Below are 72,089 nucleotides of genomic sequence, written 5' to 3'. Positions count from 1 at the left end.
TTTTTCTGTATGAGCAATGCCAGGAAGAGCCTGGTGATGCTTGGGCATTTGGACATATCACACTGAAAAACTTTCCAAGCTTATTGACTCAAACGATGTCATTTTATACTTTATCACCTTATTGTACTTTGTGAAGTATGTAACATCTTTAGACCCATTTAAAAAATCTGGAATTTGAAATACGAAGAAAATTAACTTGGGTAAGATGACAGATCTAGTAATATTAGGAAATGTAGACTGAGCCTCAGATGTCTGACTCCAGAGCCTAAGTTCTCAGCTCCCTGACTATACCGCATACACATATATGTGCATTTCAAGTTCTGTTTAGAGGCATGGAGATAAAGCTATTCCTGAGGTACTGGTCTCTTGACAATAATGTGGAACATCAATTTTACAATTTTTACAACTGGATTGAACCAAGTTTTTCAAATAAAAACAGTAGAGATAAATATATGGATAATGAGGAGGGTTTCGAGTAATGTATCTTTTTTGCTGCTACTCTCTTGGCTACCATAGCTACATGCAATTATACTCACTCTTTGTTGGTCTACTACATTTAGAAAATGATGGCCTGATTTCTTATGTGCTTTACAGCAATCAAATAAACAGTAAATACAAAAGACAGCATAGAACCTAGAAGCTGGTTCCTTTTATTTCTATCTCCCCACCTGCTAGTTGATCCTTATAACAATCTGCATGGACCTTCAAAGAAACCTGATTCTGACATCTTTTTAAAATGGCTGTGAGCCAGAATTCATCACTACCAACATATCTCTCTTCACCCATTCCCAGTATTTGATCTCTCAGACATTACTGCTGACCTGGAATAAAGTTCCCAAGCATTGCAGTTCAGACTTAAAATTGCGTTGAGGGGAGAAAACTACCCTTCCTTATCAAGTCTCTACTGTAAGACTCCAACTTCCCCATTTTGAAGAGCTTGGCTTCTGAGCTTACATTCCGTTCTTAAGCTCTTAGTTATAATTTCCTAAGATCAAACCCAGTGCACTAGGATTTGCCTGACCAGACTGATGAGGAACCAGTTATAGGCCGGCCAGAATTTTGGCTAACAAGTAGGTTCTGTGTCAGTGTTACCTTGCCAAAGTGGGAAGTTAAACAATCAAAACAAAAATAAAGTCTAAGTAATGGGAAGAAAAGGAAAGCACACTGTCAAGCCAGGACTGGAGAAGAGCTTGGACAAATAGGAAAAAGTAAAGTCCTGAATTGCATATAGAGGAGACATCATTTAGAGTCTTTCTCAGAAACCTGGAGAGGTAGCATTGAGAAGGCTTACCTAAGTTTCTAATATGTCTTTGGCTTGCTACAGAACACAAATAATTACCTTTTTAACCATCCCTCCTACACCTCCCTGCAATGTAGCTCTAATTTTAATGTAAGCATCATTGCTACTTGAGATTGTGGTAGTCACTGATTTACAACACTTTCACAACCTACTTATTGCTTTGATCTCGATCTTCCCTACTGTGTTGGATGTTTTACTTTTTGTTGATTTTAGCACCATTTACTTTTATTAGTTTTAATATTTGTCACCAAGAGTAATGACTCAAACATTCAATTACTCTTTGCTTGGCTGAGTCACTCCAATTTTCCATTTCATTGATCTTTTAAATAAATTTATTTCAAGAATCTAACCTTAAGAAACAGTTTGTGAGAATGAACCATAAGAAGAATACCTATCTTAAAAAGGATTTTCAAACATTATTATAAGAGAAATAGTGAAATGAAATAACCTTGCAATTTTGACCATAAAGTAGCAGACAACGTCTCATAATTTTAAAAATGAAAGAGTGTAATAATGACACAGTTGGAATATAAGTCAGCAATCAAATATTCCAAAGCCTTCAAGTGCTTTATTTTCCTACAAGTTAACTTGATGGCTTTATATGAAACAATGGATTAATTAATAAAAGAAAAACTAAAGATTCAGCCCATAAGCAATATGATATGGGAATAAAAATAAAGGAATTAGCTGACAAAATATTACTGAGAAACAATCCACTAACCTTCTACTGGGTAAATTGTTTGACATTATGAATAGCCCTTGGAAGCCTTTAATTGCTAAGCCAAATGTTTTCACAATTAGGGCCTGGTCTATCTTTGACCTCTGTAATACATTACATTCAACAAAAGGCTTAAGGTATTAATGAATTAAAATATTATTTTAAAGTGAAGTTGTATGATTATGCTCAAGATTTGTGATGTTCAAGAATATCCATTAAAAGATTAACATGACAAAGTACCCAGAGGAATTTTTATTTCTACCATTTATCCTAGAAAGTCTCTTCAAATTTATAAAGCTTAAATCCTAGAAACTGCTTCTTAAAATCAGATTCAAGAAATAGGGTTTAATGAGAAATCCTACAAACAGATTTCAGAGTAAAGATGGTGGTCTAAAAATACAGCTTGGTCTTCTACCCATTAATGTCACTAAAATAATTATCATTTAAAAAACATTAAGTCCACAAGAAGAGAGAAAATAAAAAAACACAGAAAAACTTTAAGAGGGAAAGCAGATAAATGGTAGTATTTGAAAGCAGACACAACAAATGTGCATTTTTAACCAGCAGTGACGAACTTCCAAATGATAGTACTTCTGAAAATGAAGGTATATATCAGGCTAATAATATGTGGAGGATTGAGTAATGATTCTTCTAAACTAGGTAACTGAAGCACCCATTCCCTCACCAAGGACACAGAGAGGGCTATATAATGGGAGGCCCCAGGTGCATTGGGGTGCAAGATGATTTAGCAACCATTTGCTTACTGAGTGTGGAAACCCCTCAACACCCTGATTTTCCATGTCCCTCAAAATGACAGTAGCCAAGGCTACCCTCTCAGATGGCCAGAAAATTTTCCTCTTGTGAATGGACCAGGTAAAGATGAAAGAAGTAAACATACATCAGGAGGTCCCTTAAGTATAATGACACAAAGTGATAATGCTTTAACACTAAAACCTGCACATGACATTCCCTACCCATATGCATAGTGTTTCCAATAAGCTTATTTTTCCACTTTTAAGTATGAATAACCAAAGATCATTAGCAGAAAAAAGCTCTAACTTGAAAATTAGTAAATAAGCAAGAAAGCAATGGAGATAATAATATTAAGAGGAAATGAGGAATCATGTCTGCGAAAATGGCACATTAGGTAGTTCCAAGAGTTCATAACGCCACAGAAACACTGAAAAATGTCAAAATTGTCGGAATAAACTGTCCAAAGTCTACAAAATAGTCAAAGATTTAGAGCCACTCAACAAATGCTGAGTCAAGAAAAAACTAACTTGAAAATGATAGGAAGCCTTTATAGCCTTTTCATTCATCCATGTCCCTTCCCCTTCACTGGCCAGGACAGTGTTCTCCACTCCCAGGGTCAAACCCCAGTCCGAAGTCCAGAGAGAGCAGAACAGCTCTTACTCTGCAAAAACTTGTCTGTCTGCTTTGACCTGTTTGGAGCCTACATGAGGGACTGATTGAAGGCCGTTGCCTTTGTTTTGCTTGAGACAGAATTTTCTTTCTGACTGACTTATTCCATTTAGCATTATACTCTCTAGCTAGGGGAGGTGAGGGAATGGGTGAAATAGGCAATGAGGATTAAGGAACACACTTGTTGCGATGAGCATTGGGTGATGTATGGAAGTGTTGAATTACTATATTGTACACCTGAAACTAATATAACGTATGTTAACTAACTGGAATTGAAAACAAAATAAAAGGAAAGAACTCTTTCAGACAGAGGCTGTGGCTATGCAGAGGGCATTCTGTGAAAATACTGCAAGGTACACCAACAACCTGCTGTTGCTTGAGGCAAGAGAATCAAGTGGAAGCAAGCAATAAGATGTACTGAAAGTCTGGGAGGGAAAGCTGGGGAGAGTTTCTTTGGGAAATGAGGTCAGCAGAAAGTACACACATACAGAGGAATTTAGAAAGACAAACAAATTTTAAGGGCAGGATGCATGTTCAGAAAAGACCTAAGGAAAAAACCTCAAGCATTCACCTCTGGCTGATTCTAGGCTCAGCAGGAGAAGGAAATGAAAGCTACATCAGAGCTGTGAGTAGTCTGGCTATGTGTTACAGACAGACCTGAACACAGAGCCAATCTGTAAACCCCAGATGAACCCCCCCTTTCCCTTCCTCACCCCCTCCCTCCTTTCTTCCTTCCTTTCTTATTTTGGACCACAAACTAAAGAAATAGGGACTTCAAAGTTCCCACGTGACAGAAACTACAGATTTCATAAAAGTAGTTCAGAAAGTGACTAAACAACTACAACACACAGCCAACTACAAAAACAAACCCCAAGGAGAAGCAATGTCTGTTCCAGAATCACCACAGGGTCATGCTCAAAATTTCTAGTTTTAAAACCAAGCAGGCAAAGCAACAAGAAAGTAGGTAAATTCACAAGAGAAATTAATAGAAACTCTCTTTTCTATCATATCCAAAAAAATCATTGCGGAGCTTTCCCTCTATGCTTTCTTATGGGAGTTTTATAGTTTGGGGTGTTATGTTTAAGTCTTTAATCCATTTTCAGTTGATTTTTGTGTATGGTGTAAGGTTAGGATCTAATTCCATTCTCTTGCAGGTGGTTATCCAAATTTCTCAACACCACTTTTGAAGAGACTCTCCTTTCCCCACTGTGTATTCTCGGCACCTTTGTTGAATGGTATGGTTGTATACGCATGGATTTCTGTGGGCTCTCTATTCTGTTCCACTGGTCCATGTGTTTGTTTTTATGCTTGTACAATACTGTTTTTATTACTATAGCTTTGCAATGTAGTTTGAAATCAAGAAGTGTGATGCCTCCAACTTTGTTATTCTTGCTCAAGACTATTTGGCTATTTGTGGTCCCACGCAAATTTTAGAATCGTTTTTTTCTATTTTTGTTAAAAATGTTTTTGGAATTCTGATGGGGATTGCACTAAATCTGACAATTGCTGTGCACAACATGGTCATTTTAACAATATTAATTCTTCCAATCCATGAACATGAAATATCTATTTCTGTCTTAATTTCTTTGGTCAATATTTTATAATGTTCATTGTCTAGATTGCTCATCTCCTGGTTAACTTTATTACTAAGTATTTTACTGTTTTCAACGTTATTGCAAAGAGGATTATTTTCTTGATTTCTTTTTCAAATGTTTTGTATTTGTTAAATACAAATAAAAATAAATTTAAAAAGATGTAAATAACATGTCCAAGTAAAACAAAAGATAATTCAGCAACCACAGCAACAAAACTAATATAACTTTCTCTAAAAGATGGTCAATCCATTCAGTAAATACTATGGATATTATTGATGTTCTTAACAGCATGACAGGAACTAGGGGTCTAAAAGAAATATAATTCCTGATCTCTATAAGCTTACACCCTAAGACAAAAACAACTTAAAAGGAAGAACAAGAACAGAGAATTATATGAAGTATTGTTGATGTTATGAGTTTCTGACCCTTTAATAATGCTTTTAGGTAAATAAAGTTTTGAGAGATAATGATACATGAAGAGTTATTTCAAATAAAATATAAAGTGATAGATTTTCAAACTGTAGTGTAATTGAGAAAACAGAAGTTCAGATATCTGAATCAACACAATCAATGTCCTACCAGGGAAGTTGCCTTTGAAATACAGTCTAAGAAAATGCATATACTTCTAATCTAACAGAACATTCACTTGTAATTCTTGGGTAAAGTATGAAATTTGTTCTAATTTTAAAAATCCTGGCACGTTTCAAGTCAAAGCATTAACAAATCCAGTTATAGGTGCTTTTTATTTAGTGCCAAATATTAGACTACAGGAAAAATAAAAACTATTAACCAGTCATTTTAAACCTGGAGATTACACAGCATCACTAAAAAAAATGCAATTTTTTAATATCACAGATTTAATTGTTATTATCTACTTTTTTAAAGCCTACTACATCATGGGTTTCAATACTGTCCTTGTTCTTTCCCAAAGAACAATATTGGCAAGGAGATTTTTAATTATTAAAAGACTTTCTAGTAGTCATGTATTTTTTTTCCTTTCATTATTTATGAAGTAATTCCTGGTTTCATTTTTGTGCAGTAACAGATATTTGAGCATAGTTTCCTTATTTAAAATAAACTTCTGGGCGCCTGGGTGGCTCAGTTGGTTAAGCGACTGCCTTCGGCTCAGGTCATGGTCCTGGAGTCCCGGGATCGAGTCCCGCATCGAGCTCCCTGCTCAGCGGGGAGTCTGCTTCTCCCTCTGACCCTCCTCCCTCTCATGCTCTCTGTCTCTCGTTCTCTCTCTCTCAAATAAATAAATAAAATCTTTAAAAAAAAAAAATAAACTTCTTACAGTATCACAGAGCCTCAGTTTTTTTAAACTTTTGTTACCATGCTCATCTTAATTTCAGAGATTTGCAAATCAGTAGAAAAATTAAGAACATTTCATCCAGATCACTTGAATTCCATTCTTTTGAATTTTTGCTTTTTCATCCTTTTCAACTCTGAAGGATCAAAACAAATTAAGCCATATTAGAGTTTTATTTTGAAGTGTTTTGACTTGCAAAGCATTATTCACAAACTGAATTTTGTGGATGAAACTAGATTTCTTGACGAAATCGCCATTAATTGCATAAAGTCCATAATGCATATCACCTCTGCTAGTCTTGGATCCTACTAAAAATTTTATGTTGGATTCCTAAAGAAAGAAATAATATATGTTGGTAATTCATTCACAATAATCAGCAAGAAGGTCACTAAACAAAGTGGTTTTGTGCATCTTTGTTCAAAGTTACTGTGAAAATTACAGAAACAAAATGAAATATATGGAAACATTTTCTAAACAGCATTTGACTATAAGGTATTCTTTTGTAAATTCCTATAGAAAGGATCACATTCAAAAAAATTTGTAATAATACCTTAGATATTTTCAACTCATTTAACACACACACACACACACAAGTTTAACAATATGAAATCAGATAGACTTTTTAATATTTCTTCTACACAGGAAATGTCATAGTATCCTCGTTTCTGCCTAATAAGAATTTGTTTTGTTTTTTAAAGATTTTATTTATTCATTTGAGACACAGAGATACTGAGAGAGAGAGAGAGAGCCCGAGCAGGGGGAGAGGCAGAGGGAGAAGCAGACTCCCCGCTGAGCCAGGAGGCGGACGTGGGGCTCGATCCCAGGACCCTGGGATCATGACCCGAGCCAAAGGCAGATGCTTAACGACCTGAGCCACCCAGGTGCCCCTAAGAATTTGTTTTTGACTATGACTCCAATAAGCAAGTGATTCTGACCAGAAAAAAGGAATTTTGTCCTCACCAAGCCCAAAGAAACATTTCTTTCTAAGATGTGGGCTACAAAGGCACAGGAAAAAATAGGTTTTTGATCTGCAGTTGATTAAATAGGTTTATGTTAAGGTAATATACACACATATTTACTTAGTAGAATTAGTATATTCACTACTTAAATTTGTATATTTTTATTTTTTTCAGCTTTATTCAATTTTTTTTTTTAAAGATTTTATTTATTTATTTGCGAGAGAGAGAGCGAGCAAGCCCAGGTACCCAAGCAGGAGGAGAGGCAGAGGAGGAGGGAGAGGGACAAGCATAAGCTGCACTGAGCAGAGCCGGACACAGAGCTCAATCTCAGGACACTGAGATAATGACCTGAGCCAAAACCAAAAGTCAGATGCTTAACCGGCCAAGCCACCCAGGGACCCCACTTTATTGAGTTATAATTGACATATAACACTGTATAAGTTTAAGTGATTCAATGTGATGATTTGATATATATAAATATTGCCAAATAATTACTGCAATGAGGTTAGGTAAAACATCCATCACCTCACATAGTTATAAATTTTTGTGTGTGGTGAGAATATTTAAGATTTACTCTGTTAGCAACATTCAAATATACAATACAGTACTGTTAACTATAATCATCATTCTGAACCTTGCATCCCCAAAACTTACTCATCTCATAGTTTTTAGCCTTTGACCACCTTCACTGATTTCCCCCATGCTCCCTCTGCCCCTGACAATCATCACTCTACTCTCTGTTTCTATGACTGTTTTTTTGAGATTCCACCTGTGAGATCATATATATAAAAATAAATATTTGTCTCTAACTCATTTCACTTGGATTAATGCTCTCCAGATTCATCTATGCTCCTGCAAACAGCATGATTTTCTTCTTTTCTATAGCTATATAATATTCCATTGTATGTATACACCATAGTTTCTTTAACCATTCATCCATTGATGGACACTTTGTTTTCATGTCTTGGCTACTGTAAATAATGCTATCAACATGGGGATGCAGATATGTCCGAGATATGATTTCATTTCCTGTGGTCATATACCCACAAGTGGGATTGCTGGAATAGAATAGTACCATTTTTAATTTTTTAAGGAATCCCTATACTGTTTTCCTTAAAGGTTGTACGAATTTACATTCCTACCAGCAGTAGACAGAGTTGCCTTTTCTCCAGTTACCTGTCAGCACTATCTTGTTTTTCTGATAACAGATATTCTAACAGGTGAGATGATATTTCATTCTGGTTTTGATTTGCATTTCCCTGATGACTAGTGACATTGAACACTTTTTCATGTACTTGTCAGCTATTTGAATATCTATGGAAAAATGTCTATTCAGGTCCTGTGCCAACCTTTTAATGATATTTCTTTTGTTATAGAATAGTATGAGTTTCTCACATATTTTGGATATTAACCCAAGTGTGTTATCAGATATGTGGTTGCAAATATTTTCTCCCATTCTGTAAATTACCTTTTTCATTTTATCATTTCTCTTGCTATGTAGAAGTTTTTATTTTGATTTAAACTTTATTTTTCCTTTAATTGCTTGTGCTTTTAATGTAAAATGTAAAATAATTATTATCAAGACCAATGTCAAGGAACTTTTCCCCTATGTATATGTATCCTTTAAGCAGTTTTATAGTTTCAGGTCTTAAATATAAGTCTTTAATACATTTCAAGTTAATTTTTTATGAGTGGTATAATTTAGACATCAAGTTTTACACATGGATATGCAGTTTTCCCAATACCATTTACTGAAGAGACTATCTGGTGTATTCTCACCTCCTTGTCAAATATTAGTTGATTGTATATGCATGGGTTTATTTCTGGACTCAATTCTGTCCCATTTCAATTAGGCAAGACAAAGAAAAGCTGTCCAGATTAGAAAGGAAAAAGTAAAACTGTGTCTATTTGCAGATAAAATGATCATATATATATATGTGTATATATATATATATCATATATATTCTTAAACATTCTACCAAAAACTGTTGTATTTGACACACAACAATCAGTTGTGTGTCTAAACACTAACAACTATCTGAAAAAGAAACAATCCAATTTACAATAGCATTGAAAATACTTAGCAATAAATTTAACTAAGGAGATATAAGATCTATGTACTAAAAACTGTAAAACACTGATGAAATAAATTGAAGGAAGACACAAATAAATGAAAAGATACCCTGTGTTCAGGGATTGAATGAGTTATTCTTAAAATGTGCACACTACACAAAGTCATTTATAGATTCAAGTCAAACACTATCAAGATTTGTATGACACTTGTTAGATTTAAAAAAAAAACAACCTAAAATTCATATGGAACTAACAAAGACCCTGAATAGTGACAACAATCCTGAGAAGGAAGAATAAAGCTAGAGGCATTACACTTCCTGATTTCAAAATATATGACATGTTATAGTAATCAAAACAGTATGATGCTGGCCTAAATAGAGATTTATAAGCCAAGGGAAGAGAATGGATAGTTCATTCTCAAAAAAAAAGGTATTTTGGGGGGCGCCTGGGTGGCTCAGTTGTTAAGCGTCTGCCTTCGGCTCAGGTCATGATCCCAGAGTCCTGGGATCGAGCCCCACATCGGGCTCCCTGCTCGGCGGGAAGCCTGCTTCTCCCTCTCCCACTCCCCCTGCTTGTGTTCCCTCTCTCGCTGTGTCTCTCTCTGTCAAATAAATAAAATATTTAAAAAAAAAAAAAGGTATTTTTAGAACTGTGTAAAGTCTCAATATAAATAAACTTCTTAGTAATTGTTGACTAGCTTATTCTTGAGGATACCAGCTATGAGAATCAAGACTCCATTTTGTTTTGGTTGGGCTTTGTGCTTTTTAGTGAGGTACATTTTATAAAGAGTAAAATGCATAATTCCTAATTGAGTGGGTAGATGTCTTTTTACATGTGCATACATCCATGTACCCACCACTCACATCAAAATAAAGAGGTTTCCATCACCCCAGAAAGATCCCTCATGTTTTCGAGTGAAAAGTCTTCTCATGAGAGAGAACCACTTTTCTACTTCATGGAATAGTTTTGCCTGTTCTTGAATTTCATATGATGGGATCATATACTATGTGTGTGCTCTTCTGTGAGTGGCTTCTTTTGCTCAAAACATGTTAATAAAATTGTTTTCACAAAGCATGACATCAGTTGTATATTCCTATACTAAATGAGTTGGATTTTTCTGAAGAATAAATAAGCTGATAAGGGTGATCAGAGGCAATGTAAGAGGCTACATCCTCTAACCAAGTACTTTACACTACAGAGTATCATTTATCAGATCAAGTTTACCTGATCATCTTTCACATGGTACTCAACAAGCATTTGTGGAATAGACAGACAATTATTGGTTACTAGATTGCCAGAGGGATCTTTGTCTCTTCTGAGCCCAGGGGTTGTATTTTTATTCCCCTATTACCAAGTATTGAGCATGCTATGGCAGGCACTCAAAAGATATTTTTCCAATGACCCGATCATTGGCAAATTCAAAGGACATTGTACTGTTTTTTTCTTCATAGGTTTTCATAGACAGAGGCTACTATGAAATGAGTTTTTTGTGCTCTTAAAATGTATTTGGTTGACAACAAGACATTAGTCCAATGTCCTTTCAAATAAGAACTATGTTCAACAAAACAAATCAAGTTACAGCACAGTGACTAGTGCTCTCCCCCAACCCCTGTCAACATGAGTGTTTTTACTCCCTGGATAAACTGCTTAAAAGAGAGAACTTAAAAGGGAGCAGCATTAATATCTGGTATTAGGTATCGGAAAACATGGAAGTTTAGCTTAGTGGAAAAGAGTCTGGACCCAAAATTAGATGGTGAGTGCTTGCTGAGATTGCATTATTGCCTGGCTTCCTGACTTCAAATCAATGGCTTCAACTGTTTCTTAGCTGGTCTCCTACAAAAGCCATAGACTAATAGGCATGTGGCAAGGATCAATAGAAATCTCTTTTAATTAATACAAAATAAATAAAACTTTACATTTAAATTCAATGAATATTTTTAATGTGTCTTTTCAATATTATCTTGTAGCCTAGATCACAACTACTCTGTTTTGTAAAACCAAGAGTATCTTCAAGAGTTTGAGATTTACTGTTCCTATTTCTTTGCTCACTACTTGGAGTTTTAGCACTTGGCAAATGTTCTGAATGATATCTACTGGGCCTTCTCAAGTGTAGTGTAGACCACTGTGCCAATGATGCTCCCTAAGAAACCTGGTTGGAGTTAATAAACAAATGTGGATTCAATATATTACAAAAGAAAGCAGTACTAAACCCAAAGAGTGGCTGCACTGGGACTGTTAAAAGGAAAAACACAGGCTCAAAATGGCATCATTTAGACAGAGTCCCCAAACCAGAGCTTAATAACTGATCTACTTATAGTTTCAACCTCCCCCAGAAACATAGTTTTAACAGGTCAGTCAGGAGATTTCTAATCAGTGCCAATGAAGTTACCAGCTATAGGAGCCCTTTCCATTTCCCAGAGGAGGTTGAGGTTATCTGCATGGTGAGAATCTCTGCTCTTCCCCACTAAGGAAAAGCAATCTTGTCTAGAACAATCCCTTTCTTTGCTAGTAACTTTCTTGACCCCCCCCCCATAAAAAATACCATTTTGTATAACTCCTTCAAGCTCCCTTCTACTTGCGGGATGGGCTACTTCCCAGTTCATGAATCATTTAATAAAGCCAATTGATACAATTAAAAAAATTTTTAATGGGATTGATTTGCTGTAACTTAACCACAGAGAAAGGTCTGTAAAGATGGCCAGATAAGGACTTTCACTCATTGATCAAAAAATTTATTATTTGTCTTTGTCTTGACTCCCCTGCCATTTTCACCCTATCCCTCCTCTGCTACAAACACATGCAGAGTGTTGTTCACATGATTTGGCCCCAGAAGGCTTAGGATAGAAAACGTACATATCCTGCAAACCGTTTTTGAATGTGTAGATGTGCAGAATAGAAAATATACTCTGTTTTGTCAGGTCTGGTTTCAAAGATCACCCTGGAGAGCTGAGAACATCTCTTTTTTTCTCTCCTTCCCAAATATTATTTCTGTATTCCTATCTTTCAGTGAATTTTTACCATACTAAATCTAGATATGATTCACACTTTGTTATGCTTTGGCAAATGGGATAATTGACATGCAAGTCAGGGAAATGTAGGATGTTATTTTCTTTCTTTTTAAATCCCAATGCTGTGCAATGCTGATTGCTCCATGTAAGAGGCATCTCCCAATACTTGACAGGTGAGGTGGCATGGGTAGGGACAGCAGAAACTGCTTTTACAGACCTCAAGGTAAGCTTTTCTTCTTGTTCCCACCATGCTTGCCAACATGCTCACTGGTAAATACACATTACTTTCTTCTTCAGTGGACTGTTCCGGTCACTTACAATTTGTTACATTTTTTTCTTACATCCATTTTTTCCATTACTTGAAATCACTTATTCCTCAGTGTTTTTGCTATGTGCAATACCTAAATTGAGTTCCAAAGCACAATGCTCTGGGTGCTAGTGTGAAAATATCTGCTTCCATTTAAGACTGATCCAATACAACCTGTTTTAAGGTGCATTTTAGCAAAAATGAGTAATAATGACATGTCTGCTTTTCTTCCTGCTTTTCTTGAGCCTACAATATGATGGTAGATTGGAAAGGTGATATTGACAAATCATCGCAGAACATCTCTCTTTTTTAATTTTTGACAATGTGATAGACATTTTGTATATAATAAAGGTTAAAGTCATGTTAGGTAAAACACAAACTTTACATCAAATATGCTGTAATAGCCACAAGGTGCTTAACAAAGAGCAGGTTCTCTCTCATCGTCCAGCCACATGATGGTATTATAATTAACCACCCTTCTGAATTCAGCTGTAGCCATGTGATGTTCATCAGCCAATAAAATACAGGGGAAGTGATCTGTGTGTCTTCTAAATAGAAGCTTTAAGAGTTAGTATGTGCTTTGACGCTTTTTTTTCTTCTGTAAAAGGAACATGCAATGTTTCAGAGAGTGGGTACTCTGTCAGCCAGGGTCCTGAAATTAAGATGATGTAGCACAGAGTTCTTTGTAATCCTCAGCAGAAAGGCAGTTTGAGTGAGAATTTAGCCTTTGTTTTCTCTGAGATTTAGTTTCCTTGTTGTCATCACTTCACTGCAATAATTGGATACGTTCTACCTGCTTCACATGCCTTTTTAAATCCTAAGGAAAAAAAATGTAGGTATACCCAGATTTTCAGGTAATTTCTCATGAACTTTAGACATGAGCTCAAAACTTATTTAAGGTCTACCCAGTAAGAACTAGCCAATGAAAGAAAATGCTTCATCTATGGTATTCTTACAGTCAGAAGGGATATTTTACAGATGTTTTCCTCAAATCAGGCCCACCATTCCCTCTCACAAAACGTGTCCTCAAATTTCACTCAAGTAACTTGGAATATCTCATGTACCACTTATCCTCACTCTAAGGGCAGAGGAAAAGAAATTTATTGAACCCCACACCAGTACAAAAATCCAGCAACCATTATTTTACTAATCTATAGAACTAAATTTATATGTTCCATTATTTGTTTAGAATGAAATTGAACTTGTCCTCCCTAGGGAAGCAGTTGTTAAAAAAAACTCCTAAACATTCTTCATTTTACCTTCATATATGGACTTTCAAATTCTCTATTTAATCTATTATTATAATATGTTCATATTGCCTTCAAAATAATGCTAGTCTGTTTCCCAGTGCTTACCAGTGTTTGCTTCCCAGCTGATGATGCTCAATTGACATTTCTCAAGTGAAACAATAAAACATTTTTTTTAATTACATGAAGATGAGGAAGAACCAGTTCAGTAAATATTCAAACTCATCTTTATGTAGAAGTGTCACATTTTATTTGCACTGTAAGAAGCATCTTCCCTTTTCTGCATATAAAGAATCCTGTGTCTTCTGGACGACCTGCATGCCCACACCTGACTTTGAATCTTTACGTTGCATCTCAGTTCAACTTTCCCGTATGCAGTAAAACTATGCATTCTTGCCCAACAATGAGAGGCTTTGCTAATGCTACACAGAGTATGATTAAAGAGATCAGCCATGACTTGTCCCAGGATCACCTCCCATCAGACTTGGGAAGGATCATTTGGGGAGAGCCTGTAAATAACAAGAGTCCTGACTTGCTTCCTGCCATAGATATTTTATTGTTATTGTCTTATATTCGTATTGCTTAATATACCCCATTTACTCTGAAAATGATGGTGGAGATCTTCTTTTGTTTTCAGCAACAAAGGATTAGCTGATTCACACATTCCTTACACAATAACTCTAAAATAGAACCCTCTTGAAACTTTCTTAAGAGAGTAAGAAGGGAATAAGGCCATGAGTGCACAACTAGAAACTTCTGTACTGAGGAAGCATAACTGCAATTAAGAGCATAGGCTCCAGAGTCATCAGGCCCAGTTTCAACTCTTGGCTCTTACTTGCTGGATGACTTCAGATACATGACAAACCTCAATAGCCTTATCTATAAAATAGAGACAGGATTGCACCTAACTTATAGGGCTATTTTAAGTATCACAGAATGTTTGTAAGGTGCTTGAATGTGTGGCACATATGAAATATTCAATAAGCATTCACTTGAGTTTTTTTTGTTGTTGTTAATGCTGTTTTTCTTTTATTATTATAAATAAAATCTTGATACCACAGCTGGAAGTATTCTTTATCAGCCAGACAAATGAGGAGACCACTGGCCCTTTATCTGAAGAGTCAAAGACTAGGACAGAATCATGTCAATACTGGGTCTGTCATCTCAAATATTGTTCAATACAGTGAACAATTACCCAAAGAAATTATGATAAAAAGGAGAAAAAATGCCCAAGAATTCTTGTGAAATGAAGTAAGGTATGTGGGGATGGGGGAACTTTTAGAGATGGCAAATGATCATGCTAAAAAAATGTTATCAGCTTAAATTAACATTACTAGGCGACAAGCATCATGTATGCTTAACTTCTCAGTATTGCAAAGCTGTACAACATAAGTCTCGAACTGAAGCCATTTAGGATGATGGAGTCCTAGCTACCAACTGACTCATGAGAAACTCCAGATGACAATACACGAAGCCGAACTCCCCAACTAAACAGGCTGAATCCCTAACTCTCAGAATCATGAGTGCATCTAAGAACTCTATTTTAAGCCACTAAATTATTTTCACATATTTTTATCATGGTAAAATCTACATAATAAAATTGCTATTTTAACCATTTTTAAGTGTACAATTCAGTGGCATTTATTATGCTTGCAAGTTTGTACATTCATAACCAGGATCTCTTTAAAAATCTTTATCATTTATGCCAAATAGAAATCCTGAACCCCTTAAGCAATTCCCCTCATTTCACCCTCTTCCCAGCCCCTGGTCTCTATGAATTGGCCTATTTTAGATATGTCTTAAAGGAATCATACAATATTTATTCTTTGGATCTGGCTTATTTAACACAGTATTTTCAAGGTTCATCCATTATAGCATGTATCAGAACTCCCTTCTCTTTATGGCTGAATAATATTCCATTATACACACACACACACCACACACACCACATTGTGTTTATCCAACCATCTGTTAATGGTCACTTGGGTTGTTTCCACCTTTTGGCCATCGGGAATACTGTTGCAATTAGCATTGGCATGCAAGTATCTGTTTTAGTCTCTGTTTTCAATTCTTTTCAGCCTACACCTAGGAGTGGAATTGTTGGGCCATACGGTAATTTCATGTTTCACTTCTTGAAGAACTGCCACAAGATTTTCCACACGAGCTGCATTCCCACAAACCACTAACTTTTACATTCCCACAAGCCATTAATTTAGGGGGTGCTTTGCCTCAACTGCCTTAAATAATAACGTAAGTACTACATTTATCAACACTACTGATATGTTAGAATCTCCTGAAGATACCACAAAACATCCTGGAATTAAAGAAAAATAAATGAACAGTTTCCCAACTACATGAAAGGTGTCTATATGAAAGTTATCCAACTATCTGAAAGTTCTAAACCCAGTAAGGTCATCTATACAGTTTTACCAACTATCTCTAAGAATACATGAAGGAATTCATTTATGTACAATGTTCACTGTCAATAATTTAGTTCATCTATGTCCCACATATTGGACATACTACATCATCATCTGGTACTCAATTTGCCCTCATGGTATTTGATATCTTGCATAAATCTTTCACTTTTTCTTCTTGTATACCCAATACTCTATTGTTCTTGTAGCTCCCTAATAAAGAAACTTATTTTTTTTTGATTTTTAAGTTTCTTGGCTTCAAGCAGAAGAGAATGCAAAAACACAACCCAAAAACAAAAACAAAAACAAAAAAACAGAAGAGAATAATAGTATTCTAAAAAATTCATTTCCCTAATTAATATTAAAAGAGCCCAAATAAGTTTGTGAATGCTGAATAATACAGGACTTTTCGGGAGTCACAATGCATAGTAGCCAATTAAGTACCCAAAGAATCCTGTAGGGAAAAAATTGCTTAACCTTACTTTTACCCAATGTTTGGCAAAATTTTTATGACCATGAAATATTATTTTCACAGATAGTTGTTAACATGCTGGGGAATATAAGTTTGCTCCTCTATGTTATGTCAATACCAAAAATTTTTACTCTTTCTGGAATTTTCTTTTTAAAATATCATTTAAAAATACTCAGATTGATTTATCATGCAGTCATAACCTGGATTTACTAGACACTAAAAACCCTGTGCTTCTACAATAGTAATACTCTTTTTTTAAATAGGTATACTATGTCTAGGAATATTAAGAGCTAAAAAGTTATCAAGCAAGTAATATGAATTAATACCTCCTAGGTAAGAGCAACTTGCAGTATGTATACCTCTCAGGTCTGATTGGCTGAAACAAGAGGAGAGAAATTGTACAGGAAAGAGAGAGGGCACAGAGAAGGTGTTTTGGGAATGGAAGTGAAGACAGGACAAAGTTACTCTAAAGCAGTGGTTTTAAACTTTTGCTGCATGTACAATTATGTGGGGAACTTTTCCAAATTTCAATGTCCAGGACATATTTCAAATCAATTAAATCAGAAGCTCTGGCCCAGGTAAGTCTAAGTTTAAATCTCCCCAAGTGAAAATGTACATTCAAGCCTAAAAACCTCTTCTCTAAAGTGATTAGGGTAATGGAAGGATGCAAAAAAAAGTCATATGCAAACATTCTGTCTTGGAGAGATAATGCCAGATCTCTGTGTTAGACGCCAAGGGTATTTCAGAAAGTTTTCTTACCTGTCTGAATAATTCATGCCAACTTTCTATACATATTGACTTTTGTATGATTACTCTGCTCTTCTCTAGTAGACTTCAGTAAACTTGATTTATCTTAATACGTTAGAGGCAAAAGGGCCAGTGCAGAAACTGCCCAACTTCCACACACACAGGTTTTACTTGGGGAGTTCTTACTTTCTACAATCACAGGAAACTTTTGGATTTTTGCGCTTGATATTTTGATTGCTTTGAAAATAAACAAGAAGGCAGGAATTTCAGGATAAAAAAAAAAAGCCTCTAGAACAAAGGATTCTTCTGCTATCACTTTATTCTCTAGCCCAAATATTTCTTCTATTCTATCTCATGAAATTCTGTATTTTCCCCAGGTGAAGCTGAGCTTGGTTTTCAAAATAGGCATTACAGTCAATGACAAGACAAGCCTTTAGTGAGGATACTAATAATGCTACAATGTTTTATGTATGGATAAGTACCTATAATGTGTGTGTCTATGTATTACTGTGCTGGTTTCAACCCTTTGTGAGACTTCTTTGATTCTAGAAGTAGGAGAAGGCTACACTAGCCCCAACTCCTATTTCAGGGAGGTAGACCAGAATGTTTTGTTATCAACTGAATGTTATGTTTCTTACAAAAAAATATGATGATCTTCTTACATCTTAGAAGTTTTGAGAGAAATTACCAATTCATTCAAAAGTCTATTCCTATAACAGATTGAGAAATACATGACTGAGAAACACATGATATTATGTCCTCTTTAAACACTGTATTAGGTTTAAGAAGCACATGCTAAATGTTAAACAAAAGATCCATTCAAAGAAAAATATTAATTGAACTTTTAGCAACACAGAATTTTTATATAAAAGTGACTTACCCTGCAACCTATCAGTCAGCATTTGAAAAATCAGACATTTAGTTAGAAATACTGGTTAAGAATGAGAATTCTGGAGCCCAGCTGCACAGGATTACTACCTGACCCTCCCAGTACTGGCTTTATAATCTCAGGCAAGATTTTTACTCCTTCACTCTTTCTCTTTTCTCATCTATTAAACAGAGGTAATTATAGGACCTATCTCATGATATTGTTATAAGGATGAAATAAGTTTTTATGTACAATTATATATATATAATTTTATACAAATATATATGTTATATATATATCATTCATACTTTATATAAGTACTTTTTGAAGAGTAAAAACTCAACAAGTGATGCTATTATTATCACTGCACATGTACGTGTTCATTAGATATAATAACCATTTTGAAAACCATGCTCAGCTGCACTTTGGGAAAATATACCACAACATTTCATAGGATAGAAGTTTCCACAAAGGCCTCAGGGCCATCACAGCTTCCCATGCCCTATGCACTCAAAGCCCCACAGGTAAGAGAGTGGGATTGCCGTTGTCTCTCAGGTGCAGGTGGGGAATAGTGGATGGTTAGGAACAGTCTAATTGGGATGGTCTATTCAGTCTGTCAGTGTGTCTAGAATAGTTGTTGGGTATGGAATGGTGAGTCTGTATAAAACGGTCATCTTTTGTGCTTGACCATATACCTGGAGTGCAAAGTCCATGGCTGTGTATAGGCTAATCAGTTTGAAGGAATATTCAGTCTTTCTGAAATTTTCTTGGGTGTTGAGTCATTATTAAACCATTACCTCTCAGCTCCAAACTCACATGGAGACTGGCCTGCAAGACCTACCTAGTCTCTAAGTCTAAGCTGATCAGCATGGCTAGGCCATGCACTGTAGGCGGAGGCCAGTCTCCTGGGGTGTTGCCCACACCATTATATTCCTCCTGCCCCACTTTATGGGAATGGAGACTTGTCTGCTCATTAAGGGTGGCTATGGGAGGGGAGAGAGGAGTGGGGCTCTGCTGGGACCAAGGCTTCCATACTCTAGCAATCACCTTCAGTCAGCTGCTAGCTTAAGGAAGCCATGCTTTCTCTACTCCAGCCTTAGCCCCACTGTTCTCAGGCAGGGGAATACAGAAAAGGAACTATTTGGAGATGGATTTTTGCCAATGTTCCAGGACCTAAAGACAGGGAGAGAGGAAATAACTAAATCAACTAAAGTTATCTGATAGATCAATGACAAGGAAGATTAAAATAGTTCTTCTCACTACATCTGAAAGCACTGAATAGTTGTCCCTTTTTGGCACTTTGCAAGATGCCCTGCAGGTTCTCACTGGTGGGGCAAAGTGATAACTGACTCTTCCATTAGAAAATGTAAGTGATATGGTTCTGATTTGCTTTTTCTATTTGTTTTCCTAACTCTGATATCTGTCATTTAAAGGAATAGTTCTCAGAGCAAAGTGCAAAATGTACAATCTTCTTCTTATACAAACTGTGAAGGAGGCCTCAGGGTCACAGGAAGCTCTAAGTCATCTAGAAAGTAAGAAGAACAGTGAGAAACAGGAGATAATGATTTGTTGTCCACAAGGATATAAAGCCAAGTAATTCAGGTAAGACGTGGAAAAAGGTTTTGGGGAAAAAGGTTTCACTACAGACCAAATAAGAGGCAGAGAAGTCTGTAATTTCACAATGTGGAAAGATAAATTCCCTAGGTGACTGGACAGATTTAATTATAGAACTCTTCCATCATCTTATTTCAAATTGCAGTGAATTGATATTTCACCAACTGGTTTAAAATACTTTATATTCACTAGTCTTGCAATCTGTTTCCTCCTCTGTGCTCCTACAGCACTTTGCTTTATTTCAGAAATTATCCTATTTTAGAATGTAATTACTTATTTAACATCCATATCTTCCCTGTTTCCCCTCCCCTTGCTCCTGTATACACATTGCGCTTTCAAGCACATTCATGTGCACATATATGCAGAGCACTGTTAAGTCAAAAATTACCAAGAGTCTGAGACTGACCCTACTTGCAAGCTGTAGGGGTTAGCATGGTTTTCATATTTAGGCATATTTCTCTGGGTCAGAGAAATAGACCATTTGTTATGGCAAAAACCACAGTTGATGAACTAAGGGGTAGATATTTGTCTCCATGCACAGTGGTATGTACCAAAAGAGAAAAAGAGAGGAACCCCAAATTTAGGAAACTTCAATAAAACTTCAAGAGACTACTGGCACATGTGTTTGTCCACCCCTCCTGAAGGAGAGATTACGCACACACCTGGAGTGTAGAAAACTCCTATAGGGGCAAGGAAAGGTGTCTCCAGATTTATTACACTAAAATGCGAGCAAATGCCACCAGAGAGGCCAAGGAGAAGGCCTCATCTTTTCTGTCTTGGGACTTCCACAAGAAGAGAGATGGTTCTACATCTCTTCAGTAGAACACACTATCTCCAGACTCCAAGTCTCTTTGCTATTCAAATATGTCCTTTACTCAGAAAGCCTAGAACATGTAGGAACACCAGAAATCCGTGGAGAACTTTCTGCCAACAATCAGGAGTTTTCTGGTATAGAATGAGTTAAAATATTATTTGTTGAATGAATAAATTTAAGGAACTCACATTTCAGTAGGAATTTTGACAAAGTAAACAAAAAATTGCCTATTTTCTAAAATTATGCATAAAACAGTATAGTACTATATATGAAGACATAATTAAATCAACTAGAATGGTCCAAATACAGAGAATACTAGAGAAAGATCCACTTAGACTGCCCCATGAAAAGTCATATGATATTCAAGCAGAAATATGGAAAAGGACACAAAGAATGAAGATTCAGGTATAGGGTATATAATTAAAAGAACAAGGTTTCTCAGAAACTTTATCTCAACACATATCACAAAGTATTATCACATATCATTATTTCTAGCCTACAAGCCAAGATATATTACCTTTATTATATTTATATTACCACCTGAGTATCATAAAAGCTCATGGGTGGCAGGGATGTTATTAAGTCCCAGAGTTAATTTACCTAGTGATGTCTGAGTCACCATGATGTCATCCTTTTTTTTTTTTTAATTTTATTATATAATGTTAGTTACTATACAATATATCATTAGTTTTTGATGTGGTGAACCACGATCCATTGTTTTCGTATAACACCCAGTGCTCCATGCAGAACGTGCCCTCCTTAATACCCATCACCAGGCTAACCCATCCTCCCACCCCCCTCCCTTCTAAAACCCTCAATTTGTTTCTCAGAGTCCATAGTCTCTCATGGTTCATCTCTCCCTCCGATTTCTCCCCCTTCTTTTTTCCCTTCCTTCTCCTAATGTCCTCCATGCTATTCCTTATGTTCCACAAATAAGTAAAACCATATGATAGTTGACTCTCTCCACTTGGCTTATTTCACTTAGCATAATCTCCTCCAATCCCATCCATGTTGATGTAAAAGTTGGATATTCATCCTTTCTGATGGCTGAGTAATATTCCACTGTATATATGGACCACATCTTCTTTATCCATTCATCTGTTGAAGGGCATCTCGGCTCTTTCCACAGTTTGGCTATTGTGGACATTACTGCTTTGAACATTGGGGTGCATATGGCCCTTCTTTTCACTACATCTGTGTCTTTGGGGTAAATACCCAGGAGTGCAATTGCTGGGTCATAGGATAGCTCTATTTTTAATTTTTTAAGGCACCACCACACTGTTTTCCAAAGTAGCTGTATCAACTTGCATTCCCATGTAAGAGGGTTCTCCTTTCTCCACAACCTCTCCAACATTTGTTGTTTCTTGCCTTGTCAGTTTTTGCCATTCTAACTGGTATAAGGTGGTATCTCAATGTGGTTTTGATTTGAATTACCCTGATGGCTAATGATGATGATCACCAGGACAGCATGGTAGTGACACAAAAACAGACATATAGACCAATGGAACAGAATAGAGAGCCCAAATATGGACCCTCAACTCTATGGCCAAATAATCTTCGACAAAGGAGGAAAAAATATCCAATGGAAAAAAGACAGTCTCTTCAATAAATGCTGTTGGGAAAATTGGACAGCCACATGCAGAAGAAGGAAACTTGACCATTCTCTAACACCATACACAAAGATAAACTCAAAATGGATGAGAGACCTCAATGTGAGACAGGAATCCATCAAAATCCTAGAGGAGAACATAGGCAGTAACCTCTTTGACATCGGCCACAGCAACTTCTTTCAAGATACATCTCCAAAGGCAAAAAAAAAAAAAAAAAAAAAGAAGAAGAAGAAGAAGATAGCAGGAGGGGAAGAATGAAGTGGGGGAAATCAGAGGGGGAGACGAACCATGAGAGATGATGGACTCTGAAAAACAAACTGAGGGTTCTAGAGGGGAGGGGGGTGGGAGGATAGGTTAGCCTGGTGATGGGTATTAAAGAGGGCACGTTCTGCATGGAGCACTGGGTGTTATGCACAAACAATGAATCATGGAACACTACATCAAAAACTAATGATGTAATGTATGGTGATTAACATGACAATAAAAAAAATTTTTAAAAAAAGATACATCTCCAAAGGCTAGTGAAACAAAAGCAAAAATGAACTTCTGGGACTTCATCAAGATAAAAAGCTTCTGCACAGCAAAGGAAATGGTCAACAAAACAAAGAGGCAACCCACAGAATGGGAGAAGATATTTGCAAATGACACTACAGATAAAGGGCTGGTATCCAAGATCTATAAAGAACTTCTCAAACTCAACACCCAAAAAACAAATAATCAAGTCAAAAAGTGGGCAGAAGATATGAACAGACACTTCTCCGAAGACATACAAATGGCTAACAGACACATGAAAAAACCATGATGTCATCCTTAATGACTGTTGTCCGTCCTAGGATTTACTATTTCAAGTAACTGGAAATTCACAATACCTGAAGCAGGCTATTCCATCTTTGAGTAGCAATAACGACAAGAGCATATGCCCTTAGAGTGAACCTAACTCTTTTTCCATCTTTGGTTCTACTTCTTGAAGTCATCAAAAGTTACTGTAGGCTACACTGTACACTGTAAACTATTTCAGAAGTATTTACTTTCTTTCCCACTTTGCCTTTTATTTTAAAAACTAAACATTCCCTTGTCTCTGTCCTTGCAATTTTTCAGATGACATAATTTTTAAACCTGTATATTTCAGGTAATTCTCCTCTAAACACCCTTGTTTCAAAGGCAAGCCCACTGTGGCTGGGAAGAGCCAGTGCTCTGACATTTATTACTTTAGCAAATCAGAATACGGGCAATGACTGAGCTTGGAATCAAATCATATTGATACAAGACGTTAGCAGATAATCCTAAGTTTATTGGTGCATACCAGTCTATAGTCTTAGAAGCCATGACAATCAATAAAGTTGGCAAAGGAAAAGGAAGAATCACACACATTTCTGTATTTAATGATGAAAGGATTGTCATCATCTACCTATGAAACATGTACACTGTGCTAAAAAAGGAAAAAGGCAATCAAGGAGATTCTTCATTTAGTATTATGATCTTACAGCAAGTGCTTATTTATTTCCCTTTTTATTTAGTCCAACGTTTTTATCCAAGCACACACAAGCATCCATGCTGTATCACTGCCTGCCCTCTGCAAATTGCAGAAGCTCACTTGGCCAGCATCATGGTTTTTGTGTATTCAAACTCTTTTATCTCCCTAAACTTGTAGTATTTGCCAAAGACACTGCTTAAATAAAATTCAGTGTGAAATATTTATCCAGAGTAATTAAAATTATTCTGTAGTTAATATGTGAGTTGTTCAATAACTGCAGATACCAATAAATTAGTATGAGACAATGCTTAACTTTATTATAAAATTGGGGTTCGCTCAGAGACTAGTCATCTTCATAAAACTGTTACGTGACTGCTCATGCACTATACTCACTCAATACTTTAAGTTGTATTTCAATAACTAACCAAGATATTAATTTTACCCCACATTTTAGTATCTCTTAAGTTGGAATGTATCTTAAAACTGTTTTTTGGGGGGGGATTTTTGTTTTATTTTGTTTTAGAGCCAGGCAACAGTTAAATGGGATACATTTTAAAAATGTCTAATCTTCAAAATGCTTTGATGGCACAGAGGATGATTCTGTATACAAAATATGTCATTATTGACTTAGAGTTGAAAAGTAACTTAAAGGATTAATTAGAGGGAACATACCTCAATATCATAAAGGCCACATCTGAAAAACCCAGAGCTCTTATCACCCTCACTGGGGAAAAATTGAGAGCTTTTCCTCTATGGTCAGGAAAAAGACAGGGATGTCCACTCTCACCACTGTTATTTAACACAGTACTCAAAGTCCTAGCCTCAGCAATCAGACAACAAAAAAATAAAAGATATCCAAAATCAGCAATGAAGAAGTCAAACTTTCACTATTTGCAGATGACATGATATTCTATATAGAAAACCTAAAAGACTCCACCAAAAAAGTGCTAGAACTGATAAACGAATTCAGTAAAATCACAGGATACAAAATCAACATTCAGAAATCTGCTGTATTTCTACACACCAAAGAAGCAGCAGCAGAAAAAGAAATTAAGGAATCAATCCCATTTAAATGGAACCAAAAACAATAAGACACCTCAAAATAAACCTAACCAAAGGGATAAAAGAACTCTACCCTGAAAACTAAAAAACACTGATGAAAGAAATTGAAGATGATACAAAGAAATGAAAAAAAAAATTCTATGCTCATGGATTGGAAGAGCAAATATTGTTAAAATGTCTATACAACCCAAAGCAATCAACACATTTAATGCAATCTCTATTAAAATACCACCAGCATTTTTCGCAGAGCTAGAACATACAATTCTAAAACTTGTATGGAACCACAAAAGACCCTGAATAGCCAAAGCAAACTTGAAAAAGAAAAACAAAACTGGACGCATCAGAATTCCAAACTTCAAGTTATATTACAAAGCTGTACTGATCAAGACAGTATGGTACTGGCACAAAAAGACACACAGATCATTGGAACAGAACAGAAAACCCAGAAATGAGCCCACAACTATATGGTCAACTAATCTTCAACAAAGTAGGAAAGAATATCCATCCAATGGGAAAAAGGCAGTCTCTTCAACAAATGGTGTTGGGAAAACTGGACAGCAACATGTAAAAAGTGAAAGTGGGCCGCTTTCTTATACCATACACAAAATAAATGCAAAATGGATTAAAGACCTAAATGTGAGACCTGAAACCATAAAAATCCTAGGGAAGAACACAGGCAGTAAGGTCTCTGACATTGGCCATAGCACATGAAAAGATGATCAACATCACTCATCATCAAGGAAATACAAATGGAAACTACAATGAAATACTACCTTATACCTCTCAGAATGGCTAAAATCAACAACAGAAGAAACAAAAGGTATTGGTGAGGATGCAAAGAAAGAGGAACACTTTACACTGTTGGTGGAAATGCAAACTGCTGCAGCCACTCTGGAGAACAGTATGGAGGTTCCTCGAAAAGTTAAAAATGGAACTACCCTATGATCCCGCAATTGCACTACTAAGTATTTACCTAAAGAAAACAAAAATACTAATTCAAAAGGATATGTGCACCCTAACATTTATAGCAGCATTATCTATAATAGCCAAATTATGGAAACAGCCCAAGTGTTCATCAACTGATGAATGGATAAAGAAGATGTGGTATGTATATACAATGGAATATTATCCAGCCATAAAAAAGCATGAAATTTTGCCATTTGCAATGATGTGGATGGGGAGCTACAGAGTATTATGCTAAGTGAAGTAAGTCAGTCAGAGAAAGACAAATACTATGATTTCACTATGTGGAATTTAAGAAACAAAACAAATGAGCAAAGGGGGAAAAATAGAGGCAAACCAAGAAACAAACTTCACTATAGAGAACAAACTGATGGTCACCAGAAGGGAAATGGGTGGGGGGGATGGGTGAAATAGTGATGGGTTTAAGGAATGCACTTGTTGTGATGAGCACCAGGTACTGTATGGAAGTTGTGAATCACTATATTGTACACCTGAAACTAATATTACACTGTATGTTAACTAACTAGAATTTAAATAAAAACTTCAAGAAAGTAACTCAAAGTATTCAAATTCAAAATGTGGGAAAAGTTTAGAAATTTATCAATCATATTATTCTATGTCCTGTTTTATGTATGTACTATAGTGGCATGTGATTGAAATATCTAAGTAACTTTTTCTAAGGATAATGTAAAAATTCTAAATAAGATAGCAATATATTATGGTTTGATTGGCAATATTTCTTCTATTATAGTAGTATATAAAATATTTTACAATAAACAACATCTTAGAGTCAATGAAGAAAGTTTATTATGCAAAATGATATTAGGAACATAAAATAAAATTGTAGTTGAAGTACAAATATTAGACAAAGGAGTCAGTTTGCAAATGGCATGATTAACAATCATGTGAGTAGCATCCCTGAGATTTTGGGGTGTGATGTTTTTGGAGTTCAAGTTTGGTAAATCTCATCCACTATGCCAACACAGGAGGATTTCACCTTATACAAGCAGATTGCCATTAACACCAACCAATGTCTCCATGGAGAAAACCTTGGAGACTCAAGAACCTGTGCTCATTTGACATCCTCAGATTGATATATCCTGGCATATTTCCTGAAAATGTACTTTTGAGCCTATTGCAGTATAAAATCTATCCCTCTTCCTGCATAATATATTCCTGAGTACCAAGAATATAGACTGTAACCAGGCTGCCTGAGTTTCTATCCCAGCTTTACCATTTTCTACCCAGCCCTATGTTTTTGCATAGGTTACTCCAACTCTTTGGGTGTTAGTTGCCTCCTTTGCAAAATAGGCATCCATTTTGTGGCATCCTATTTTATCTCACTGTGTTGTTCTATGCATTAAATGTGTTAATATTTGTAATATTTGTCTGGCATATAGCAAGTATTATATTAAACAGGAAAAAAAACCAATATAACAACAACTTAGGTAGAAAAGTTTAGGTTTCAGTTCATCAGAATTTATCAATTTACCAAGCTGAAAAGCTTTGTTTATAGGAATACAATAAAATTTCAACTAAGTGGATTTGAGTCTCAGTAACAGCAGTCAAAATTGTAGTTTTTTCATAGACATTCCCATATGCACATGCTCATCTAAGTCCCATCTAACTTAATTCTCTAATAGCTGCATTTAGTTTCAAAACTCCAATAACGGTGTAAAAAAGGTCAGTCCTTAGAACTTATTTCATTTCTAAATAGTTCTCACCCGGAATAAAAAATTCCATAAACTGTGCTGACTCTACACACCCTTCCTCTCATCACCCTACCCTTCATATATATATTCAGTGAAGCTCTTAGATATGCTACGGGGAAAAGAATTACACTGAGATCACCAGATACTGATTTTTCTAGATACTCTTCCTAGAAAGGCGGGAAGAGCCTTTGGATGTAGCATTAAATGGACCATGAATGTCCACCTGCCAACCTATTGAATGGTAAGTGGAACAGGTATGCCTTCTCCTTGGCAATGACCCCGAGCTTGGGAGAGCTTAATAGGAAATGAGGCTGTCCACACGACTGAGTAGTTTACCAAACAACCCATGCTTTTTCACTTCATGGCTTTGAATACACTGTTTTTTGTTTTTTGTTTTTTGTTTTCTCACCACCCCGTCCCTCTTGGCTACTTCCAGTGGACATTTCAAGATTTAGTTCCAATCTGACCACTCCAAGAGTGTGCCCTAACTCACAATCTCAAAAGCTTTGATTTTGCCCTGTTTTGTACTTTTTACCTTTCTATCATTATGTTTATTACAGTGCATTGTAATGACTGGTTTGCTTATCTGTCTCCTCTTTAGATGGGGTGATCCTTAAAGGTAGAAACTAGCAATAATCCTTTACCTATCCTAAAATATGACTATAACAAATGTTTCCTGAAATCTAGCTTCTGGTAAACTTTACAGGTTTGACTTTCAAACTTGGGAAAACCCAAATAAGATTTCCCTTAAAAAAAAAAAAAAAGTTTTCTTTCTTCATTATTATGCTTAGCATCAAGCTCTTACTTTCTGAAATAAATTTTCATTTTGATACCTCATTTCTTTTTTCTTACTAACTCAATGCTTCTGCCACAGTGTTTAGCCTAACCAAGACTGTTACGTGGCTGACTGGTAGGCATATTAGGCTTTATTATTCATACAAGAGTGCCAAAGTTTTCCATTTGATGTGGTAAGCAAAATTTTCTCTGACATTTACAGCAGTCATTTCACACAAACCAAAGCTTTTTCATCAGCCTATATTGTACTCATTTTCAATTTACAAAGATGGTTTTTGAACATCACCAGCTGAGAAGGGATTTGGGTTGTGGGGGTGTATGTTTAGCCTCTCCTTACCCTCATTTCCCTGTGTTTTTTTTTCCTATTTCCTATTTACTTTCCAAATCCCTTTTTTCCTCCATAATTTTATGAGCAAGCACTCATTGCATTCCAGAAGGACACAAAGGAATTATCATAATCACGTTACTTAAAAGGCTAGACAAAGGATGAGAAATTGCTTTTGAAAGGAAAAAAAAAAAAAAGAGGATTTATCTATGGATGCTTTAATGCCTCTATTTGCAGATACTTTGTACATATTACCACCCTCCGGAGATGAATTACTTGAAGAAAGGAAAGGTATTTATTTTTTTCTTATCTCTTTAAACCAAAGCTGAATTTGTTAGATTGGCCCATTGGTCCTATGTCTTTCACATTTGCTTTTTAAAGTACTCATACTATAGTTTATTCAGAACTGCAGATGTACATACTGCACTTGGGGACAAATGAGATGACTTATTTGTGTATTGAATTTTTAATGATGCTTCTTGGAAAAGACTTCAGAGGGAAGTTCTGAAAAGTTACCAGAGAGCACAGTAATGAGATATTGCCTTCAATTCAGTGTTGAACTGGGACGGAGCAAACTAATAAGCCATTGTTTCCGGAGAGCAAGATTTTAAAAATCCTGAATGAATACTCCCAAGAATTTTAAAAGTCAACCACACATTTTTCCAATATCAATGTTTTAAAAATTTCTTCTTAAAATTACCCCATTTTTTTTCTAAAGCACATTGTACAATTGTAGTATTTCAATAAATTGGAAGTCTTTTTCCCAAGAGAACATAGTTTTTAAAGTTTTTAATGAAGTCATTCCGTGTTTGAGAAATGGTTGACTTTCTTATGGCTAAGCAAATCTCAAGCTATGTCAAAACAGTTAAATAATTTTCATTTTACAGGTATTTTCCTATCAGGTTGAGCCACATTAAGGGACCCCTTTTCAAGTAAAACAAGAAGTCAATATTGGAAACTTAAAAAGGTTCAACTTAGTGTGTGTTATTTAGGATTGTATGTTTTAACCCAGTGTTGATTAAAACATCAAATAGCTCAGTCATTATGCCAAATAGCGATCACCAAAAAAGTGGTTCTTCATATTTAAAAACATCACCTGAATAAAACCTATCAATATCAACTAAATAAAAAAAAAAAAACTACATTATTTAAGTTTCTCTGTGTGTGTTTAGCTATTATATACTCATACATATATCTTAATTGATTATACTAATTAGAGCCAAATTAGTAAACTCAAAAACTTAGCCAAAAGTAGTACAAATCTTACTACAAATGCATGGTAAAAATCTCTGGTAATATGGATGCATTTCTAATAGGTAAGTAAGCGGGATATTCATGCATACAATGACATTTATCTCTTATTCAGGCTTGGAATAAGCCTGAATTTTTATACATTGTTATTTGCCACAGTGTTATACACAGATGACTATTTTTTGTCAATTTTCTTGAGTTTCAACTCTATACCATGGTTTTAATAATGACATTTGTCATCTGGACTTCTTTCCTCAACCTTCAGTTACTAGGAACACAAAAAACCCTCCAAGGTAGACTGGCACAAACAAAGATGACAACATAGAAGGTGGGTTACTGCAGACAGAATGAATGGATACTCAAAGGTCAAAGGTTCAATCAAACAAGTTTATAGTTATCAGTAGCAGCATTAATAATAATGAGGATAAAGAATCACAAAGATCACATTCAAATCTCATACATCTCAAGGAAACTGAGTATTTTTAAGTCAAATTGTAATTCTTCTCACATCAGTCTGAAGGAATGTTAAGCCAGGACTCTCAGAAAACAAAACATAACACATCACTGTGTTGATAAATGATGATGGGGGAGTTGGTGAGTTCCTGCTTATTTGAAATCCCTTGGCCAGGTGAAAAACTCTAAGCACATATAAAGGTATTATCTGAAAGTCCTAGAAATCATTCTATAATTTTCAAGTAAATTTTTATCTCAAAAATTATTTCTATAAAATGGTAAACTTATAAGGACATTCATTTTAGACTCTCCAGTTGTTGAAGGTTTCTGAAAAAAGGATGATTTATAAGGATCTTGCTCCCTCAGAAGCTGGAGTCATTCATTTAATGTACCTCATATCTGATCTTCTTGAAGTTGAAAATTGAAACTTCACATTTTCTGTCAGAAGCTGTGCAAAGTGATTACTCACTTAAATTATCAGCAACATAAAATATTAGAAGTCATAAAAAGATGCACAATTCTCCCTTATCAGCAAAAGTAAACATGTATTTTTTTTTTAATTTTAAAACTCTGAATGCACTGAAAAAGCATGCATTTCTATGATTCTTCCATTAATCTATTCATTGATCAAATATATGCCCCTAAGTCCCTTTATGCATCCTTATGGAGACTAGGGACTATTGTTTCAGATCCTGATCCTTACTTAAGTACAAGATTTTTCAATAAGAATCTTTTATCAGACAAAAAATAGATGACAATAAGGTGGGCACCATTATTTGTGAATCCAGACATGTCTTGAGGTCGTTTTCTAAATTTATGTTCAAAGTAAAACTAGCTTCAAATCTTTTTGGATGCCTCATAAAGTGAATAATGCCATCATAACTTTTTCTTATCATCTCTGGTGTCTTAAGTTCTTATGATCATTCCTTGTGTTTCAAATCCTGGTCTTCACTGAATTCCCATTCTCCTGTGTCTTGCTGTAAACCCCAAACTGACTTTGGCATTCAAACATTATATAGGGTCTATATACTCTATTATTTAAATTAGTTGTCAACATTTAATAATCAGGACATTTTATCACAGATTTCAAAGTTATAGTAATCAAAACAGTATGGTACTGGCATAAAAATAAGCACATAGATGAATGGAACAGAATAGAGAGCCCAGGAATAAACCTGTGCCTAGATGGTCAATTAATCTATGATAAAGGAGACAAGAATATACAATGGCAAAAAGACAGTTTCTTCAATAAATGATGCTGGAAAAATTGGATAGCTACATGCAAAAGAATGAAACTGAACCATTTTCTTACACCATACACAAAAATAAATTCAAAATGAACTGGAAGAACTAAATGTGAGACCTGATATCATAAAATTCCTAGACGAAAATAGGCAGTTATCTCTTTGACATTGGCCTTAACAACATTTTTTTAGGTATGTCTCCTTAAGGAAGGGATATAAAAGCAAAATTAAACTATTGGGACTATACCAAAATAAAAGACTTCTGCACAGTGAAGGAAGCCATCAACAAAACAAAAAGGCAACCTAGTGAATGGGAAAAGATATTTGCAAATAACCTACCTGACAAGGGATTAATACCCAAAATGTATAAAGAATAAAACTCAACACCAAAAAAATTAAATAAATAAATCTAATTTAAAAGTGGGCAGTGAACCTAAATAGACATTTTTCCAAAGATGACACACAAATGGCCAAGAAGCACATAAGCAGATGCTCAACACGACTAATCATCAGGAAAACTGAGGTCAAAACCACAATGAGATACCTTATCACACCTGTCAGAATGGCTATTATCAAAAAGACAAGACATAACAAGTGTTGGCGAGAATGTGCAGAGAAAGGAACCCTCATGTATTGTTGGTGGGAATGTAAATTGGTGCAGTCACTGTGGTAAAGATTATGGACGTTGTTAAAAAAAAAAAAAAAAAAGAAAGAAAGAAATAGAAATACCATATAATCCAGTAATTCTACTACTGGGTATTTACTAAAAAAAACAAAAACAAAAACAAAAACACTATTTTGAAAAGATATACATGCAACTGTTTATTGCAGCATTATTTATGATAGGTAAGATATGGAAGCAACCCAAGCATCCATCAATAAATGAATGGATAAAGACGACGTAGTATACATTACAGAATGGAATATTAGTCATAATAAAAAATGAAATCTGGCCCTTTTCAACATGAATGGACCTAGAGGATATTATGCCAAGTCAGGTAAGTCACACAGATAAAGACAAATACCTTATGATTTTACTTATATATGAAATCTAGAAAAACAAAATGAACAAACAAAGCAAGCAGAAACAGATCCGTAAGTACAGAGAACAAACTGGGAGTGCCAGAGGGGGGAGAGGGGGTGCAGATAGGAAGATGGGCTAAATGGTGGAGTGGGAAGTACAGGCTTCCAGTAATGGGATATATAAGTCATGGTGATGAATGGCACAACATAGGGAATATAGTCAACATCATTTTAACAGTGTTTTATGGTGACAGATGATAGCTACACCTGTGGTGAGCATCACATACAGAGGTGCTGAGTCATTATGCTGTAACCTGCAACTAATGTAACATTGTATGTCAACTATACTTCAATTTAAAAATCAGGAAATTTTACATAGATACCAAAATCTTAGGATTATTTTGAAAAACGGTATCTTCACTGAACCCTTATTCTTCAAGGCAATAATCTACTACGGCTCATTTTCAGGAAGCTCCTTTCCAGTGAAGTGTCTTTTCTCCAGATCACCCTACCTTTCTTATCCTATATACTGCAGGCTTCATTTATTTTCATTAACTCCCTGAATTACAGAGAAAGATGAGTTTATAAGCCCACTTCATATCAATCTATTACTGACTCAAATGTACGACTTAGCCTCCTCCTTTAAATTTCACACACACCCCCCCCTTATATATGTACATTCACATATGCTACCTCTGTGAATACAGCATATTTATTGAAGGACACCAATGTAAAGGGAGAGATACTGTTGCATTACAGCAAATGGCCTAAATCTGGCAATGAACATTTTTAATCTCTTGGTCACAGACCATGGTTTCCTTAGTCATACAGCTCTTCTGTCAAATTCCTATTCAATTTATTCAAAGCATTTTTCTTTATACCCTAATAACCCCTTCCTTTAAGACCCATGCTACAATTAAAGCAGCATTTAAAATTATTTTCTAAACAAAGGCATTTTCCCTCCCAAGTGTAATTATCTTTCAGCTGTGAAGGCAACTTTTTATTTCATTCCTCCACAGATCAAGTGCTAGTTTCCAACTGGCATCTTTTTCTTTTAGCCATAATTAAATCCCTGAAGAGTGATGTAGGCACAATATTACCAAGACTCTAAGGGTAAAGCCTAGGAAGATAGCAAAGATAGTTTTCAAAGTTAGTACATGAATTCTAAGTTGTAAAATGTATCTTTTTATTCCTGGAACCTGACCCAAGTTTAAGTCAGCCAACCTAGGCAACAGGACTAAGAATGATGACTCTTTTTCCATGCCCTTCAGGTGGGAAGAGAGGCTAATTATTATCTGAGAAAAAACAATTGTGTGTAAATGTTATTTCTGACATTTATCATTTTAACTATCAGAAAAATCAAGGTGGAAGGAAGGGGTTGTCTTAGTTTGCTCAGTCATTTATAAAAAGTTACCCAGACTGAGTAGCTTAAACAGAAATTTATTTTCTCACTATTCTGGAGGCGAGGAGTATTAGATCAAGGTTCAGCAGGGCTGGCTTTTGAGGCCCCTTTTTTCCCTGTATCCTCAACAGGGAGAGAAAGATAGAGAGAGAGACAGTGAGAGAGAGAGAGAGTGTGTGTGTGTGTATCCTAATCAACTCTTCTGAAGGAGTCATACTGAATGAAGGTCTGACCTCATGAACTCACTTTAACTTAGTTATTACCTCATTAAAGACTCTACCTCTAAATACAGTCACATTATTAGGTTCTGGGTTAGGACTTTTTGAATTTGGGGGGACACAATTCAGCACATAACAGGGGTTATAAATGTGACTGTATGTTCTTGTTCAAAGTTATCCTAAGAAGGGACGGAGTCCATTGTTATTTTCCTGAATATAAGTTTGAATCAGAAGACAGCTATTTTATGACTGCCAAATAAAAAATCCAAGGTAAGGAGAGAAACAGTTGGATTGAGGTGGTTATGAAGTTGCTGGTGATGCTCACAGGTATCCTAGGGCACTTATCTTTGAGAGACATGGTAGGATCACCCTTTCCAGTCTGACACGATTCTATGATTTTCTTTAACCAATGATTATGAGCAGGTGTGACATATGTCCAATGCTTTAACAGCCAATACATGATTTGTCTCTTACTCTTCCCTCTGCTGAAATGATCATTCAGGTCCTGCTAAGATGGCATGCATCAATCTGAGTCTCTGGAAACCCAGGAAACAGACCCTGCTGACCTACAATGAACATACAGGATGAGAAAGCAAAGAGCCTTTTGTGTTAAGTGCTAAAATTTGGGGCTGCTTGTTAGTGCATCACAACTAGTTCATCTTGATTAATTCAATAGGAAAAATATAGAATATGATATTTTTAATCATGATAACCACTCTCACAAACGTATTGGCTAATTTAAGTACTGCAACATGAACCAAAGACTTTATCTACAATATTTCACTGTATCTAAGATGCCACAATGGTAGGACACATGTCAATTTCAAAGAGGTAAACATGGAAAATGCAGTCATCTTAGAATTTGTAAAATGTAGGATGTAAAAATAGAGTTATCTTAGATGCTAATTTGGTGTTTCATTGTGGCTAATGTACTTTTATTACTGACAGAGTTGAGAAAGTCTCCATGTATATTTACATTCAAATGAATTTTGCTTTCCATGAATCGTCTGTTCACAATACTTGCACACTTATCTATTGGGATCTCAGCATTCTTCATCTATGTTTTATTGATAACAGTTCATGTCAAGTTAAATGGGTTACACTAAGTATTTCAGTGCCTGTATTGAGATAGGAGAACAAACAAGAACACATCATGGTTATACATGGCTGGGGATGAGCAAGGGGGGTGGGGGGGAGGCTGCTTTTGTTAGTCCGAGGTGACTTTAGTGTTAAATTTCTCTATCAGTTTGTGATCTGATGATAAAAAGAACTCAGAATGTAAGTGATGCCACTAGGTTTCTTAAATTAGTGAATCTCTCAGCAATATGGGATGACCTTGTTACTTCAGAGATCAATGCATAAGGATACCCTTTATTTGATTGCTCAATATTCTAATCTCATTTAAACCAGAAATGTTAAGTAAAATAAGCTTGATAGTACAGCATGGATCTAACAATTTTCTCTGTTTCTCTTACTGTCATTTTCTTGCCGTTTTCTCTATTTTGCTTCACCAATTACAGATGCCAAGTTCTACTACTCACAGAATATGTTAATATTCCCATCATTTTCTTACAGTGATTTGTCTTCTCTTATGGATAGGGCAGAGATTAACTATACCTGCTACTCCATTCATTATTTTATTTACACCCTCAACAAATATTTAAATGGTCAATAAATTTTCCTGCCAAACTCAGGATATTTTACAGTCAGTACTGATGTAATTAAGTGAAGATCCCGCTTGTACTTTTGTAAGAGGAATCATGGGTTCTTAAGAGCCTGAATAAGTCACATAAATTCAGGAGGCCCTTCCTTAGGCTCTTTCTACTCTAAAAACAAAACAAAACAACAACAACAACAAAAAAAACTGACATTAAATTTAGAGCAGCTGATCTAACAAAGCCTTCTGAGGCATGACACAGACTGTTTAAAGCAAGAACCTTAACAATGTTGAGTAAAGCATTCATAACAGAACTGGCTTGCCTTTGAAAGTCCTGGCATGCAGACATGGGTGGAGAAACAGTGAAGGAAGGCTGCAAATATTCTGCTCATCAATACCTAAAGAGATGTATTCCCTAACTTGGTCTTACTACCATTACAGGCCAAACTAACCAGTACGTTTTAATGTCAAGCTGCATCAGCACAAATGTAATTGCCTCTACAGCCAGAAATTCCTAAGCATACAGCTATTAAAAACAGTCTTCATCTATAAGCAGCTACTAAAATCACCTGTTCCGATCCACCAAGGTTAAAATGAATTTGCTCGTGAAAGCCTAAGAATTATGCCACCTGCCCTGACCAATAGAAGTTTTCTTCTCTCCACATTCAGTCCCCAAATCCCATTCTTTGTCTATTCCTTAATGTTGCTAACCCATACATTAAATGATGGAGTACTAGGGGTCAATGAATAACACTCCAGTCTTTACCACACAATTTGGTACTAACAAGGACCACTGGAATCTCAACAGCAAAGCAGAGGTAACACATAACCTCTATTACTACAAAGCACTCTGGATAATATATACTCTTTGTCCAACCAAATGGACTTTCCAACACCCATCCCGTCTTTACCAGGGATGTGCCCACTTGAGAAAACATTCGGGTCTAAAGGACAAATAAAATTACCAAAACTTGCTGCTTCGTAGTCACTTGGTATAGAGAGAGGGAATAAAAGAGACTAAACACCAAGTATTTTTATCAGATCAGCTGCTTCAAACTCAGAAATATCAACCAAAGGCCTTCCTGTCAATAAGCTCAGTCTTCTCCTTGAGGAATAGTGATTAAGGGGTTGGAAGTGTTGTTCTAGCTTACATCCTTTCACAGGGAAACATGACGAATGGGGAATGGCTAACTGTAACCATGGTTAGATGGTTCAGGATTATAAATAGAACCTCAAGGAGCTGGTGAATCATTTTCAACAATTAAATAACAATTTATCTTGGGCCCTTGCTTCCATGAATATAAAAAATAATTCTTAATTTTAATCATTGATTATCATAGCTACTACCCTCTTTTATTTTTAAGAGTATCAGCATGTACTATAATTATGCTATAGCCTTTTCTAGTAAAACACATTACATTTACTAGTTGTTTTTTTTTTTAATCACTGACCTTAGAATTCAATGTGAATATTTTATAATATCCATTGTTTATTTTTCTGGTGCATTTTTTTTCCCCTTAAAACAAGGCTATCTGGCAATGTATCTATAGCATCAATGCTATGAATAGGTATAAGCTTCTTAATTGGGAGACTCCATATATTATAGGATATGCTCACAGTAAAATGACAGCTGTATCATTCTCTAAAAGGACATCTAAGAATGTTTACTTGACAGCTAAACTTTTAGTGTAACAGCACACTGGGAAAATGCACTGGACCCTGTATTGGGAGATCTGGAGTTTACACTCGTTAGTCACTAAATGATTAACTTTGATTCACCTCATCTTTCCAGGTTTCTGTTTTCTTGTCTGTGGATGAACATTTAGAAGATATATTCTCTAGTGCTGCTTCTAGTACCAAAACACTATAAGCCCACATGTTTTATTCTGAGGTGGATAACAGAATATCAACAAATGTGTAACATTTTTTTATAAAATTATTTCAGCAACTGTCAGAGTTCTCTGGGAGAGGATTTTTAAATCCCGATTAGTATTTCAAATAGGTTATTTATGTAGAAGTGAGCCAAAAATCTGTGGCAAGAATTCAATAAGAGTCAATATAATTCTATATTGTAGATGAATTATAATTCAATAAAAAGTCAGCTCATAAAAACTGATGTCACCAGGAAGATGAAATTACATGATCTAACAGCTAGCACATATCAATGGTAGTTTCTTGATAAGTCAGTGGTGTTCTCCTTCAAAAAAAAAAAAAACATTTTTAGTTATGAGTATTTATTTCAAACTCTTGAGCCAACATTAAAAAGAAAACTAAAGGGGCGCCTGGGTGGCTCAGTTGGTTAAGCGACTGCCTTCGGCTCAGGTCATGATCCTGGAGTCCCGGGATCGAGTCCCACATCGGGCTCCCTGCTCAGCAGGGAGTCTGCTTCTCCCTCTGACCCTCCCTCCTCTCATGCTCTCTCTATCTCATTCTGTCTCTCAAATAAATAAATAAAATCTTTAAAAAAAATAAAAAATAAAAAAAATAAAAAGAAAACTAAAAAGATGTACAGTTGATTGGCAAAGAGAAGTGAGAAAAAGGACTCATACAAAATGTTCAAGTAAAACCAGAGAACACATAAAAATAAGGGAATAAAAATAAATAATAAAAACAAGTTCAATAAATAAAGAGCAGTTACAAATATGGCAAATATTAATCCAATTATATAAATCATCACTTTAAATGTGAATAGTTTATACACACTCATTAAAGATAAATTCTCAAAGTGGGTAAAAAAAATAAATCAAAGGAGACATAACTATACACTGTCTACAGAAATCCACCTTAAATACAGATAGAATAAAAGTAAAGGGCTGCAGAAAGGCATACTAAGCTAACATTAACTAAAAGTACCGTTATTAATTTTAGAAAAATCAGCCTTCAGAATTAGGAACAAGAATATGGTGGTCATTTCTCCAAGAAGACACAATAATCCTTCACATGTATGTACCTAACAACAGAACATGAAAATACATGAAACATCTGTTAGAAATGCAAGGAGAAATAGACAAAACCACTATAGAACCATTAGAATGGCTAAAATTACCAAAAAAAAAAAAAAAAAAAAAGGAGGCATTATCATTTGAAGATGCACAGCAACGGGAACTCTCAACATTTGCTGATGTGAAGGCAAAACAGTAATGCCATTTTAGTGGAGTTTGGTAGTATCCTGTAATATTTAACATACAGTTGGTTTTATCACCCAGACATCCCATTTTTAGTTACCTATCCAAGACCTAAAACTTGTGTTCTATTAGCTAACCAGTATTTAAATGTTTCAGTATTGTTGAGTTCATTCTCCCTCCCCTATTCCAATAGTCTTGAATAAAGTCTGCCTTAATATTCTTATCAAGTGTTCAGTGCAAGTTCTCTTGAAAGGGCTTATAATGTGCCAACCTCTCTATTAAGCCATTTATAGGTATTATTTTGCTCAATCCTCAAGGTAGGTGTTATTCACAATTACAGGTGAGAATATTAAAACTATGAGAGGTGAATTAACTTGCCAAGAGTCATATGGTTTTTAAATGGAAGCACCTAGGAGAGTTACTCTTAATCACTATATCACACATATTTTGACAAAATAAGAGGGGCTTTCTCTAGTGTATACCAAATGCTGCTTTTAAAAATACCCTTTTCCTTGGAATCATCATTCTGTCTAGTTTGTATGTGGCTCTCACAATCAGGTAAGAAACTAAAAAGAACCAAACACTCTAAAAGAGCCAAAACAGGGAAGCTATGAAATACATCTCTTTAGCTGATAAGTGAATAGATAAGGAAGTTGTGTATACACACAAAACACACACACATCCACACACACACACACAATATTACACAGCCATAAGAAAGGATGTGATTGTGTCATTTGTGACAGCATGGATGGACTTAGAGGGTATTATGCTAAGTAAAGTAAGCCAGAAAAAGAAATACAACATGATTTCATTCACATGTGGAATCTGAAAAATATAAATGAATAAAAAAAAGTGGAGTCAGACCTATAAATACCAAGAATAAACTAAAGGTTGCCAGAGGTAAGGGGATGAGCAAAACTCAGAAGAGGAGTAGGAGATAAAGCTTCCGGGTATGGAATGAGTAAGTCATGGGAATGAAAGTCACAGTATAGAAATATAGTCAATGATATTGTAATTGCATTGTATGTTGACAGATGGTAGCTATCTTTGTGGTGGGCACAATATATAAAAAAGTTTGAATCACGATGCTATACAACTGAAACTAGTGTAACATTATGCACCAACTACACTCAAATGTAAAATAATAATAATAATAATAATAATAAATAATAGTGACTCCACAGTTCCTTCCAGGAGTAGAGGTAAATTAAGTTTGGAAACTAGTCTACTTCTGCCATATTTTATAATCTAACTCTTCTCCTACACAAGGAAATAGTTCAGAGTATTAGAGTCTTCAGTATGTATAAAGGATATTTCATTCTTTATGTAAAATTTTCAGTGTGTAAAATTGAAAATGCCAAAAGCAACTTAAGATGTCAGGTTGAAAATTAGGTAGGAGAGAAGGTTCAAGGTTAATATGCCAATCAAAGCTAAACTCCAAGCATATCATTTCTATGAGACATTAGAGAATTATCATGACAAGTTTTGGTCAATGTTTTAACTGTTTACTCAGTAATAAGGTAATCCCTGTAATAAAACAAAATGACACCAAGAGAAGCTTAAATATCTAATGAGATATATGCTGTACTACATTTTGAGTTTGTAAGATATTCTTAAGGGAAAGGTCATTGCTTTCTTTAGAGATTTAAATATCATTTATTAAATAATAGCAAAAATAAAAGTAACTTTCAAAATATTCTTAACTTTATAAAGATACTTTGTTAATATCAATGATTATATATTTCAAAATATGAACTTACCATAGTTACATTTCTAAAAAGTCACAGGGGAACATTTCATCACATGGGTGTATATAGTCAGTGAAGACATACTTACAAGTGAGAACACTATTTCTTATCACAAGTATTTTTTCACTAGAACCCACAGTTATTCTTAGAGTTGACTTGATTATAAGCAACTCAGATACCTAATCAATTGTTGAGAATCTTTAAAAAAAATCCCAAAATCAGAATCTAAAGTCAGGGTCATTCAATTATATAAAATACTCATCACCAGGAAACATCTTTCCTCCTCTCTATCTCTTCTTTTCTCCCTCTCCTCCTTGCCTACCTCCTTCTTCCTTTCTACTTTTCTTCTTTTAATGTAAATGTAATCTTTTTTTGTTGTGTACATGAGGCAGTCATATAAAGTTATTGCCCAGAAGTTCAGGATTTCTATATAATTCATTCTATTAAATGTGCTGGGTATTAGAATTATGATTGTTGAAATTTTCTTTTCCTAATCAAAGTATTCTGAATTAGAATTTTCATCTGAGCTGAACAAATAAAAATGACCAAGTTCATAGGAAATTAACATTCAGGATTCTAGGCTAATGCATTTCTAGGGCCATAAATAAAAAGAGAATGAATCCCAAAATCTGTAGGGGAAATAATTTCTGTCAGTTTCTGAACCAAAGTGGAAAAACACTATCCATCTGCAGAGACTAACATCATCTTTTTTTATGCTGCACACAGGGAATTTTCCCATGGCTTTCAGTCTCTTTGTAAATTCTTGTCAGGTACATTTTAGAAAATAAATTAATTTGACACCTTTTAGAAAGCAGCTAAACAGAATCATATGTTTATATACTGATCACAAAGAATCTTAACCTTTTCTTGATAAAAGTCAAGAGTTAAGAAAAAGTTGTAACATTTTTAAGTTTTTAATTCATGCTTCTAAAAACATTTATGCATTACCTAATATATTCAAAGTGCTAATCTAGATGTTTCAAGGGTTTCAAAAAACATGACAGATCTTTAGCTTCAAAAAGCTTAGGTTTAAGACGGGAAACAAGAAAGGTAAATAAATGTCATGTGACATTACAAGAATTGATAAATAAAGCATTGTAGCTATTTAAAGAAGGAAATAGTGTTTCTGGTAGAAGAAATCATAGACGGTTCCATGAGGTGCTAACATTTGAGCCAGTCATTGATGGATAGAGTTTTGAACAGAGATGGAAGGAAAGGTGATTTCAAGGCAAGAGAATGAACAGGTTTGTGTTGAGAAGACTTTTTTGACAACAAAAAGAGTGGCTGATTGACAAAAGTTATCAGTCATGGGATGGAAGAGGAGTGCTGGTACACACCATATACCAAATCTGGAAGAAAAATCAACCAAATTATTGGAGAGGAGAATGGAGTTGGACAAATATTATTCTGATGATCATGCTTATAAATGCATATTAAGGCCTTTAATGAACTGGTAAATGTATCTCTACAGCACCAACTCCCACCACCACAGTCTTATTAAAGTCCCAGTTAAACAAACTGGTTTTTTTTTTTTGTATATTTGTTTGGAGAATATATATATCCCATCAGGCATGACTTTTCCATATGTCGCCTGTATCAGTTAGTTGTTGCTGCTTAGTAAGACCAACCCAAGCCTTGTAGCATAAAATAGCAATAATATATTCTTACAGCTCACTCATATATGCATTAGTTGGGGATTGGCTGATCTCAGTTTGGTTCAATCATACATCTACAGGTAGGCTGGGGTCTGGCCTAGCCTGGTCAAATTTAGCTGTGGCAGCTCTGTTCCATGTGTCTCTCCTTTTCCTCCTAGAGCTAGTGGCCTGTCCTAAGCACACCCTTCTGTCAGTGATGGCCATGGTTAAATATGACAAGCAAACACTAAGGCTTACAGCCAGTGTTCAGATCACCAAATTGCAAGGCAATAGACATTAATACAAGGAGAGCTTAAAATCTGGGTCTTTAGTACAATTTACCAGACTATTCCTATTCCAATAGTAGCCAAGTGTAGGGTAACTTGTTCAAAGCAACATCATCAATGGTTTTCTTTCCTGCTGTTTAAATATATATAAATATATTTTTTATCAAAAAAGTCAAGAATGCAGCATGGGTCCTGTGTACAATACTGAATAAAGCAAGCATCAAAAATAAAGGCAGAATAGAATTCTGCACAAAGGGAATGGTCAATGATGTGGACCAAAGACTAGGTAAAGGGAGAAGGTAAATCAGGCAACTGAAGGTCCCTTAAAAGAAGCTACAATGAAGAAGAGCCGTAAAGACATAAGCTGACACAGTGAGACTAGCAGCTGGCCCCACTTCACATGGGAAGTAAAGATGAGGGCACGGCTACTTGCTCAGCTCAGACTGACTATTAATAAGTATATAGGAAAATTTTAATAGAAAAAGAAAAATGTCTGGAGAAATAATGAGCACATGAATAGCAACAGCTACACATTTGTTCTCAATATCTGTACATTCTAAATTAGCTCAGCCACTGATGCTTCTCAAAATGACAACCACAAGAAAGAGTGAGGAGGAGACTAAGTTCTACAAACCTTCTCAGAAAATATCTATATTAGCACACTCATGCCCTGGAAATGTATCTATAAAAAGGATTTCAACTATCAATAAGCTGAAATAGAGAAGTGTTACAATAAATACATCATTACTTTGGTATCCACTTCATTGTTTTTTCACAAATATGGAATTTTTGAATAAAACCTGCCTGAATGAAAGATGAATTCAAGCTATACATAGAGACAATAGATATTGCACAAATCTTAAAATATTTACTTCTCATTTCATCCAGGAAACTAATAACTATTTACTTTTCAAAGTAATGACAACTCGGTGGCATGGATATACTGCAAATTCAGAAACAGATTAAAGATACAGCATTGAAAAGCTGTGTCAATAAATTTATGGGATGTTTTAAGAGAGGGAAAGCTATTTGTCAGCAAAAATAATGTACAGATATGTTGTAGGAGAACTCCCTCAGGTTTTAGCACATATGACTTTTTAATGGAAAAATTACAGACCACGAAACAAGGAAAAATAATAGGACCTCAATGGTGTGTTGAACTTTCAGGACACATTGTTGTGGTTATTGATTCCATGCCCACAATCCCACAGGGGAAGAAGCTACAGAACCAGGTTTGTCGATAACTGCTAGCATAGTCTCTATCCCATTGGGATGTGTTACCAACTGTCAGAATGAATTCAGCAGTGGATACAATTTTATCTAGCACAGTGCCTATAGGAGGATAAGTGTGGGGCATACCAAGGATGATAAAGATGTGTGGGTGTGGAGAAGTGTGGAGAAGTGTACAAAACTAAACTCTGTTTCCCACTCCCTCTTTATAGACCCCATTCTGTGTTTGCCTTCGATTTCATTACAATTTCTTGCTATTTAGTTTCAGAAAGGGCTTCAAATATACCTTGCAAAATTTGCAATCTCCAGCTGCAGACCCCCTCCATAACGGACTATTTGTATTCACTCAACTTTTGTCTCTAACCCCCTTTTATTAAATGTAACTTTTGGCTACTTCCACAGTATAACGTCTACATAAATACTCATACGTCTGGATTAATAAATAAGACGTACGAAGCTACAGAAGTGCATTTAAAGTGGCCTGTTTTATCTAACAAGACATCCAGTGCTTACTTCAAATGCGCGAGATTCACAATAAAACTCACTCGCCCTCTCTACTTTTTAACTTACTTATATCTGTATTGATGATATTACCTTCTATAGCAAGAAAGCCATAAATACTTGAAATGATCATTGGCTTTTTTTTTTTTTTCTTTTACCCCTTGAACCAAAATACTGTGAGGGTCATTGAAACTACCCCTAGAATGGTTCTTTGTCCTTCTCCTCCTTCCTGGTCTCACTACCTTCACCCTGTGCAGGCTTTCTTGATAGTTCTTCTTAAACAATGTAAGAGTCCTCCAATAAATCTCCTTGTTTAGTTTCTGCACTCCTGATACATCCTGACACCAGAACAATCTTTTAAAACTAATCTAATTATGTATTTCACCTCCCTGAAAACCTTCAATGGTTCTTCATAGCGTATCCAATTATTTTTAAACGTTTTTCTTACCCAAACACTATTTCTTAAAAAAAAAATAAATAAAGTAAAAAGCCTCAGCTGCTCCATTTGAAGTAGGATTGAAAGTGTCTTAATTGCTAATTCTCCCACTTCAACGAAGGTAATTTCTTAAGCACCACTATGGAACCCTTTGTGTCTAAAAAGTTTAATTTGAGCTACAGAATAACAGAAACTTACTTCGGCAATGTGGTCACACTTTTCCTTTTTTTTTTTTTTTTTTTTTTTAAAGATTTTATTTATTTATTTGAGAGAGAATGAGAGACAGCATGAGAGGGAGGAGGGTCAGAGGGAGAAGCAGACTCCCTGCCGAGCAGGGAGCCCGATGCGGGACTCGATCCTGGGACTCCAGGATCATGACCTGAGCCGAAGGCAGTTGCTTAACCAACTGAGCCACCCAGGCGCCCCACACTTTTCCTTTTAAATATTATTTCTCGGTATTTCATTTAATGGATCCTCTATTGTGTTGGAATAGATATTATTACCAAAAGTTCCCTGTGGTTCCCCTCCCTCATAGCCTTCTCTAATGCCTATAGTACACCATAGTTTGTCACAGTGCACTGGGTTAACCAAAGCTCTTCAAATCCGTGCCATAAAAGGTTAATGCACAAAATTAATTTTTTCTCAAATGAGGACAAACGCTTTTCAGCAAAGTCTGTCAGTTGGAACATCTGGTGCTATTGAATATAGAAAGCTGAAAAGAGAAGTAAAGAAATGGCATTACCACAAGATGACATATGTACTAGATAATGCCAAAACAATTCCATAGAAGAGCATATTGATGATAACAAAGTTCTATTCAGTCATGCCCAAGTGCTAAAGGGTGATTCATGGATGCAAAGTCTGTGGATTAGTCTAAACCCTCCAACTATAATGCCAAAATTGAGTATTTGAGAATATGTCATGAATATGATAAATTGGACATAACTTCTTTAATGGTGCTCTCTCTCTCTGCATTGTCTTCTGTCTATGTATATCCTTTTGTCCCCATACTTTGAAACCCCTCTCAAATGCTACTTTCTATCCACAAAGTTTCCCCCAATTACCCCAGCAAAATGTGGACTTTCTTTTCTCTAGAATTCTAATCTCTTTAATTTGTTTAAAAGGATCCAAATCTATACTGGGAGAAGACCACTGCCTGAGAGTGAAATGCTAACTTTAGTTTGGCAGTGGTCAAAGACAATCAAAGAAAGGGGAGGTATTCTCCAGGGAACCATTCTGCACTGGCATGGATTATGCCTGGGGGCAAGAAGGTCAATAGTATGAATCTAGTCTATAATGATATATATCCAAGGGCACAACTTACTCCTGTATCTCCAACACTATCCAAGGAAGGAGTTGTCTTAGACCTAAGATTTGTTATGATAGCTCAATGACAGTGACAATATATAGCTATTCTTGTTTTGAATATATGCTTACAAGGTAAATTTGTGATTATAATTTGACCCCAATTTATATAGACACATGTGTTTTTGTGTGAACATAGACACATATGTACACACACATGCACACACACAGAGATGAGAGAGAGAATGCATGCTGAGGTTAGCTAATACCTACTCCAGAGAGCCTACTGTTAAAATTTCAAGATATACAAGTCAGTAGATACGTTGGTAATTTCAAATCTGTCCTGGTTAAAGGAATTTACACACAAAATTCAGCAAATTCTTTTATTTTTTTATTTTTTTTATTATGTTATGTTAATCACCATACATTACATCATTAGTTTTTGATGTGGTGTTCCATGATTGTTTGCGTATAACACCCAGTGCTCCATGCAATACATGCCCTCCTTAATACCCATCACCAGGCTAACCCATCCTCCCACCCCCCTCCCCTCTAGAACCCTCAGTTTGTTTCTCAGAGTCCATAGTCTCTCATGGTTCATCTCCCCCTCCGATTTCCCCTCCTTCATTTCTCCCTTCCTACTTTTTTTTTTCTTTTTTTTTTAAACATATAATGTATTATTTGTTTCAGAGGTACAGGTCTGGGATTCAACAGTCTTACACAATTCACAGCGCTCACCATAGCACATACCCTCCCCTGTGTCTATCACCCAGCCACCCCATCCCTCCCACCCCCCACCACTCCAGCAACCCTCAGTTTGTTTCCTGAGATTAAGAATTCCTCATATCAGTGAGATCGTATGATACATGTCTTTCTCTGATTGACTTATTTCACTCAGCATAATATTCTAAAAATAACTTCTCTCTTCCCTCAACCCCTCCAAAATCCAGTTGTTAAACATTTATTAGAACACCACTCCTAAGATAAAGCACCCTAAATTTTTATCTGCTAGATCACTTATGAGGGCATTAAAATAACTGAGCTTCTGGGACCTGCAAAGCTGAGACCGTGACACTCATATGAAGAGCCTAATAAAGTAGTACAATAATAACATCTATCTCTTATTGAATATGCCTATATGCCAGGCACTCAAACATATTCTCTTTTAACCATTACATCATCATTTAACCAGCAGTCAGATGTTATAGTACCTCCATTTTACATATAAGAGATCTAAGGAGTTAAAGCAATGGGCTAGAGTGTATATATATATTGTTCCTATGATGGTTCATGTCTGAACTATCAACTGACCTCCATCTTTGACAATTCTGCCTTTTACTACAAGAGTAAGTGAATATGCACAATAGTAAGCAATACTGAATATAATTTAATCATTTATCTAATATTTGGTCAACATTTTACTTCTTGAAATGTTTCTAGATTAAGAATAGCATTTATCCTGTGTGGTCCTCATTTTCTTCTTCCATAACATCAATAGCTGCAGTAAGATGGCACTTTTAGTTCTCAGGCAATATGGTTTTTTAACTGTATTATGGGTATATAGAAATGTCAATACCAACAAGATACTACTGACAGAAACGTGAGTCCTTAAGATTTTATTTTACCTTAGTTATAAAAATTGCTGGTTAAGAGGATAAATTTTGAAGTGAGATAGCTTTGGACTTGTAATCTATCTATGCTCATTTCTAGCTATCTGGCTAGTAGGCAAGTTGCTTAGCTCCAAAGATCTTCACTTATTTAAATCTAATAAGCAATAATAATCTTAAAACTTACTTCAATCGTACCTGGCACCAAGTAAATGGTAGTTATTACTTGATTAGTTTGGTGACTTAGAGAAGCTCATTACTTTTTCCAGCAGCATAATAGAAGATAATAGTGTCTCACTTAGTGTTATCCTCATTGTATATTTCCTATGTGTTTTCAGGAAGATAACAGTGTATCACTTAAGTGTTATTCTTACTGTATCCTTCCTATGTCTCTTCAGCAATGTAGCTTTGGGAAAAAGCACTGTATAATTTTTTAATATTCTGAACGCTGTCAGCCAAAAAAAGGCACTAATGTATTGGTATACAAATACAGAAATGTTGACATGTCATAAATATATTTAAATAATACCTCAAAAACAAGGATGTTTTCAGTCTTTTCTGAGTACTTGATTGCCTCAGTTAAATGGGTTTGAACTGAAATGACTTTACTGCAACTAGAAAGTGATTAACTACAATTATCTCAAAATATACTGCATATGTTGGATGCTCTCAGTTATTCTGTTTTTACTCATTACAATTTAATTGCTTTGGAACATAAAGCCTTACTTAAAATGCAGAAGATGCATAACTAAATATATATCTCAAATAGAAAGCTAAGAAGGTGTGTTTTCTATATTTGAGACCTGTACCTCACTGATCTCAACAGGCCACATGTATCCAGAAATACCTTACAAGGCCTTACTCAATTTTCTCTTTAAATGACTACATGAACCTAAGAGAGGATTTAAAAAATTGTCAGAGCAAAACTCCCAATAACTCTGTTTATTTAGATACCCCTTACAAAAACTGAAAAATGGTTTCATCATGAGGCTGCAGCCTGAGCACAAGTATGATGAGAGGAATAATTGGGTGAATATTCTTGGGAACCATATGGCCTATAAAACAGTAAAGACCAGTTGGCTGGAAAGAGATACTGGATCATAAGGTTCTTTTCTTAGACTCATACTCACTAAATTTCTCTAAAATCAGGAGTAGACGGTCTAGGTTACCTTCAATCCAGAACGTCAGAGTCAATAGAGCCTAGAGGATAGATTTTGGAATCAGAATTGGGTTGAAATCAAGTCTGTTAATTACCAGCTTTGTAATCTTGGAAAAACTTCCTTAATGCTCTAAGCTTCAAGCTCTCTATAATGTGGATATAAACAATGGAGTTTACCTCATATGGTACTTATGAAGACTAAATAAGATAATACAGAGTATACAGCAAAATGCTTGGCAGATAAATGGGCTCATAAGTAATTATTATTATTTTTAAAATATCTTCTCTTTCTACATAACAAGTCAGTTTTGACACATATAATTTTTAGGAAATAAAATCCCTGGGAGGGGTCAATATTAAAGCTTTTGCCATGTAATACCTTAGCAAAATTTAGCAAGATTTGTGGCAGCTGAGATTGTGTGAACTGTGCATCCAAGAGATGGGTAGGTAGCAAACGTTGGCAGTGAAGACAGATAGGGCACTACAAAGAAGGGTAGGCTCCAGTGACCACCTTGGCACATTTCACAATTTGCTTGAGGCAAGCATTGACAACACCACTAAAATTTTCTTTACTTGTGATCTATGGCCCACTATAAATGTATCCAATCTGAAAGTCTTACATCTTGGACTATCGCAGAATCCAAACACCTGCTACATCCCTCAGCTCCCGCCAAAAACAAGAAGACAATGCTTTCATCTGCACAGATATAAGCCTAGACAAAGGGAAGAGGGAGTGCATGGAGGGCCAGTGAACACTCTTCCATTACTAAATATTCCAGATGCAGGAAAGAGACGAGATTTTAATGTTATCTGATGCACTGTTAGAACAGAACACCAAGTGAATTACTCACCAATGAATTGCTCAAATATACTTAAAGAAATGTACTATATAAATATAAAACATTATCAAAATTCAAACTAATGACAACTCATAGAAAATCAAGTGTCTCTAAGTCATGGAAGTTTACTAAATCTCAAAGTAAAGTACGTTTTTGTTCATTTTCACTTAGAAAATAAATATAACTTGCACATCAACATTAGTAACATATTTGGGGATATGTCTCCTTAAGGAAAGGAAAACAAAAGCAAAAATAAACTATTTGGACTATACCAAAATAAAAAGGTTTTGCATAGCAAAGGAAATCACCAACAAAACAAAAAGGCAACCTAGTGAATGGAAGACAATATGTGTAAATGACATATCCAACAAGGGGTTAATATGTGAAAGATGTAAAGAACTAGAACAACTTGGACCCCAAAAATAATCTGATTAAAAAATGAAAAGAGGACCTGAATAAACATTTTTTCAAAAAGACATACAAATGACCAACAAGCAGGTGAAAAGATGCTCAGCATCACTCATCATCAGGGAAATGTAAATCAAAACCACAATGAGATAGGAACTCATGCCTTTCAGAATGACCAAAATAAAAAATACAAGAAACAACAAGTGTTGATGAAGATGTGGAAAAAAGGAATCCTTGTACATTGTTGGTAGAAATGTAAATTGGTGCAGACACTGTGGAAAACAGTAGGGAGATCCCTCAAAAAAAATTAAAAATAAAAATACCATACGATCCAGTAATTCCACTACAGGGTATTTATGAAAAGAAAACAAAAACACTGATTCAAAAAGAAATTCAGCCCTATGGTTACTGCAAAATTATTTACAATAGCCAAGCTATGGACACAACCTAAGGGTCCACTGATGGATGAATAGATAAAGAAGATGTGGTAAATATACACAATGGAATATTACTCAGCCATAAAAAAGAATGAGGGGGTGCCTGGGTAACTCAGGGTCATGAGTTCAAGCCCTGTGTTGGGTTCCACACTGGGCATGCAGCCTACTTAAAAAAAGAATGAGATCTTGCCATTAGCAACAACATGGATGGACCTACAGCTTATTATGCTAAGTGAAATAAATCAGACCGAAAAAAACAAATACCACATGATTTCATTTTTAGATGGAATCTAAAAAACAAAACAAATGAGCAAAGAAAAAAACAGACTCTTTAAGTACAGAGAACAAACTGGTGGTTGTCAGAGGGGAGGTGAATGGGGGGAATGGGCAAAAATATAAAGGGGACTAAAAGGTACAAAGTTTCAGTTATAAAATAAGTTATGGAGATGAAAAGTACAGCACAGGGAATACAGTCACTAACATTGTAACAATGTTGTATGGTGACAGATGGCAACTACAACTTATTGTGATATACAACTGTCTAGTCAATAAATTGTATAGCTGAAATGAATGTAACCATGTCAATTATACTTCAATATGGTACTTCAGTAATAAAGAAAAAAATAACTAAAAGTAATGTGGAATATTGCAAGAGTTGCAATGTATAGAAAACAAAATAGTTATAGCTCAGTACAAGCAGCTGTAAAAGAACTGAACAGATTCTGAACACCTATGAACTCAACAGGAGATGAAAAAAAGAATAGCAGCAACTCTCTGAACAGAAAAGCGACCACTTTCTGGAAGGTAGCACATGAGGAGAAGTGAATCCGAGGCGATTCGGGAGGATGGACGGCGGGGGAGGGGGCTGTCGTCGGCTGCTTCTGGCAAGTGATAGAGCCACGGAGCACAAAATCGGAACTTTTAGAAGTCGGCTCCACTGAGGGACGTCGCTCCAGTGCCTAAGCGTGGGGTGGAACCCTCGCGGGACAGTGTGGTCTCAGGACCCTCGGGGTCACAGAAAGACCGGGGGTGCCTGAGTGCGGCAGAGCTCCCAGGGATTGGAGCAGGGAGCCGAGGAGTGGGCTCTCAGCTCGGGGTTGCCATAAACCATGATCCACAGCACAGTCGGGCCACTGCTCCGCCAGCAGGGACCCAACAAGCGGCAGATCCACGGAGACTCCCTTTCCTCCCCCAGGAGGAGCGGCGCGGGAGCACACTGCAGGGATCTGCTGGGTTTGGAGACTCCACACGGGGTCATATGCCAGAGATAGAAACGCTCCGTCACAGGCCAGGTGAGCACGGACTGAGGCTGGAGACCGGGGAGACGGGAGTGACTGACTGCTTTTCTCTGGGGGTGCACTGAGGAGTGGGGCCCCGAGTTCTTGGCTCCTCCGGGGCAGAGATTGGGAGGCCGCCATTTTCACTCTCCTCCTCCAAAGCTGTACAGAAAGCTTACAGGGAACAAAAGCTCCCGAGAGCAAACCCGAGCAGATGACTTAGCCCGGACCCGGCAAGGGCGGGGCAATTCCGCCTCTGGCAAAGACATTTGGGAACCATGGCAACAGGCCCCTCCCCAAGAAGATCAGCAAGAACAGCCAGCCAAGACCAAGTTTACCGATCAATGAGAACGGTAGAACTCCAGAGCTAGGGGAATACTGCACATAGAATCCATGGCTTTTTTGCCATGATTCTTTATTCTTTCAAAGTTAATTTTTTTTTAACTTTTTTTTTTTGAATTTTTCTTTTTCCCTTTTTCAACCAATATCTTATCAGTCCCTTTTAAAAAAATCTTCTTTCTTTTTCATTTTTAGAGTCATATTCTATCCCTTCATTGTAGTTAACCTTATTTTTGGTATATATATAAGTTGTGCTGCTTTAAAATTTTGGGATACAGTTTCTTCTAACAGACCAAAATATACCCTAAATCCCTAGTGTATGGCTTTCTTTTAGTCTCCTGCCTGATCACATTCCCTGCCCCCCTTTTTAAAAATTTCTCTTCTTTCTTTTTTCAACCAAATTCTTATCAGTTCCTTTTATAAAAATCTTTTATAATTTTCATCTTTACAGTCATATTCTATCCCTTCATCATATTTACCCTTAGTTTTGTACATATGTAAGTTTTTCTTTCTTTAAAATTTTGGGAGGCAGTTTCTTCTAATAGACCAAAATACGCCCCAAATCTACTGTGTGGCACGGATCTATGCACCAGCCTGGTCATATTTGATCATAGTCCTTTTTTTTCCTTTTTCTTTTTTCTTTCTTTCCCTTTCTTTTCCCCAGTTTCAGGTCTCTTCTGATTTCTTTAGTGTATATTTTTCTGGGGTCATTGTTACCCTGTTAGCATTTTGTTCTCTCATTCATCTATTCTCCTCTGGACAAAATGACAAGACGGAAAAACTCACCTCAAAAAAAAAAGAGCAAGAGGCAGTACCGTCTGCCAGGAACCTAATCAATACAGACATTAGTAAGATGTTGGAACTAGAGTACAGAATGATGGTTATAAAGATACTAGCTGGCCTTGAAAACATGGAAGATATTACAGAAACCCTTTCTGGAAAAATAAAAGAACTAAAATCTAACCAAGTCGAAATCAGAAAGGCTATTAATGAGGTGCAATAAAAAAATGGAGGCTCTAACTGCTAGGATAAATGAGGCAGAAGAGAGAATTAGCAACATAGAAGACCAATTGATGGAGAATAAAGAAGCTGAGAAAAAGAGAGATAAACAACTACTGGATGACGAGGGCAGAATTCAAGAGATAAGTGATACCATAAGATGGAACAATATTAGAATTGGGATCCCAGAAGAAGAAGAATGTGAGAGAGGAGCAGAAGGTATATTGGAGCAAATTAGGAGAGAACTTCCCTAACTTGGGGAAGGAAACAGTCATCAAAATCCAAGAGGCACAGACCCCCCTCAAAATCAATAAAAATAGGTCAACATCCCGATATCTAATAGTAAAACTTACAAGTCTCAGAGACAAAGAGAAAATCCTGAAAGCAGCTTGGGACAAGAGATCTGTAACCTACAATGGTAGAAACATTAGATTGGCAACAGACCTATCCACAGAGACCTGGCAGACCAAAAAAGAGTGGCATGATATATTTAGAGCACTAAATGAGAAAAATATGCAGCCAAGAATACTATATCCAGCTAGGCTGTCATTGAAAATTGAAGGAGAGATAAGAAGCTTCCAGGACAAACAAAAACTAAAGGAATTTGCAAACACAAAACCAGCCCTACAAGAAATATTAAAAGGGGTCCTCTAAGCAAAGAGAAAGCCTAAAAGCAACATAAACCAGAAAGGAACACAGACAATATATAGTAACAGTCACCTTATAGGCAATACAATCGCACTAAATACATATCTTTCAATAGTTACCCTGAATGTAAATGGCCTAAATGCCCCAATCAAAAGACATAGGGTATCAGATTGGATAAAAAAAAAAAAAAAAGACCCATTGATATGCTGTCTGCAAGAGACTCATTTTAGACCCAAAGACACCTCCAGATTGAAAGTGAGAGAGTGGAAAACCATTTACCATGCTAATGAACATCAAAAGAAAGCTGGGGTGGCAATCCTTATATCAGACAAATTAGATTTTAAATGAAAGACTGTAATAAGCGATGAGGAAGGACACTATATCCTACTTAAAGGGTCTATCCAACAAGATCTAACAATTGTAAATATCTATGCCCCTAACATGGGAGCAGCCAATTATATAAGCCAATTAATAACAAAATCAAAGAAACACATTGACAACAATACAATAATAGAAGGGGATTCAACACCCCCCTCACTGAAATGTACAGATCAAATAAGCAAAAGATCAACAAGGAAATAAAAACTTTAAATGACACACTGGATCAGATGGACTTCACAGATATATTCAGGACATTCCATCCCAAAGCAACAGAATACACATTCTTCTCTAGTGCCCATGGAACATTCTCCAGAATAGATCACATCCTAGGTCACAAATCAGGTCTCAACCGGTACCAAAAGATTGGGATCATTCCCTGCCTATTTTCAGACCACAATGCTTTGAAACTAGAACTCAATCACAAGAGGAAAGTCGGAAAGAACTCAAATACATGGAGGCTAAAGAGCATCCTACTAAAGAATGAATGGGTCAACCAGGAAATTAAAGAAGAATTTAAAAAATTCATGGAAACCAATGAAAATAAAAACACAACTATTCAAAATCTTTGGGATGCAGCAAAGGCAGTCCTAAGAGGAAAGTATATAGCAATACAAGCCTTTCTCAAGAAACAAGAAAGGTCTCAAGTACACAACCTAACCCTACACCTAAAGGAGCTGGAGAAAGAACAGCAAATAAAGCCTAAACCCAGCAGGAGAAGAGAAATAATAAAGATCAGAGCAGAAATCAATGAAATAGAAACCAAAAGAACAGTAGAACAGATCAATGAAACTAGGAGATGGTTCTTTGAAAGAATTAACAAGATTGATAAACCCCTGGCCAGACATATCAAAAAGAAAAGAGAAATGAACCAAATCAACAAAATCATGAATGGAAGAGAGATCACAACCAACACCAAAGAAATACAAACAATTATAAGAACATATTATGAGGCAACTATATGCCAGCAAATTAGATTATCTGGAAGAAATGGATGCATTCCTAGACATGTATCAACTACCAAAACTGAACCAGGAAGAAATAGAACACCTGAACAGACCTATAACCACTAAGGAAATAGAAGCAGTCATCAAAAGTCTCCCAAAACACAAAAGCCCAGGGCCAGATGGCTTCCCAGGGGAATTCTACCAAACATTTCAAGAAGAATGAATACCTATCCTTCTGAAACTGTTCCAAAAAATAGAAATGGAAGGAAAACTTCCAAACTCATTTTATGAGGCCAGCATTACCTTGATCCCAAAACCAGACAAAGACCCCATCAAAAAGGAGAATTACAGACCAATATCCCTGATGAACATGGATGCAAAAATTCTCACCAAAATACTAGCCAAGAGGATCCAACAGTACATTAAAAGGATTATTCACCACAACGAAGTGAGATTTATTCCTGGGCTGCAAGGTTGGTTCAACACCAGCAAATCAATAAATGAAAGTCCTAAATGTGAGCCAAGAGTCCATCCAAATCCTAAAGGAGGACACAGGCAGCAACCTCTTTGACCTCAGCTGCAGCAACTTCTTCCGAGAAACATCGCCAAAGGCAAGGGAAGCAAGGGCAAAAATGAACTATTGGGACTTCATCAAGATAAAAAGCTTTTGCACAGTAAAAAAAAAACAGTTAACAAAACCAAAAGATAACCTACAGAATGGGAGAAGATATTTGCAAATGACATATCAGATAGAGCTCGCATCCAAAATCTATAAAGAACTTATCAAACTCAACATCCAAAGAACAAAGAATCCAATCAAGAAATGGGCAGAAGACATGAACAGACATTTTTCCAAAAACATCCAAATGGCCAACAGACACATGAAAAAGTGCTCAGCATCACTCGGCATCAGGGAAATCCAAATCAAAACCTCAATGAGAGATCACCTCACACCAGTCAGAATGGCTAAAATTAACAAGTCAGGAAGTGACAGATGTTGGCGAGAATGTGGAGAAAGAGGAACCCTCCTACAATGTTGGTGGGAATGCAAGCTGGGGAGCTACTCTGGAAAACCGTATGGAGGTTCCTCAAAAAGTTGAAAATAGAGCTACCCACGACCCAGCAATTGCACTACTGGGTATTTACCCCAAAGATACAAATGTAGTGATCCGAAGAGGTACATGCACCCCAATGTTTATAGCAGCAATGTCCACAAAAGCCAAACTATGGAAAGAGCCAAGATGTCCATCAACAGATGAATGGATAAAGAAGATGTGGTGTGTGTATATATATATGTATATATATATACACACAATGGAATATTTTGCAGCCATAAAAAAAACCATGGAATCTTGCCATTTGCAATGACGTGGATGGAACTAGAGGGTATTATGCTAAGCAAAATAAGTCAGTCATAGAAAGACATGTATCATATGACCTCACTGATATGAGGAATTCTTAATCTTAGGAAATAAACTGAGGGTTGCTGGAGTGGCGGGGTTTGGGAGGGATGGGCTGGCTGGGTGATAGGCATTGGGGAGGGTATGTGCTATGGTGAGTGCTTTGAATTGTGTAAGACTATTGAATCACAGACCTGTACCTCTGAAACAAATAATACATTTTATGTTTTTTTTAAAAAAAGAAGATAGTAGGAAGGGAAAAATGAAGGGGGGGAAATTGGACTGGGAGATGAACCATGAGAGACTATGGACTCTGAGAAACAAACTGAGGGTTCTAGAGGGGAGGGGGGTGGGGGGATGGGTTAGCCTGGTGATGGGTATTAAAGAGGGCATGTATTGAATGGAGCACTGGGTGTTATACGCAAACAATGAATCATGGAACACCACATCAAAAACTAATGATGTAATGTATGGTGATTAACATAACATAATAAAATTTTAAAAAAAGAACTGAACATTTGCATCTATTCATCAGTTAAGCCCTAGACATAAATCCATTATCAGAATTTATCCTAAATGAAACAAAGATAGACCCATTTTAGAATTCTTCCTGTGGCAAGTTATCGTCTTAATGAACTGTTGCTCAAATTATAGCAGAGAACTTCCCTAATTTGGGGAAGGAAGCAGGCATCAAAATCCAGGAAGCACAGAGAACCCCTCTCAAAATCAATAAAAATAGGTCAACACCCCGACATCTAATAGTAAAACTTACGAGTCTCAGAGACAAAGAGAAAATCTTGAAAGCAGCTCGGGACAAGAGATCTGTAACCTACAATGGTAGAAACATTAGATTGGCAACAGACCTATCCACAGAGACCTGGCAGGCCAGAAAGGACTGGCAGGACATATTCAGAACACTAAATGAGAAAAATATGCAGCCAAGAATACTATATCCAGCTAGGCTGTCATTGAAAATTGAAGGACAGATAAAAAGCTTCTAGGACAAACAAAAACTAAAGGAATTGCAAACACGAAACAAGCCCTACAAGAAATATTGAAAGGGGTCCTCTAAGCAAAGAGAGAGCCTAAAAGCAACATAGACCAGAAAGGAACACAAACAATATACAGTAACAGTCACTTTACAGGCAATACAATGGCACTAAATTCCTATCTCTCAATAGTTACCCTGAATGTAAATGGGCTAAATGCCCCAATCAAAAGACACAGGCTATCAGATTGGATTAAAAAACAAGACCCATCTATATGCTGCCTGCAAGAGACTCATTTTAGACCCAAAGACACCCCCAGATTGAAAGTGAGGGGGTGGAAAACCATTTACCATGCTAATGGACACCAAAAGAAAGCTGGGGTGGCAATCCTTATATCAGACAAATTAGATTTTAAACCAAAGACTGTAATAAGAGATGAGGAAGGACACTATATCATACTTAAAGGGTCTATCCAACAAGAAGATCTAACAATTGTAAATATCTATGCCCCTAACATGGGAGCAGCCAATTATATAAGCCAATTAATAACAAAAGCAAAGAAACACATTGACAACAATACAATAATAGTGGGGGACTTTAACACCCCCCTCACTGAAATGGACAGATCGTCTAAGCAAAAGATCAACAAGGAAATAAAGACTTTAAATGACACACTGGACCAAATGGACTTCACAGACATATTCAGAACATTCCATCCCAAAGCAACAGAATACACATTCTTCTCTAGTGCCCATGGAACATTCTCCAGAATAGATCACATCCTAGGTCATAAATCAGGTCTCAACCGGTACCAGAAGATTGGGATCATTCCCTGCCTATTTTCAGACCACAATGCTTTGAAACTAGAACTCAATCACAAGAGGAAAGTCGGAAAGAACTCAAATACATGGAGGCTAAAGAGCATCCTCCTGAAGAATGAATGGGTCAACCAGGAAATTAAAGAAGAATTTAAAAAATTCATGGAAACCAATGAAAATGAAAACACAACTATTCAAAATCTTTGGGATACAGCAAAGGCAGTCCTAAGAGGAAAGTATATAGCAATACAAGCCTTTCTCAAGAAACAAGAAAGGTCTCAAGTACACAACCTAACCCTACACCTAAAGGAGCTGGAGAAAGAACAGCAAATAAAGCCTAAACCCAGCAGGAGAAGAGAAATAATAAACATCGGAGCAGAAATCAATGAAATAGAAACCAAAAGAACAGTAGAACAGATCAACGAAACTAGGAGCTGGTTCTTTGAAAGAATAAGATTGATAAACCCCTGACCAGACATATCAAAAAGAGAAGAGAAATGACCCAAAGAAATAAAATAATGAATGAAAGAGGAGAGATCACAACCAACACCAAAGAAATACAAACAATATAAGAACACATTATGAGCAACTCTATGCCAGCAAATTAGATAACCTGGAAGTAATGGATGCATTCCTAGAGATGTATCAACTACCAAAACTGAACCAGGAAGAAATAGAACACCTGAACAGACCTATAACCACTAAGGAAATAGAAGCAGTCATCAAAAATCTCCCAAAACACAAAAGCCCAGGGCCAGATGGCTTCCCAGGGGAATTCTACCAAACATTTCAAGAAGAATGAATACCTATCCTTCTGAAACTGTTCCAAAAAATAGAAATGGAAGGAAAACTTCCAAACTCATTTTATGAGGCCAGCATTACCTTGATCCCAAAACCAGACAAAGACCCCATCAAAAAGGAGAATTACAGACCAATATCCCTGATGAACATGGATGCAAAAATTCTCACCAAAATACTAGCCAATAGGATCCAACAGTACATTAAAAGGATTATTCACCACGACCAAGTGGGATTTATCCCTGGGCTGCAAGGTTGGTTCAACATCCGCAAATCAATCAACGTGATAAAATACATTAACAAAAGAAAGAACAAGAATCATATGATCCTCTCAATAGATGCAGAAAAAGCATTTGACAAAGTACAGCATCCTTTCTTGATCAAAACTCTTCAGAGTATAGGGATAGAGGGTACATACCTCAATATCATAAAAGCCATCTATGAAAAACCTACAGCGAATATCATTCCCAATGGGGAAAAACTGAGAGCTTTCCCCCTAAGATCAGGAACGCGGCAGGGATGCCCACTATCACCACTGCTATTCAACATAGTATTAGAAGTCCTAGCCACAGCAATCAGACAACAAAAAGAAATCAAAGGCATCCAAATTGGCAAAGAAGTCGTCAAACTCTCACTCTTTGCAGATGATATGATACTTTATGTGGAAAATCCCAAAGACTCCACCCCAAAAGTGCTAGAACTCATACAGGAATTCAGTCAAGTGGCAGGATATAAAATCAATGCACAGAAATCAGTGGCATTCCTATACACCAACAACAAGTCAGAAGAAAGAGAAATTAAGGAGTTGATCCCATTTACAATTGCACCCAAAACCATAAGATACCTAGGAATAAATCTAAGCAAAGAGGCAAAGGATCTGTACTCAGAAAACTATAAAATACTCATGAAAGAAATTGAGGAAGACACAAAGAAATGGAAAAACGTTCCATGCTCATGGATTGGAAGAACAAATATTGTGAAGATGTCAATGCTACCTAGAGCAATTTACACATTCAATGCAATCCCCATCAAAATACCATCCACTTTCTTCAAAGAAATGGAACAAATAATCCTAAAATTTGTATGGAACCAGAAAAGACCCCGCATAGCCAGAGGAATGTTGAAAAAGAAAAGCAAAGCTGGCAGCATCACAATTCCGGACTTCCAGCTCTACTACAAAGCTGTCATCATCAAGACAGTATGGTACTGGCACAAAAACAGACACCTCGATCAACGGAACAGAATAGAGAGCCCAGAAATGGACCCTCAACTATATGGTCAACTCATCTTTGACAAAGCAGGAAAGAATGTCCAATGGAAAAAAGACAGTCTCTTCAACAAATGGTGTTGGGAAAATTGGACAGCCACATGCAGAAGAATGAAACTGGACCATTTCCTTACACCACACACAAAAATAGACTCCAAATGGTTGAAAGACCTCAATGTGAGACAGGAGTCCATCAAAATCCTAAAGGAGAACACAGGCAGCAACCTGTTCGACCTCAGCCGCAGCAACTTCTTCCTAGAAACATCGCCAAAGGCAAGGGAAGCAAGGGCAAAAATGAACTATTGGGACTTCATCTAGATAAAAAGCTTTTGCAAAGCAAAGGAAACAGTCAACAAAACCAAAAGACAACTGACAGAATGGGAGAAGATATTTGCAAATGACATATCAGATAAAGGGCTAGTATCCAAAATCTATAAAGAACTCATCAAACTCAACACCAAAAGAACAAAGAATCCAATCAAGAAATGGGCAGAAGACATGAACAGACATTTTTCCAAAGAAGACATCCAAACTGCCAACAGACACATGAAAAAGTGTTCAATATCGCTCGGCATCAGGGAAATCCAAATCAAAACCTCAATGAGATACCACCTCACACCAGTCAGAATGGCTAAAATTAACAAGTCAGGAAATGACAGATGTTGGCGGGGATGCGGAGAAAGGGGAACCCTCCTACACTGTTGGTGGGAATGCAAGCTGGTGCAGCCACTCTGGAAAACAGTATGGAGGTTCCTCAAAAAGTTGAAAATAGAGCTACCATATGATCCAGCAATTGCACTCCTGGGTATTTACCCCAAAGATACAAAAGTAGGGATCCGAAAGGGTATGTGCACCCCGATGTTTATAGCAGCAATGTCCATAATAGCCAAACTGTGGAAAGAGCCAAGATGTCCATCGACAGATGAATGGATAAAGAAGAGGTGGTATATATATACAATGGAATATTATGCAGCCATCAAAAGGAATGAGATCTTGCCATTTGCAACGACGTGGATGGAACTGGAGGGTAATATGCTGAGCGAAATAAGTCAAACAGAGAAAGACATGTATCATATGACCTCACTGATATGAGGAATTCTTAATCTCAAGAAACAAACTGAGGGTTGCTGGAGTGGGGGGTGGGGTGGGAGGGATGGGGTGACTGGGTGATGGACACTGGGGAGGGTATGTGCTCTGGTAAGCGCTGTGAATTGTGCAAGACTGTTGAATCTCAGATCTGTACCTCTGAAACAAATAATGCAATATATGTTAAGAAAGAAAAAAAGAAGAAGAATGTAGCAGGAGGGGAAGAATGAAGGGGGGGAAATCGGAGGGGGAGAAGAACCATGAGAGACGATGGACTCTGAAAAACAAACTGAGGGTTCTAGAGGGGAGGGGGGTGGGAGGATGGGTTAGCCTGGTGATGGGTATTTAGGAGGGCACGTTCTGCATGGAGCACTGGGTGTTATGCACAAACAATGAATCATGGAACACTATATCTAAAACTAATGATGTAATGTATGGGGATTAACATAACAATAAAAAATTTAAAAAAAAAATGAACTGTTGCTCAGATATGGCCTCAGCCAGCTGTACTCAAACCTTAACTACATGTTAGTCACTTGAGAATCTTTTAAAAATCTATCCAACCTCAGAGATCCTGAATTAATATTGTATGAGGAGTACCTAGTTAGTTTCATAATTTTTAATTTTGAAATAACTTACAAAATAAAATTTGAAGGGAATACAAAGAAATCCCATATGCCCTTCATCCAGAGATCTCAATAATATACTTTGAAGCAAAATGATTGATACCAGGATGATGTTTTACACTTGGCTGCTATAGCTCTTTCTACCTTAAGTCTGCAAGAGTTTCACAGTTATTTCACCTTACTAACTTTTATCTTTAATATATGCCAGTTATTTTGTAAAATTCTTTCCAGTTGGATTTGTTTAATGTTTCCTCATGACCGGATTCAAGCTATGCATTTTTGGCAGAAAAAATCACAAAAGTGATATCTCCTCCCTGTATCCCATCAGGAGATGTTTACAACATCAGTATGTCCCAACTCTGGCGAAAATCTTCATCAGTTGTTGGAGGTCTTGGTTATGGTCTGCTCAAATTACTTCCCCCTTAAGCTGCGCTCTCTCTCTCCATTGTATTTCTAAGTATTTTGTAAGGAGATGTTTAGAGACTACATAAATATTTTGTTGGTCATTAAACTTTCATCCACTGGTTTTAGCATCCATTCATGTTCTTTGTTGACCAAATTTTTACTGCAGTTGTTTCCAAATTGTGATCTTCCAATTCTACCATTACTTCTACATTTATTATTTGGCATTCTGTAAATAAAAGCTTTTTTCTACTCCACATTGATGTGCTCATTTATTTCACTGGAGACTCCTAGATTTCTCTTTTTTGTTCTTTTTTAAATTTTATTTAAATTTAATTAACATATGCTGTATTATTAGTTTCAGGGGAGGAATTCAGTGACTCATTAGTTGCATATAATACCCATTGCTCATTATGTCAAGTGCCCTCCTTAATGTCCATCACCTAATTACCCCATCCCTCCACGTACCTCCCCTCCAGCAACCTCTTTTATTCAATAGGATATAATTCAATATTATTTATTAAAATCAACATTTATTTAGAGGCCCAAATTGTCCTAGATTTTGCAGTAGGAGTCTCTTCAAACTAGCATTTGTTTTTTCTATCGTAGCAAGAGGCCAAAGATAGAATAGAGAGATACACACTTTGTACTTTGGTATTTAATTTCTGTATCTATATCTCTACACAGATATATAAAACCATGAGTTCATACCCATATTATTAATTCCTATCAAATTTTACAATGTTCATTCTAACTTTCTCCCATTTTGTATTTGTCATTTCCTTCTCTAACAGTGAGAAACTTAGCTATGGTGTCCTTGATCTACTCACTTTGTCTTAATTTCCCTGTAACCAGTCTCCCCAGCCTCTAAGGCTGCTGTCCTCATTCAGGTCTTCCTAATGGCTTATGGACCACAAGAAGTACAGGGGACATGTAACAGGGGGAGGAAAACAAGGGAGATATTAACATTTTTAAAGCTCCTCAGCTAAAACTAATAAACAGCTTTGCAATCATTAGTACTACTTTTTTTTTTCCCCCCACAAACAACTCTGCCTGCATTTGGCGAAGAGTATTATCTTCTCAGATTTACATAGAGGAATGAGACCAGATTTCCGTAACTTTTACCTGTTGTCATTATCTCCTTGGTGCCTCACTAGTTTTCAAGGCCATTCTGAGAGGGTTGAGAAACCTTTCTTTCTGCTAGTAGGCATGCCCATCTAAAAATAAGCAGATCAGTATTCCACAAATGCAGGAAGAAATTTTGCTCTCTGTATCTGAGCAAATCCATATGCCAATGAATACATCTCAAATGAGCCATATCCCATACACTTAGAAGTAGCACCTATCTTTACATGCTGATCAGGGACTTCTATCTCCCCTAGTATGGTTCCCAACCATATTATTTCTTTTTCTCTTTTTTTATAGATAAATGGGATATAATTTATTTTTCTACTTCTGGAGAACATAAAAAACAATTTGTGGCTTCCATACACTCAAGGCCATTTATTTTCCATGTTATTGCTCTTTAAAAAAAAAAAAAAAAAAAAAACCTGAAAGATGAGACTTGAATTTTTGACCCAATAAAGAAAACACTAGATTTAAAATTTTTCTCATTTTTTTCCACCGAAGACATAAATCCTGAAAGACTCTGCCATAATATTAAGACAATATCTCTCTAAAGAAACTTAAAGATAAATAGCTAATTCAGTAATAAGGTTAAGTACAAATGCTGACATGAACATTCATTTCCGTCATCTGTCTGCTTCATTGTACTCATCTCTGAGTTAGTTAAAACAAAGTTTCATGGCACCGCTGTAATTTCTTTTTAGTGTTTTAAACCAGGTAAGTGAAGGAAGTCAAAAAGTTCAAAAAGAATGATGACAAAGAGTTTAGTCCAATAATTTTCAAAAGAGAAGTGTTGGGTAACATTAAACTTCACTTTAAGACTTCTATTTCACCACTATTGCTATGCATTAAGCAGTTTCAGCTATCTCTGATAACATGAATCTGCATTTGAGAAGGCAAAGAAACAAATACATTGCCCCAGCAAAGGAATTTGAAAATGTCATCATATAAAGGTTAAATCATTTGGCTGGTAACTTTTCCTGAAATTTACCTAGTGCAGAAAATGTAGGATGTTCCAATAACCCTTCCTTGTTTATGAAAACTTCACCAAATGATAAAAGGTGGTAATTTATTCTTATTCTGACTGAACATGGAATTCTCTCTTCATTCATTTCCTCTGGTTCCTCATTTGCCCATAATATAAATATAGCACTATCTTTGGGTAGCTATTCCAATATTTACAGAGAGAAAGGAGGGGGGGAACCACAGTCTCTGCAATTTGGAACTATGCCTAGGGATCATGTTTACTTCATAAAAATGTTTATAACAGATACATACACACCCCTGGGCAACAGTTTCAGTGCACAGAGTTACTCTGTGACACTAGGGAGAGGTTCAGTGCTCTAACTAGGAAAGTGGGCTATAGCATTTAAATCTCTTCTGGTGAATATAAAATTGGAACTTATATACACATATGTACACCCATTGGATGTTTCTCAACAAAAGGAACAAATCTATGTTGGTATTACTAGCCCAGATTCTCTTATTAGAGAAATATATTATGAGGATATCAAAACTGGTGGGGAAAGGGGGTGGGTGAGTTCATTTATCCTGCTACCCTCCACTATCCTCTAAGGAATTCACTTACCCTGCTAGTTTCACTAATATTCCTACCCTTCTTGCCAATTCTTCTCCAGCCTTTATGGCATTTACACTTAATTAATTTTTATAAGTGTGCAATATATAGGCTGCATAAATATGGAAAATATATAAATTTATAGTATATATAAATACATGTATTTTTCACAGATTAATATATACATGCAAAACAAATGTAAATATCCACTACACTTCCATCTAATAAATAAATCGATTCGATGCTGAATCTTCTAACACATGCAAAAAGTGCAATGGCAGTAAGCCCCTTGACATATATCTTGGTGGTGGTTTTTTTGTATGTGACACCAAAACAAAAGCAACAAGAGCAAAAATAAATGAGACTACATTAGACTAAATAGCTTCTGCACACCATAGGAAACCATCAACAAAATGAAAAGGCAACCTACTGAATTTGAAAAAAGTAACTACAAATCATGTATCTTATAAGAGATTGATATCCAAAACATGTGAGCAAAAAGAAATCCAATTAAAAAACAGGCAGAAGATCTGAATAGACATTTTTCCAAGAAGGACACACAGACAGCCAACAGACAATGAAAAGATACTCATCATCACTAATTTTCAGGAAAATGCAAATCAAAACCAAAATGAGATGTCACCTCACACCTGTTAGAATGGCTATTATCAAAAAGGTGAAATAACAAGCATTAGCAAGGGATATAGAAAAAAAAGGGAAACTTAGTGCACTATTGGTAAGAATATATATTGGTGCAGCCACTATAGAAAAGAGTATGGAGGTTCCTCAAAAAATTAACTATAGAACTACCATACGATCCAGCATTTCCACTTCTGGACATTTATTTAAAGAAAATGAAAACACTAACTAAAAAATGCATATTGACCTCCATGTTTATTGTAGCATTATTTACAATGGCCAAGATACAGAAACAAGTTAGGTGTCCACCAGTGGATGAATGCATAAGGAAGATATATATATATCTGTATATCAGAATATCAGTATTATTCAGCCATAAAAAAGAATGACATCTTGGCATTTGTGGGAACACAGATGCACCTTAAGGACAAAATGCTAGTTGAAGTCAGTCAGACAGAGAAAGACAAATACCATATGATCCCATTCTTATGTAGAGTTTAAAGCAAAAATAACAAAACTCAAAAACTCAATTTTTGACTTTTTAAAGTGAACAGATTGATGGTGACACAAGGGTGAGGGTGGGTGAAATACATGAACGTGTCAAAAGGTACACATTTTCAGTTACAAAATAAGTATGTCACAGGGATGTAATATATAGCATGGTGACTACAATTAAAAATATTATATATGTGAAAGTTGCTGAGAGAACAGACCTTAAAAGTTCTCATCACTAGAAAAAGTTATACAAACTATGGAAAGTGGCAGATATTAGATTTATTGTAGTGATCATTTCACAACATATATCAATACCAAATCATTATGTCACATACCTGAAATATAACGTTGTATGTCCATTATACCTTAATTAAATAACTACAATGGGCACTACACTTAAAATAGATATCTGGATGTATAATTACGGAAAATATTAGAAGACATTATTAAGTGAGGCATCAGGAAACTGAAGAGGTTTAAGAGCCTGCAGTTCCCGTCAACTTGGCCAAATACGCAGAATTTTATTTAGACAAAGACTCATAGAAATCTACTGTGGAAGCCCACAACAATGTTGGAAATAAATCAGGCTTCCAACTCTTTTCTCCTTTTCTTACCAACGTCAATTAAGTAAGTATACATACTATGTGTCCAACCCAATCATCTCCTTGATGAGCTGTTTCAGCTGGGACATCAGTCTTGTCCCACCCTCAGCACTCCTGGTTCTCAGGCCTTAAGACTCAGTCTGAATCTACACCACTGCCTGTCAGGCCTTCTAACTACACCTGCTTTCCCGGATCTCCAGCTTGTAGATGGTGGATCATGGGACTTCTCAGCCTCCATAGTCATGTAAACCAATGCTTTACCATCAACCTTTTTCGAGATGTAGTATGGGTTTTGTCTCTCTGGAGAACCCAGACTACTATAGTGTACGAAGAATTTCTTGTCAAACATTTCTTCAGTGGTGTACTCATAAAAAACAATAAATCCTTATGTCCTGATTTTTAAGATAGTGAAAAAAGCAAGCTTTTGATTGTTACTAGGAAAAATGAATTTTCTCTCATCTCAACTTTTCAGAATGGTCTTTAAGTTGCAGGACAAGCAGAGAGGAGGATGGATGCAATAAAAATTCTTCCAAACTATCACCTTTAGTTAAAGACCATCTCATATTTCCCTTCTTCACCTTCATGGAGCTTAGAATGTTGCTTTTTTTGTTGTTATAAACACTAAGTTTTGGAGCACAGTCATCTCCTTTCTTCCTTCCCCTATCTTTTATCCTAAGAAAGCCAACACAACAGAACACAGAGTAACTTTGTCCCATAATAGATCTGAGGGAGCTCTCCGTATATTTAGTCACTTCATCCACCTGGGTGCATTATTTCTGCAACTGTGGCAGCCCTGTGATCTCAGGTGACCCTGTTTCCTCTCCACTACACTTAAATCGCTCACTGATATCAAGAAGTCCACGTCTCCCTAATTCTCTTTTTAGTGGGCTAAATTAAAGATTAAATGTTCACATTTTCAGGTGTTCATTTTCTAATGTTCAATTCAGATCTAATATAAACAAGATGACCAACTTAATTACCGATAATGGTACATGGTTAAATACCCAATCAAGAGGGTAGAGAGAAGAAACACATATAAAGTATGAAATAGTGATATTTTTCTATGTTGTTTAATAAAACCTATTTTTGTCATGCATAGTTTACCTTGAAAGAAAACGAAAATGATTAAAATGTATTCCCTAGATGACAAGATACTTATGTATTGCATTATATGATTTTAATAAATTGGTTAAGAATTCAAGGAGTCATGTGGAATTTACAAATAATTATCTTTACACATATACAGAAAAAAATTCATGATGTGAACATTGCAATATTAACTTTTTCTTGCCACATCTGTTCGCCTTTGCTATGTTACATGTACTCACACATGCACAAAGCCATATTTTTTTTAATTCAGGAGAAGTCTTGTTCATTTTTTAATGTTTAGATTGAAAAACTTATTACTCCAATTTGCTTGGTTTTTTTTGAATTTTTTAAATTCAAGTATAATTAATTAGTTTCAGGTATACAATATAATTTAACAATTCAATACACTTCTCCGTGCTCACCAAGATATTGTATTCTTAATTCTTTTTATCCACTTATTTCATCTCCTACTCGCTTCTGCTCTGGCAACCACCAGTTTGTTCTTCCTTTTTTGTCTCTTTTTTTCTTTGTTTGCTTTTCTGTTTCTCAAGCTCCACATGAGTGTAATCATATAATAATTTTATTTGCCTGACTGATCTCATTTGGCATTAGGTGGTCTGGTCTGGGTCCATCCATATTGTTGCGAATGGCAGTAAGAATTCTTTCTTATAGCTAATATTCAATTTTAATATTCCATTTTATACACACACACACACACACACACACACACTGTATCTTCTGGGTTATTTTCTCAACAAAAACAAAACCACTAAATCAAAAAGATATACATACCCTTAAGTTTATTTCAGCATGAATTACAGTCACCAAGATAAAGAAGCCACCCAAGTGTCCATCCATAGATGAATGGGTCAGATGTGATCTTCAGTGTTAATATTCTATCTACATTTATGTCCATAATACCAACATTTGTACAATGGAGTAAGAAATACAAAAATTTCAAGGGTAGAGAGCAATTCACATTGTGCACAGGTGGGAGGTAGGAACAGAATGTCTACAGGTTCAGGAAGAGACCCTTGGTAGAGACAAACAAGGATGGTACAGACTTGTAGGGGGTTGTGATTCCCTGGGACAGACATGTCTATATCTCCTGGCACTTGTTACAGGACAGTGAATGTCTCCATTTATAACCCAAATCTACTGCTATTTCACTTACTTCCACTCTATTTCATATCAGTCCTCTGCATTTCACTTTAGCTAAATCCCAAAGCATGCATGAAAATACCTAATAACCTACACATTCACTGCAGCAAAACAGCACAGAGCATAACATTGATTATACTCAGCTACAAGCACCCCATGGGGAAAAGTACCGAAATCTTAGGGAACTTTATTAAGTCCTGACTCTAATTATTCTCTGCCATGTGGCCTTGGACAAGTTACAGCATTTCCAACACCACAACAATTGCTTGTTCATCATTTTTGACTAAAAAAGTGCTAACCACTGCCATGATCATGTTATTCTATGGCATGTTTATTTTATCCAGCCACTACCCTGTTGAGGTATGCAAAATTTTCACTTCTACCTTTACTTAAGATGAAAATAAGTTACTAAAAGGTTAAGCAAACAAAAAACCTTCCCAGAACCATAGAGCTATTAAGTATCAGAATTGCAGTGCAAATCTTCGCATGCCTGTTAGTTAACACAGGGCCCTTAACCCTTACACTAACTCAGGTTTCGAGCTCTAAAGTACAAGTATTATGCTAAGCAAAATAAGTCAATCAGAAGAAGACAATTATCGTATAATCTCACTGATATGTGAATTTAACAAACAAGGCAGAGGATCATAGGGGACGAGAAAAAAATGAAACAAGATGAAACCAGAGAGGGAGACAAACCATAAGAGACTCTTAATATTAGGAAACAAACAGGGTTGCTGAGGGGGAGGGGGATGGGGGGATGGGGTGGCTGGGTGATGGACACTGGGAAGGGTATATGTTGTAATGAGCACTGGGTACTATATAAGACTGATGAATCATAGACCTGTACCCCTGAAACAAATAATACATTATATGTTAAATAATTGAATTTAAATTTAGAAAGTTAATTAGTTAATTAATTTAAAAAAATAAAGTACAAGTATAGGAGTAACAATATCACTGGGTATGGGACACAGAAGGAAAGCTGCATCAAAATGACTGTAAAATATTAATTGCTCAATAAATGGCCATGGACTCATTATTCACATTATGTTCCTGTTATTTTAGGGTCATAAATTTTGAGTCCAATTACTTGGTGAAGGTTTGCATACATCCTTTTGTCCTAATGACAGAGGGGTCAGGAGAAAAACCTAGGGCCAAGGAAGCAGTAGATGGGGTGACATGGATAAATATAAACAGGGTCACAATATTTTAGAGACCCATCAAAATTGTTGACAGACTAATGATTTTTAAAACCTATCTACAAAGCCACCCTGAAGCCTGGGCTGGTCTAATGACTGTTTTTCTGAAATGTGAACATGAGGTCACATATTAGAGTGAGTTAGGGCAAATATAAATTAATATATTAAGGAGCTACAACTATAACATTCTAATAACACATTAATATTGGATCAGAAGCTGAACAAAACAAAGAATGAGACCCAATATCATATCTTTTTCTCTTTGAGGATTTAATCATCTTTTTTTTTTTTCACAGATAATTTTGCCCTTGACCTTCAGTAGTAAGTCAGTTTGGATACTGCTTATCTCTAGAATATATATTCCCGGTTATTGTTTTGCAATTATATGTTAGATGCTAATGAAGTAGTTGGAAGCACTTAAAAGACACTTTGAAAAATTTATGTAACAGTATAAACACTCAATGTGTAATTGTCTAACTCTCTTTGTGCAAGTCACATGGCTTTAAGGAGTGCTTTGTCCCTTGGCTTTCTATATAGATGTGCTTCCAACATATGCACTTTTTCTGTTGCCTAAGAGTTGATAACTGTTTCCAATTTCTCTGACACACTGCACTCCCATCAAAGAATAAAACAATGTCTGCAGAGTGAAAACACATGACTAATTTAAGGATCACTGATGATTTATACCTGTAAGCACTCTGTAGCTTTCATTAGAAATACTGCCAAGATGGGGGTGCCTGGGTGGCTCAGTCGTTAAGCGTCTGCCTTCGGCTCAGGTCATGATCCCAGGGTCCTGGGATCGAGCCCCGCATCGGGCTCCCTGCTACGCGGGAAGCCTGCTTCTCCCTCTCCCACTCCCCCTGCTTGTGTTCCCTCTCTCACTGTCTCTCTCTCTGTCAAATAAATAAATAAAATCTTTAAAAAAAAAAAAAAATACTGCCAAGATGGGAGCAGCAAGATGGCAGAAAAGTAGGAGACCTAAATTTCGTCTGGTCCCAGGAAATCAGCTAGATAGGGATGAAACCATTCTGAACACCTGCAAACTCAACAGGAGATTGAAGAAAAGAACAGCAGCAACTCTATGAACAGAAAAGTGACCACTTTCTGGACGTGTATATTTTTCTGGGGTCGTTGTTACCCTTTTAGCATTTTGTTCTCATTCACTTTTCTCCTCTGGACAAATGAGAAGATGGAAAAACTCACCTCAAAAAAAAAGAAGAGGCAGTACACACTGCCAGGAACCTAATCAATACGGACATTAGTAAGATGTCAGAACTAGAGTTCAAAATGACAATTATAAAGATACTAGCTGGGCTTGAAAAAAGCATGGAAGATACTAGAGAATCCCTTTCTGGAGAAATAAAAAAACTAAAATCTAACCAACTCGGAATCAAAAGGCTATTAATGAGGTGCATTAAAAAATGGAGGCTCTAACTGCTAGGATAAATGTG

The sequence above is a fragment of the Halichoerus grypus genome, chromosome 2, assembly GCF_964656455.1.
Source record: "Halichoerus grypus chromosome 2, mHalGry1.hap1.1, whole genome shotgun sequence".
In the NCBI taxonomy this organism is placed as follows: domain Eukaryota; kingdom Metazoa; phylum Chordata; class Mammalia; order Carnivora; family Phocidae; genus Halichoerus; species Halichoerus grypus.
The sequence above is the reverse complement of the archived record's forward strand: the minus strand, read 5'-3'. Positions refer to the sequence as shown.